General features: G+C 39.5%; 1 protein-coding gene across 1 annotated transcript; it reads left to right on the top strand.

Moving 5' to 3' along the window:
• On the top strand, positions 343–14,698 carry MEPE (matrix extracellular phosphoglycoprotein). The gene is made up of 5 exons (XM_005681451.3): positions 343–364; positions 2,511–2,576; positions 6,757–6,810; positions 7,751–7,843; positions 12,859–14,698. The coding sequence occupies exons 2-5, from the start codon at positions 2,523–2,525 to the stop codon at positions 14,320–14,322; spliced, it is 1,665 nt and encodes a 554-aa protein (XP_005681508.2). The 5' UTR covers positions 343–364; positions 2,511–2,522; the 3' UTR covers positions 14,323–14,698.

The following is a 60,948-nucleotide window of genomic DNA, read 5'->3' as shown; positions in this document are numbered from 1 at the left end:
GAATAGCTACAGTGTTTTTCTATTTGTAAACTTGCGAGTTACTCAGCTGGAACTAATAGTTCTGAAATCACTTTAAATTATTTGACAACATAATATACCAAGCTGAGGTATTTATATTTTCTGTTTATCCCATTTTCTGGAACATTTGATAGCAGCTTTTTACCACAAAAACATTTTTAGATTAAAATTACTCTGCCCCCTATGGTTATCTGTGGGCACTGGTAGCAAATTGTTTTCTAGTGCTAAGTGAGCCAGTGCTGATTGGCCATTGGGTACTCTAACAAACTTTAAATTTCAGCAAAATACCCAAAGACTGCTAATCCTGCAGAAGAAACCAGGTATTCTGAAGGTCAAAGATCCCCAGGTAACTTGACTCTCTTGACAGCAAATAGCCTTATAACATAGTTTACATTTTTAAGATGCTTGCTATTCAGGTAGGAATATTGCTTTTGAAAAGAAATGCATATTGAAAGTATTCTCCAGTGGGCATAACTATGTAATATTTAGTGCTTTGTTTTATAAAAAGAAAGTGTATTACTAAGCTCTAGAAATGAACAACTAAAATTTGTGGCTTGGTAGCAGTTTTCTCTCTGGTTTGACTACCAATATTATCAATGTCCACAATGACTCAAAGACTTCAATTTTACTCTATACTTTTGCTTATAGGACAGAAGAAGGATAATATGATCAGACTTATGCTCTCAAACCTCATCTGTGCTGATATTTTACTGATCAATAAGTCATTCGATACATGGCTTATACTGTCCTGATCTCTAGAACGCTTAGAAGCTAAATCATGACTAGGATCTTAAAACTGCATTAATTTAGAGGATAATAGCCCAGGATTTTAGAATACATTGAAGAGTTTTATTTATTTCACCAAAGTTTTTACTTTGATTGAAAATTACAACAGTATTTAGCTTATTTTTCCTATTAAAAGTATTTTTCTCTTAAGTACTACCAAAGAATGGTATAAATTTTAAATTTTCATATTGATTGTAATATGTCTGTGTGGTAGTTCATAAAATACTTAGTATCAAAACCAACAGATGAGTCATCCAAAGTTATGTCAATTTTGCTTTCCAATCTATTGGCTTTCTAGATTTAAACAAACTCACTAGAGTCTCTTAACACATTTACCAAAGTATAAACATATACCTTTATCCATAATAAAACGTTAGTCTTTTAAACATTTTGTTGAGCCCAATATAATACTATGATTAGTGTTTATATCAACCCCATGTAGATTGTTCTGCAATAAAATAAAAGAATAGAAACTTATTCAAGGTGGTACAGAGTCTGGCTCTTGAGCTACATTGCCTGGCTGCTAATCCTGGTTCTGCCTCTGAACACCTAGGAATTCTGGGACAAATTATTTGAATTTGTGTCTATTTCCTAATATATAAAACAGGACTGGTAATGCCACCTAATTCCACAGGGTTATTGTTAGCTTCAATAATTGAATACATGTCAAATTTTTAGAACAGTGTTTGGCTCATTTTAGTTTTTAGTAAATGTTAGCTATTAAAATAGGTATTATTATAAATTGTCTTGGTCTCCAGGCCACAGGTGGCTCCCACTTCATATACTTTGCTAATGAGTATGAGGATATGTATCTGGGCACCAGGCTGATAGCAAACAAGATTTCATTCCTCACAGTGGAGCTTGCTATCCTGGCCGATTCATTTAGTCTGTTATGAGTTGCTATACTAACTTAATGTTATTTTTTAACTGTTTGTTTATTTTAATGACAATAGCTAACCTTTATTGAGCACTTACTATGTGCCAAGCTTTGTGTAAAGAGCGATCTAAGAGTTTTTTCATCAGATATAACTACAAATATTACTCACATCTTACAAATGAGGTAACCAAAGTTTAGAGAGTTTAAACGACTTGCTCAGGGTCCCTTGGCTATTAAATAGCAGAGCCAAGAACACAAACATAAATCTCACTTTAAAACCCTAATTCTTAATTTTGCTATACTTCCTCTCTGAGACATAGAATTCTGGGTTGATCATTGCTATCATCACACAGGTCCCTGAGTAAGCTGAATACACTTACAAAGGGCTAAAAGAAAATGGTCATTTAAAAATCTTTTTTCCCTCTCTTGTTCAAATTACATTTCTATTGATCTATCTTCAAGTTTGCTAACTCTTTGCTTAATATTATTCTGAATTATATAAATAATTCAATTAAATTCTCTCTGTAAAAACAAAAGGGAAAAATTTGGGCTGACAATAGAGTAAATAAATATCTATAAATTTATTTCTATATTGTTTTAATAATGTTGCACAGTTTTCACACTCACATTGGAATTAGATATATGAAAGCTTTTAAAGTTTCTACACTTAGATTTAAATTATATACAGTTTTTTTTAAACAAAAGGAAATGGACTAACAGACTGATAAGGGGATGGATGTTTGCATAGATTTTTGTATTTTATTTACTCTTATGGCTACCATTCATAACTGGCAATACTTTAGGGTAAAATATTATTGTCTTTTTACAGAGATTCTCAAAGATGCAAATCTTCTATTTTGAACTGCTCCTTTTCAGCCTGACCCTGGCAGCACCAGTAAGCATTTACAAATTCAGTTGCACATCATCTAATCTCTTGCTCTTTTTATCTATTTTTCCTTTAAGCAACATCTTTGTAAACTAGTAGCACTTACCTAGTTCAGTTACAATAAAATACCAAACACAGAGGAAGCATTCAACACTTGGCACAAATGTCTGTCACCAAGGAGGCCCTCAATGAACATGTAAGAAGAATTATAAGATGTCCACATGTTGCCTTTGGAGAAGCACCAGAAAGAATATTTTCAAGAAAACCAATAGCCAGCCACGGTGTTTCAATCAGCTAATGCCAATGAGCAAATATTCTCAAATTGTAACATGTCAAAAGAACTTCTCAGTATTTTACCAAAATCTGAAAGAGTTTGACTTGAATGCTCTAAGGCTAAGCAACTAGACTGTATAACTGCAAGACTACACAAAGGAACCGAGCTTTTCTGTAATTCTTACAACATTCCAACACTGAGATCCTGCTAGTGATTTTCTCTTCATCAGCGAGGCTAAAGATGGAAAGAAGTTCCCCACAGCTTAACCCAAATCAAGCTCCAGTTTCCTTCTGTATCTTTTCTTCTTGATTCACCCAGATGAACACTCAGGATGTGACTAACTCGTCTTATGAAAATGCTGAGTGTTACAGATATTTTCTGCCAAGGAGACACAGTGCTCATAACATAGTGTCTGAAAAACATCCTAACTTCTCAGGGTAACCTTTTCAGTTGGAGCAGCGTGGAAGCAAGTGGTCATTCTGTGGTCAGAGAAGAACTTACATACAGGTCCTGAGTGAGTGGGTAAGCAACCACTGACAAGCACGACCCATGCCAGCCGCTGGGGAAAGCAGGAGTTGAGGAAACAGGTCCCCTCTCAGCACGCATGCTCCAACAGACCTGTGGGCGTGCGTACGGCTTAAAATAGACATCTGCCGGGCCCAATACGCAGAACTGACTTTGCTTAGTCGGGGCCACAGAGGCGCGTGCTCAGGCATGAGAAGGATGGAGTGGGTCCTGCTGACCCAGCTCAATCCCACCCGCTGAGGATGGGTCTATTTTGAGCAACACATTCCAAAGAACAGCTGGAGCGGTATCTCTGACCATTTTCCAGTAAATGTGCTATGTCAACACCAATCCACTGACCACTGGTCAAGAGAGGATGCCAGTCTTCTTCCTCTGAAGGAAACAAGGCCATCTCCATTTCAGAGCCACGTTCAAGGGCAGAACTGCCAAGTGGGTGGGGACGTGGTGTGGGAGGAGTGGGGGGGGGGTGCAGATTTCAAGTCAGAGAGGTTTGGCAAGGATACAGAGACAAATTTGGAATTACAAATAGCTATATGTGATGTTTTCTTCCAGATATGGATTCTATTTGGGTAATTATATAAATTATTTAATTACAGATTAGGGGTATCAGAAATCAATGTGTACTGAGCCACTTACTTATGTTCTGGAAATATAATCAAAATTCAAACTCTAGGAGAGGAAAAGGTTTTCCTCAATCCTCTTTGGGTCTCTGGCTGGGTCTGAAAATGAAACCAACAAAGAGAGATTAACAGGAGAAAAGAACACAAAATTTTTTAAATAATTTGACATGTAAAAAAAAAATTTGACATGTGCATGGAAGCCTTCACAAAAGAATGAGGACTGAAAAAAATGATGAGGGCAGGAGGTTTTTAATACCATTTAGACAATGTAATAAGATATTGTGAAGAATTGACAGGACAAACAGGATAGGATTAGATAATTCTTATCTTTCTTAATTAGGACAATTAAGATTAGTTTCCCCACCTAATATATGAGAAATAGATGGGGAAAGAGTATCAGACTTTATTTTTTGGGGCTCCAAAATCACTGCAGATGGTGACTGCAGCCATGAAATTAAAAGACGCTTACTCCTTGGAAGAAAAGTATGACCAACCTAGATAGCATATTCAAAAGCAGAGACATTACTTTGCCAACAAAGGTCCGTCTAGTCAAGGCTATGGTTTTTCCTGTGGTTATGTATGGATGTGAGAGTTGGACTGTGAACAAGGCTGAGTGCCGAAGAATTGATGCTTTTGAAGTGTGGTATTGGAGAAGACTCTTGAGAGTCCCTTGGACTGCAAGGAGATCCAACCCGTCCATTCTGAAGGAGATCAGCCCTGGGATTCCTTTGGAAGGACTGATGCTAAAGCTGAAACTCCAGTACTTTGGCCACCTCATGCGAAGAGTTGACTCATTGGAAAAGACTCTGAAGCTGGGAGGGATTGGGAGCAGGAGGAGAAGGGGACAACAGAGGATGAGATGGCTGGATGGCATCACCGACTTGATGGACAGGAGTTTAGAGTGAACTCCGGGAACTGGTGATGGACAGGGAGGCCTGGCGTGCTGCGATTCATGGGGTGGCAAAGAGTCGGACACAACTGAGAGACTGAACTGAACTGAGGATGAGTTTAACAAGATTTGTTTGCGTATTCCTCTGTGCCATCTCTAGACTGATAAGAGATTGTCTCTAGTAAAAGAAGAATTTATTCCCTACCTTTAGGCAGAAAAAGGGAAACTTTTTCTACATGTTCTACTTCTTAATTGCCTTCAGCTCAAAATAATTTTTATGTCAAAAAGGCATATTTAGGGGACTTCCCTGGCAGTCCAGTGGTAAACAGTTCACTTTCCAATGCAGGGGGTACAGGTTCCATCACTAGTCAGGGAGTTAAGAGCCCACAAGCTTTCTGGCCAAAAACTAAAACAGAAAACGGAAACAATATTGTAACAATTTCAAAGAAGACTTTTTCAGTGGTTCACATTTTTAAAAGGCATATTTAGGGGTAACATTCTTGTTTCCTTCAAAAACAAAATTTTAAGTGGAAAAAGTAAAATACGATTGTTGGGCCATGCAATTCAATTAATAATCATCAATATGTAATAAGACCATAAAGACTTTGTAATAGGTCACTTTGTTATAAGTTCGTGATTTATTATTGTGAACTATATTTAGGAGCTCTATACTATCATGTAAGTTTTTAACACGTTATGTGTGTGTTCTGTAAGAAGATACTGAATACCTCCAAACTGTCATTTCTTTCTTTTGCTTCATAGGTGCCTATATCATTTTTCAATATTTTTTCTTTCCTATAGCACTACTTCCAGAACTATTTAAGCTCTTTTGATATTTCTGAGGAATAATACAATGTTCTAAATTTATATGCACATGATCGCATAAGAACCAACAAAAGGAGGGGGCAATAAAGGGTAGAATTATAAAATATGCCCTTAGGGGGTAAAAATCACTATAAAATTGAAAAAAAAGTAATTTTCTTTTTTTTTGTTGTTAGGTAAAATTCTGGATTTTTGATAGTGGAAGTAATGGAAAGCGTAATCGCTCATAGTGTCATTCTATAACTCACATTCTATAAAATATAATCTTTCAAAATGTCATTTTCCCTTTCCCTGAAAGAAAAAAACTGCCCAGGTGACTGGCAACAATCAAGTCCCCTCTCCAGTGTACCCCTTCTCCTTTGGTGCCAGGCTGTGGCTTCAGTCTTGATGGACCATCAGGAGCATCATATCCTAATTCTAACAGCAATGACTGAACTTGCACAATCAATGCACATACAATGCACACCTCACTCAACTCTGATTTTAGTGCACAGATACCAAACACTTCCAGTGTGCCAGGGAAAATTTTTCAGTGGATACAAATGACATCTAAGCTTTTTCACTTTGGGGGCCACCCCTCCCAGCTCAGCTGTTCTCCCGCACTGAACGAGGTTCTATAGTAGAGACAGCACTGCCTCCCTCTAGGAAGGAAGGTCAGCACCCTCCTTCAGTGCGGAAACAAATGTGATGTATGCGCCCATCTTCTTTTGGTCAGAATGATTTTCAACATTGAATAACCCAGTGAGAGAAAAGGGTTTCTCAGGTGGTGCGCTGAAGAATCTTCCTGCCAACGCAGGAGACTTGGGTTTGGTCCCTGGGTTGGGAAGATCCCCTGGAGGAGGAAATAGCAACCCACTCTAGTATTCTGGCCTGGAAAATTCCATGGACAGAGGAGTCTGGTGGGCTACAGTCTGTGGGGTCACGAAGAGTTGGATACGACTGAGTGAGAACTGAGCACTGAGCACTGAGTGAGAAAAAAATAAAGGAGACGTTTATTGTTTGAAGAAATGAATGAAAGAAGAAATATTTGGTGACATTTTATTTCTTGTTTCCTTTTAGACTTTGAAACCACAGGCTGAGAAAACGAAGCAAGACTGTGTGGAAGAACAGAGGGTAAACAGAATTATTCTTCTCAAATACACCTCTTCCAACTCTATAAAGAGAAAAGTCAATATGGGGAAATTTTTAACTGCCAAAATATTCCTGTGTACCTAGAATGGAAATGGAAAATTACACAACTTAATTTTGGCACTTTAATTCACACAATATGTGATATAAAAGAAAAAAGCCTTCTGAATGAGAACTTGTTTCTCTTCATGTGATTTCTTCCTTCAGAGGGATAAAATTCTAGGATGTTGCTATTAGCAAACAATATTTTCCCATGCATGTACATGAGAACAAAGTAATAAATGAGGGAGAAAACAAAGGGAGGTGAGTTAACAGTCTTTATGAGGAATTCTGTGTTCATGGAGTTAGTTTTCACATGCAACCGGAAAGTTAAGAACTCTCAGCATTTCATGTCACCAAATTGCAGTTTACTTCTGCCTAGCAGGGCTTCTCCTGGCAGTCTCAGAAAATTCTGTTCTAAAAACTAACAATCTTCTGTTCTCTATCTTAGCTTAAAATTACAAAGGCAAAAACTACAAGCTTAAGAGCCTGAATGTTTATGCTGCGAATTTTGCCAATTTGACATCAGCATGAATACCATAAAATCTGCCTTTCTCCTCATCCCCCTGCCTTCTCCTATCTGAAAATATTACCAATTCTCTATTTGCATTGAAATTTGATAGTAAAATTGATACACTCTGTGGGGGAGAGAGCTGTTTGATACTCATCGTCAAGGAAAACCGATTTAGAGACAGAAAGAAAGAAACAAGCTGCTCTCTTCGGGAACTGGCTGACATACGCCCCCCTGTGGTAATCAGAAGTACTACCATCTGTTAGATGCACAAGTAGACTTCACCGGAGTTTAAAATATCTTGTACTATTAAAAAGAGAGCCATAAAACTTCTAAGAGATAAACCCACATTAATACAATGTTGTGTTTTTGTAGATAACGTACAAGGGTCACCATGAGAAACATGGGTATTATATGTTTAAGCATGTTTCCACCTCGTCTGGAAGAAAAAACCAAACTGATGTGAAGGTAAGCCGAATCCCAGTGATCCTTATCCTGAGCCAGCTCTGGATCAACACCAGGAGACACTGTACAGGAGACAGTTTACTTTTGTCTGGTCTGGAGTTTCTGTCTCTGGCTGGTGCTTTTGTCCTTTTCCCCTGGTTCTAGTCTCCTGGAGCATCTCTGCTATGGACCTCTGTGTCCCAGAGTCTTTCTGACACAGACAGGCCACCTCATGCCCTGGCCCAAACCCTGCCTTGCTTCAAGACCTGCCATAGCACATGTGATGCTCGTGGGCCCCAGATACCCACGAGTTTTTCATGTTATTGCTTCTGAGTAAAGTAAAGTTTCTCCAGCACCACAATTCCAAGGCATCAATTCTTTGGCATTCTGCCTTCTTTATGGTCCAGCTCTCTCAACTGTATGCGGCCACTGGGAAGACACATACTATACAGCCTTGACGATACACACCTTTGTTAGCAGTGTAGTGTCTCTGCTTTTCATCACACTGAAAAGTTTGATCCTTTACAAGGAGGTTTTCTGGACATCCTGTATCATATGCTCTTATGGGGGAAGGGATTAGAAGGAAATAATTTTGACCTTTTTTAGGAAAAAGTGACATATTTTAATGTCCCTACAAATGACACTGTCTGTGTCAGGATGCTTAGAAGAGAAAGAATAAGCACTCTGTCGCTGGAATAAAACAATACTTCTTTTCACTCAGTCCCTTCTTATAAATTCATTGGCCAAAGAGCTAGAAACAGTTTAAAATGCCATCAGCAAAATGACTAGTTACTTTTTTTCTTCCAAAATCTGGCTTCATTTCCCATAAAAGTAGTTTTCCTTCAGAATGTTATTTTGTTCTGCCCAATATTCTTTAAATGCGTCTCTAAGACTTAACATCACTGAGACTCAGTGTCTTTTAAACTTACTGGTTGTAACAAATATATGTTGCGTGCTTCCTATTGTGCAAGATATTATGTGAGATAAATGATTGAGAAAACTTAACTCTTTCCAGGATTTTAGAGTTAGAAAAGAATAAAAGGTGCTTACAAAAATGAGTATAACCTGAAAAAGAAGTGCTATCTGAGTGGTACCCCCAGAAGTCATGCTTTAGGGCTTGGAGTAGAAAAGATTAGTTCCTAAACTGGTACTCATGGAAAGCTATATATTTGAAATAATTGAGCTGGAGAATGAGTAGGATTTGAGCAAACATTTGTGTGGGAGAGACTATTCTCCATGAAAAGAATAATGTGAGCCAAGGCATGGAGATAGGAAAGCAGAATATAGGAAAGAAGATTGGCCAATGGATGTGTTCACTGTTCAACCATCATACAATCAAGAATGCAATCAGAAGTCAATTGGCATAAGCAAACGCAAAATGACTGACCGTCGTATACCACAATTTAGAAGTTGTTTAACTTTTTAATAAGAGAACTCTGTGTGATTTTTAAAGAAATTTACAGTTATTAGTATACATGTTACCGTTTCAAAAGCAGTAAAGGCATCAAATATAAAACAAAACTTCCCCCTTCAGAATAGGAAAGGGAAAAAATTAAGAAGGGATTATTATAGTGTACCTGTTTAACTCAAAAGTTTCTATTAGCAGTGAGCTAATGAACTTGGTTGCAAAGGAAAGTATAGATGTCCAGGTAAAACTTTCCCAGATATAATGTCTTAAATCAAATGTTTAAAATACTTTTTATTCTGAAATAACTCATTATAAAGTTTTTCTATTATATTTTCCCTCATGAGAAAACCTTACTTATTTTCAGAATATACCTGCCACTATAAAAGATTAGTAAATAATAACTCCCCAAAATAAGTACTTTCAAATTATATCTTAAAAATGCTACACATTGAAATGTTTGTGTACTTCATATTAGCCAGCTTCATAACAATAGAAGACACCCCCATAAATCATTTTTATCTTGACAATTACCCTCTGCCTCCAACGTTAATAAGATTTATGTATAAAAGTCAGCAGACTTCCAAGTAGAACAGTACTCCTATTTGAGGACGGATCTGAATCTAGTGACTTAATAACAATGACCTGCACATGTCAACCTGGAGAAGACAAAGCATTCAGTAAATATGGAGGAAACCTTTCCTTTCCCAGAAGGGTTGTACATGAAAGAGGAAATAACCTTAATGACTGTTCCATCAGGAAAAAAGCGATACTAGTTACTGGTTGCAGGTTAAAAAAAAATTAGAATACCCTTAAGACAATGATCTGACATGAAAACTAACAAGCAATTAGCTGATAAAATGTTCCAGGACAGACCAGCTGACACAGGTCATATGTGTGAAGGACGTGGGCTGGGAGGCTGGGACACCCAACTCTGTCTCTAACTGAATGTTGCATTTGGAGCTCAGATTCTACAGTCTCTCAACAGCAATATGTCTAATATAAAAGGTATCTTTTGTCTTGCCTTCACTATTGCATGTCAACATACTAGTTATTAAAGAAAAGAAAGAAAGAGAAGTCACTCAGTCATGTCTGACTCTTTGCAATCCCATGGACTGTAGCTTATCAGGCTCATCCATCCATGGGATTTTCCAGGCAAGAGTACTGGAGTGGGTTGCCATTTGCCCTTCTTCTATTTGGGCACCTGTAGGTTTTTCTTTGTAACTTTTTTCTTTGGCATAATCCTAATCCAAGTGATTACCTCTCATTCTTAGACACTACAGCAGACTCCTAACTGTTCTTTCTTAGCTTGATTCCTCCTTGTTACTCTCTTGCTCATATAACATCACTGCCTCTCCATCTTCTATATAATAAAACCAAATTCTCCTGCCTGAAATTCTGACAGTCTGTATGTCTGTGCAAACTCTGACTGAATGTGAGGTCTCTGAGACACCACATCACCCCCACACTTCATAAACCCTGTAGGACCACTACCTCTGCCATTTAATAAGTCATCAGGTACTGCCTGGAACATAAAACATCAGCCCAACTTCTAATATGTCTCAGCCCCTCAATAAATCTCTCTTATTTTGATTTCATGTTATCACCAGTTCAAAGGTTTATGTAGTAGTGTTGTAAATTTTAGCTCACCTTACAAGCTTGAGGTGGAGGGAAAGTATGCCATTTATTTTGTCTATAATTGTTCTGTTGCTCAAGAGCTCCTACCCATGTGTTAATAAATGGGGAGGGAGTATGCAGAAATTAATTTAAATTCAACCTATTTAAGTTAAGTTTATCTAATCTTTAAGTCTTCAGTCTCTTTTGGATAAGAGTGCTCAAATCCTCACTTCTGCCATCTCCCCCTAAGATGTCAAGCATGCATACGAGGGAGTCAGTTATAGCTTAACACCATCCACTACAGGTGCCCAGGTTGCTCAGTCATGTCCAGTTCTTTGCAACCCCGTGGACTGTAACCCTCCAGGCTCCTCAGTCCATAGGATTTTCCAAGCAAGGATACTGGAGTGGGCTGCCATTTCCTTCTCTAATCCACTACATACCATATACCATTTGTACACACATGGCTTATACAATAGTGGAGAGGAAGTCATGGCATCCTCAGACATGGAAGGGACAATACTGCTTGCCCTGCCAAGTCACTGGCTGCAATAGCTTAAGACCAAACAATACAGTCTTAGGGGGATGGAGGGGACAGTGGGGATTCAGCCTCTCCTGGATCTCATGGACAAAGTAGAGCCCTCTTTGTCTGCATATGTCTCACATTATTCCTGGTATATATGCTCCATCTGAATACATTGCTCCTTTCAGAGCCACTTCACTCCCTCTGGTGAGCTCCTGAAAACTCTCAGATGCTTCCATGTCTAGCCTGTGCCACAGAGAGTGACTGGGCAAAATCAACCCCAGTCCCTCTTCTTCCTGACCACTTTGTTCAAGCTTCGTGCACCTTGACTGCACCTCAGGTTGGTAAGGTGCTATCTATGAAGCAGCATCCTTACAGACCTTCTTCCTGAAAAGGAAAAACTGAGGCACAAGCATAAACACTCTTCTTCTCCACTCTCTTTTTCATCCCATTATTCTCTCAGGGGCTTTTCTTATCTGGGCCTTGACTACTTAAACTTATGATCCAGAAGAGTAGTTCTCAAAGTGTGGTTACAAGCCAGCAGCATCAACATAAGCTGGGAATTTGTCATAAATGCAGATTCTAGAGCCTCACCCCAAGCCTACAGAATCACAAACTCTGGCCATTGAATCCAACAATCTTTGTTTTAGTAAGCCTTCTGAATAGTTCTGATAAGTGCTAAATTTGAAAACTATTGATCTAGACTATCTTATTTCATTTATTACATGACAAAAGAGAAAGAAAATAAAGATAATGATTACCTTTTCAGACAATAACTAGGGTCACCAACAGTGTAAGATCCTTTGTTTGAATGTCAGAAGCTTAGTATTACCTACATTCTTCTATTTGTATATCCTCTGTAAAAATAAATAAATAAATAAAAAGGAAAAAGAAGAGAGGAAAATATTTTTGAAGACCAGGGCCAAAACAAAGAGAGAGAATAGGGGTGTGGGGAGGGGGAGAGAGAGAGAGAATGAGAGAGAGGGAATAATCATGTTTGAAAGATGAACTCCATTTCACTTGAAATGTCTCAAGGTCACAAGGTGAGGACCATGCTCTGTCTTCCTTAAATTCAGCTCCTCCTTTAAAATCAGGCCCTAATTTATATTTCCAAATTTACTTCTCTTCTTTAGGATTCTGCTTTTTACCATTCTCTTTGGCTTTCTCTACTCCAGCCTTATAGTTTTATTCATATTATCTTTCAAATGTTTCCTATTTCCAAACATTTGAATACGCTACTTATTCTTAGGATAGTGTCACCATTTTCCTTTCATGGTTTGAATCTCACCCACTCTTAAAGCCTTGTTCATTCTTCTTTTTCTGTGAAACCTGCTTTGGCCGTTTCAAAATTATCTCTACCAACAAATCTCTTTTGAGTTAAAAGACTCTTTTTATCAAGTATCTGGTGGGATTTTAAACATTGTTGCCTAAGAATTATTAAATTTTAAAAGTTTAACATAAAATAATCACTTTATATTGAAAATTCCACTTTAGCAGGGAGAAAAAAACAAAGGTATCGCTCTTCCCCATTCTGGCAAGAGAAGCCAAGAGCCAGCACCTAAAGAAAACATCGTCCAGAAAAAAGAGGAAGACTTGTTTCTTCCTAGAACCAATGAAAATAACAAAAGCACAAAATCTCAAAATCTTTCGGGAAATAAACAGTCAATGAATGAAGACTACAGTATCAGTAGCAAAGAAAATGCCCACAGTGACCTAAAGATGTCCATTTATCCTGAATCGACCGGGAAGCATGGGGCTGAGGACAGAAACAGTGCTGTCCGCAAACTACACAACCAAGAAGGATATGGCGCAGCTCTCATCAGAAATAACATGTACCACAGAATGGAGCCCGGGACTGTGATTGAACTCTTGGGGGAAGAAAACAAACAGAACAAACCCAGGAAGGTCCTAGGCAAACTTCCAGCAGATGCCAACCATGCTAAAGCCCCCTCACGACTTAAGAATCACCAAAGAGATTCCCAAGCCCAGAATATGCCGGTAAAAAGCAAAACTACCCACCTCATCCAACACAACATGAAACATCTAAAACAGCTCCCCAAAGTAAAAAAAATCCCCAGTGATTTTGAGGGCAGTGGTGACCCTGATCTTCAAGGGAGAGGAGATAATGATCTCTCTCCTTTCAGTGGAGATGGGCCACCTTTCAAGGACATTTCTGGTAAAGGAGATGCTATTGATCCTGACCCAGAAGGTACAGATATTCAAACAGAGCTTCCCAGCCCAAGTGAAACTGAGACCACCAGTCCTGATGCAAAAGGGCCAGGTTACAATGAGATCCCAGAGAAAGAAAGGAATGGCAGAAAAACTACTGGAACCAGGGGTAAAACCGCCCAGGAGGCAAATACCGCTGATGTAAGCCTAGTGGAGGGCACCAATGACATCATAGGTGGCACCGATTTTAAGAAACTCCCTGGGCAAGAAGGAAGCAGAGTGGATGGCGGCAGCCAAGATGCGCATCAAGGGGAAATAGAGTTTCACTACCCGCATGTACCCTCAAAAGACAAAAGAAAAGATGGCAGTAGCAATGGAGCTGAAAGTACTAAGTACAATGAAATTCCAAAAAATGGCAAAGGTAGCAGCAGAAAAAGCACAGAACATTCTGCTAGAAATCAAGAGCCCTCAAAGGAAAAACAAAGATTTCCCAGTAAGAGCAAAGGTCAGGGCCAGCTTATTCCTTCTCGTGGTCTTGATAATGAAATTAAAAATGAAATAAGTTCCCATAATGGTCCCAATAATGAGCGAACCATAATAACACACAGCAGGAAAAATCATTATGTGCCCCACCGACAGAATAATTATACACGGAACAAGGGTGGGTCACAAAGCAAAGGCACCTGGGGTTATAGGAGCTCCCATTCCAATAGGAGGTTTCGCCCCCCTAAAAAGCATGACAGTAGTGAGTCGTCTGACAGTGGCAGTTCCAGTGAGAGTGATGGTGACTAGAAATTCCCAGCAGGATGAAGATTTGAACACTTAGTCATCAGTGACTTAACAGTAACAAGGGGGCCCACTTGATAGCAGATCAGATGAAGGACAGAGTCAGGAATTGAATAAGCCAAGAGACCTGGCCTCCTGGGGAGAACTATTACTATCTTAATGGTCGTAGTATGAAATCCTCATGATGCTTTATGAAATTTTATTCAAAGTTACGATGCTTTTTTAAGGAAAAAAATTCATTAAGGATTCATGGAATAGGTAATATTTGAATAGGTACCATTTAAAAATAGGTTGTATCACAAAACCCTTTTTTGTTTGCTCTGTAGATATGAAGAACAATATGTCTTGTATGATAATCTGTAATTAAATGACCTATAAGAAAGTCTGTTGTCTGTGGTGCTTCCTTTAAGACTCAACAAGATGAGCTCTGCCTCTGGCAAAGGTAGTGCTATGAAATTAATCCACTGACTAAAGCTTGAAAGCCTCCCTTCATCCCACTCTGCTCAAGTCAGTATTTCCTTTTCCCTCTGACCTCCTCTGCTCTAATAAAGATAGCCTGCTTCATGTCCTTCTGTGTTCTTTTCTCTGTGGCATGTTTATAATTTCTTCTAGAACAAATTTTACTTCCTGACGCAACTCATTTGCAGGAGGGAAAGAGGGAGAATTTAAGAAAGAGACACACAAATGAAAAACCGAGATAAAAACTTACTTTGGCAGGTACTATTCATTGGCTGATTCCAATCATCTCAAGCCTATTTCTGTTTTCTGGCCTTAAGTGTAGATGCTTTCCCAGTCAATGGCCTGTGATACCATTCTGGAAATTAGCCCTAAGCCTCCTGATGAGAAACAGAAGCAGAATTCTGGAAGGCTTTTGCTCTTCTTGGTAAAAGCACATACAGTTAGTACCACTCTTCCTCTTTTCTTACCCTATTCTTTGTTTAACATCAACATGATGCCTGGAGGTACAGCAGCCATTTTTGTGGCCAAGAGGAAAGGCATGAGATGATAGAAAAATAGTTCTATGTATAGAACTATTTCCATCTGCCATTTCCTTCCTCTGGGGATAGAACTTACATTGGCAGGTAGATTCTTTACCACTAAGTCACCAGGGAAGCACACAGAAACCTATACGAGCAATTAAGTTGCAGATAAGTAACTTGAAATTGACCTGCTAGTTTTATCTCAGATTATATCAGACCTTTTCATGTCTGCTCACATGAAAAACACTTGGTGCTGTAAAGTAAAAACAATGAGCTAACAGAGAGAACAAAGATTTTCTTTGGATGATTACAGGCAAGATCTTCCAAAGGTCGTCTGTCCTAGTCTGCTACCTAGTGGGGAAACTAACTGCATTTCAATCCTTTGGTCAGATTTTAGTTCCTCTGTCCCAGCCTCAGTATTCATGCATATTTATTCAAAACACTGACAATGTTTGATTTTCCTCATCCATTTAAGGGAAACACTAAATGTGTCAGCATCCATGATGCACTGCCAAGAGATGATGCAGACTGGAGTGATGAGTCCAAAACAAAAGGACCAGAGCTTTGGGAGAACTGCTTGCAGTCAGGCAGTGGATCTCTGCTGCATCCAAATCCAGGCTTCAGCCACCAAGCTGCACTAGCTTCACTTTTTTTTTTTTTTTTTCATTTTTAAGTAAACATAGATTTTCAAAATAGGGCAGAAAATTTCAACCTCACCAAGGTGCTTTCCATGCAACTACTTAAATGGGTACTGTCTGCCACCTTGTGCCCAAAAAGAAAAGATCACTCCAGGCTCTGGAATTTATTTTTACACCTGCTACTCCCTCCAACCTCAATGCATCAGATTTCTCAGCTTGTAAATATCTACTTTGATTTGTTAGCCCTAATTAAACTGCTCTTGGCAACTACAACCAGTCAAGATACCTGATTCTGTTTGGGATGACATTCAGCTTAGTTGAAGAACACTTACCAAATGACCACATTTTACAAAACTCCATGGGGATCAAAAGAAAGAAAAGAGATGTTCCTGGCTCTTATCAAGATTGTAATTTAGTCAGGAAGACAGGCATACAAAATACAAAGTAGACTGTGGTAAGTTCAATCATAGAAAAAAAAAGTAATTAAAGGAGTTCTGCGGAAAAAGATGAACTCTTGCTGAAGGAAAGAGCAAAGATGAGTAAAATCCATCCTCCTTGAGGTATGACACCTGCAGAGGGGCTGTTGATAGTTCCAATGCACAAATGAGGGCTTGACTGTTGAATGCCTTAAATGATACTATATATATTTTAGAGCTTAAGAAAGATCATTCCAACAATAGGACAGGGAGGTAACGGTGGTGGGACAGGGTAGGGAGAGTTGGAAGGCAGAAGGCAGTACCAAAAAGTGATCACTGTAATCCCTAAGAAACAACCTGGTCCCCTCATTCAGTCTTTAGGACACACACTTACTCAATCAGGCACTCGAGATTCATTCGTTTTTAAGACACTATGAAGCCTGCATTTCAAAAACAACATCTAACAAGGTGAACTCTGCAGGTCAAGATATTGATACCTAGAATCATTGGTGTTAAGATATTGTATTAGCCAGCCCAAAGGAAAAGGAGAAGAAACAGACAGATCTATATGAAAGTCATGGAAAGGGGGGTTGGGAACAGAGAAAGAAGAGGGAGGAATAAAGGCTTAGAAAAAACCTAATGAGTAAATTTGGAAAGAAAAGAAAACAAAACTCTAATAAAATCTCAGGGCCAGAAACCCAGATAAGGACAAAGTAAAAATGGTGAGTGGATTTAGCCAATAACTTCAAGTAAATCTACCATAACTTTTATGGTCTAGACTTTAGCTAGTAAGGACAAGAAGAGCTGAATGGTAATTCTGTTTTACTGAAAGAATAATACTTTGTAAAATCATAGAGAGAGTTCAGAATAGCAGATACACTCTCTGTTTAGAAATATGGCTACTGCTATACAGGTGACTCTTGAGCAACATGGGTTTGAACTGTGCCGATCCACTTATACATGGATTTTTATCAATAAATGTAACACTACACGACACAGGGTTGGTTGAATTTGAGAATGAGGAACCACAGATACCAAAGGCCAACCATAAAGTTATATAGGAATTTTCAACTGTAAGAAGGTCAGTTCCCCATAACCCTGCATTGTCCAAGGGTCAACTGTATTTGATTTTTTATTAATTTATTTTTTTTATGAAGGATAATTGCTAACAGAATTATGTTGTCTTCTGTCAAACCTCAACATGAATCAGTCATAGGTATACATATATCCCCTCCCTTTTTTTTTAGAACTTTTTAAAAAAATTTATTTTTTATTGAAGGATAATTGCTTTATAGAATTTTGCTGTTTTCTGTCAAACCCCAACATGAATCAGCCATAGGTATATATATGTCCCCTCCCTTTTGAACCTCTAGCCCATCTCCCTCCCCATACCACCCCACTAGATTGATACAGAGCCCCTGTTTGTGTTTCCTGAGCCATACAGCAAATTCCTGTTGGCTATCTATTTTACATATGGTAATATAAGTTTCCGTGTTACTCTTTCCATACACCTCACCCTCTCCTCCCCTCCCCATGTCCATAAGTCTATTCTCTATGTCTGTTGCTCCACTGTTGCCCTGTAAGTAAATTCTTCAGTGTCATTTTTCTATGTTCCATATATATGCTTTAGAATACGATATTTATCTTTCCCTTTATCTCTGTATAATCGGTTCTGGGTTCATCCACATCATCAAAACTGACTCAAATCCATTCCTTTTTATGGCTGAGTAATATGCAGAGTACATCATGAGAAATGCTGGACTGGAAGAAGCACAAGCTGGAATCAAGATTGCCAGGAGAAATATCAATAACCTCAGATATGCAGATGACACCACCCTTATGGCAGAAAATGAAGAGGAACTAAAAAGCCTCTTGATGAAAGTGAAAGAGGAGCATGAAAAAGTTGGCTTAACGCTCAACATTCAGAAAACAAAGATTATGGCATCCGGTCACATCACTTCATGGGAAATACATAGGGAAACAGTGGAAACAGTGTCAGACTTTATTTTTGGGGGCTCCAAAATCACTGCAGATGGTGACTGCAGCCATGAAATTAAAAGATGCTTACTCCTTGGAAGAAAAGTGATGACCAACGTGCCAGGGTCCAGCCCTGGTGGATCCAAGGTAATTCGAAGCAGGGACAGAGTCGGCGATTAGGAAAGACTTATTTATTTAGAGATACAAAGAGAGATTAGAAGAGAATAGTATTATAGAGAAAAAGGGGCTGAGATTCCTTGGTTTACACAAGAAGCCAATAAAGTCTCGAGACAAGAGACTTGCGCCGTCTACGTTAGGCCACAGGCACCCTCCCAGTCTCCCAAAGAAGCAGAGACACAAAGCACCTCCCCATTTGGGTCTTAGAAGCCCAGGCAAAAATAGTAGACACAGTGAGCCTTTGTGTTTCAGATGGGAATTCAGCCTGAAAAGGAGAGGGAGGGAGGGGGAGAAAGAGAGAGAGAGAATTGACACGGGGGGAGCCAGATTTCCAAGAAACTGGTCCATCCTTTATTTTCCAGAAAAACTTTTATACTTTAAGTTGTACATAGAGATCAATGGATAATACAAAGTCATGCAGGGTCAGCAGCCCTGACCCTTATCGAGACCAGGCTTTTTTCTGCATACCTTTCCCACAAATGATGTTGTCTATATTATCGTCTGGCCTTGGAGGCCTGTGGACATTTTATGACCCTCTTTAGATAAAGGCTACTCAACCAGAAAACTTATTTTCCCTTGAAGTGTTTTTTCTTTATATTTCTAATCTACGTAGGCCTCAGAAAGTATCAAACAGAGTTACATTTTCATGAAGCAAAGGTGCAGCGAGTTACAACAAAGAAAGAACCAATTAGCTCAAAGGTCTGATGTGGTTAGTTTCAAGGCTACACTTGTTTTTCTTACATTCCAACTATGAACACAAGCTGGAATCAAGATTGCCGGGAGAAATATCAATAACCTCAGATATGCAGATGACACCACCCTTATGGCAGAAAATGAAGAGGAACTAAAAAGCCTCTTGATGAAGTGAAAGAGGAGCATGAAAAAGTTGGCTTAACGCTCAACATTCAGAAAACAAAGATTATGGCATCCGGTCACATCACTTCATGGGAAATACATAGGGAAACAGTGGAAACAGTGTCAGACTTTATTTTTGGGGGCTCCAAAATCACTGCAGATGGTGACTGCAGCCATGAAATTAAAAGATGCTTACTCCTTGGAAGAAAAGTGATGACCAACGTGCCAGGGTCCAGCCCTGGTGGATCCAAGGTAATTCGAAGCAGGGACAGAGTCGGCGATTAGGAAAGACTTATTTATTTAGAGATACAAAGAGAGATTAGAAGAGAATAGTATTATAGAGAAAAAGGGGCTGAGATTCCTTGGTTTACACAAGAAGCCAATAAAGTCTCGAGACAAGAGACTTGCGCCGTCTACGTTAGGCCACAGGCACCCTCCCAGTCTCCCAAAGAAGCAGAGACACAAAGCACCTCCCCATTTGGGTCTTAGAAGCCCAGGCAAAAATAGTAGACACAGTGAGCCTTTGTGTTTCAGATGGGAATTCAGCCTGAAAAGGAGAGGGAGGGAGGGGGAGAAAGAGAGAGAGAGAATTGACACGGGGGGAGCCAGATTTCCAAGAAACTGGTCCATCCTTTATTTTCCAGAAAAACTTTTATACTTTAAGTTGTACATAGAGATCAATGGATAATACAAAGTCATGCAGGGTCAGCAGCCCTGACCCTTATCGAGACCAGGCTTTTTTCTGCATACCTTTCCCACAAATGATGTTGTCTATATTATCGTCTGGCCTTGGAGGCCTGTGGACATTTTATGACCCTCTTTAGATAAAGGCTACTCAACCAGAAAACTTATTTTCCCTTGAAGTGTTTTTTCTTTATATTTCTAATCTACGTAGGCCTCAGAAAGTATCAAACAGAGTTACATTTTCATGAAGCAAAGGTGCAGCGAGTTACAACAAAGAAAGAACCAATTAGCTCAAAGGTCTGATGTGGTTAGTTTCAAGGCTACACTTGTTTTTCTTACATTCCAACTATGAACACAAGCTGGAATCAAGATTGCCGGGAGAAATATCAATAACCTCAGATATGCAGATGACACCACCCTTATGGCACAAAGTGAAGAGAAACTAAAAAGCCTCTTGATGAAAGTAAAAGAGGAGAGTGAAAAAGTTGGCTTAAAGCTCAACATTCAGAAAACGAAGATCATGGCATCGAGTCCCATCACTCCATGGGAAATAGATGGGGAAACAGTGGAAACAGTGTCAGACTTTATTTTTGGGGGCTCCAAAATCACTGCAGATGGTGACTGCAGCCATGAAATTAAAAGATGCTTACTCCTTGGAAGGAAAGTTATGACCAACCTAGATAGCATATTCAAAAGCAGATACATTACTTTGCCGACTAAGGTCCGTCTAGTCAGTTCAGTTCAATTTAGTTGCTCAGTCGTGTCCAACTCTTTGCTATCCCATGAATCGCAGCACGCCAGGCCTCTCTGTCCATCACCATCTCCCGGAGTTCACTCAGACTCACGTCCATCGAGTCAGTGATACCATCCAGCCATCTCATCCTGGGTCATCCCCTTCTCTTCCTGCCCCCAATCCCTCCCATCATCAGAGTCTTTTCCAATGAGTCAACTCTTCACATGAGGTGGCCAAAGTACTGGAGTTTCAGCTTTAGCATCATTCCTTCCAAAGAAATCCCAGGGTTGATCTCCTTCAGAATGGACTGGTTGGATCTCCTTGCAGTCCAAGGGACTCTCAAGAGTCTTCTCCAACACCACAGTTCAAATGCATCAATTCTTTGGTGCTCAGCCTCACATCCATACATGACCACAGGAAAAACCATAGCTTTGACTAGGCGGACCTTAGTCGGCAAAGTAATGTCTCTGCTCTTGAATATACTGTCTAGGTTGGTCATAACTTTTCTTCCAAGGAGTAAGCATCTTTATATTTCATGGCTGCAGTCACCATCTGCAGTGATTTTGGAGCCCAAAAAAATAAAGTCTGACACTGTTTCTACTGTTTCCCCATCTATTTCCCATGAAGTGGTGGGACCAGATGCCATGATCTTCGTTTTCTGAATGTTGAGCTTTAAGTCAACTTTTTCACTCTCCTCTTTTACTTCCATCAAGAGGCTTTTTAGCTCCTCTTCACTTTCAGGCTATGGTTTTTCCTGTGGTCATGTATGGATGTGAGAGTTGGACTGTGAAGAAGGCTAAGCGCCGAAGAATTGATGCTTTTGAACTGTGGTGTTGGAGAAGACTCTTGAGAGTCCCTTGGACTGCAAGGAGATCCAACCAGTCCATTATGAAGGAGATCAACCCTGGGATTTCTTTGGAAGGAAAGATGCTACGGCTGAAACTCCAGTACTTTGGCCACCTCATGTGAAGAGTTGACTCATTGGAAAAGACTCTGATGATGGGAGGGATTGGGGGCAGGAGAAGAAGGGGACGACCGAGGATGAGATGGCTGGATGGCATCACGGACTCGATGGACGCGAGTCTGAGTGAACTCTGGGTGTTGGTGATGGACAGGGAGGCCCGGCGTGCTGCGATTCATGGGGTCGCAAAGAGTTGGACATCACTGAGCGACTGAACGGAACTGAAGGTTGTTCCAGTGGTTTGTGTAAGCTTTGTATAGGGTGAGATTTGTGCTGAGTTTTTCTTTGTTTGTTTTTCCTCTGATGGGCAAGGCTGAGTGAGGTGGTAATCCTGTCTGCTGATGACTGGGTTTGTATTTTTGTTTTGTTTGTTGTTTAGGTGAGGCATCCTGCACAGGGTGGTACTGGTGGTTGGGTGATGCCAAGTCTTGTGTTCAGGTGGTTTTCTTTGTGTGAGTTCTCACTATCTGATACTCCCTAGAGTTAAATCTCTTATAGTCTAGGGTCTTGGAGTCAGTGCTCCCACTCTAAAGACTTAGGGCTTGATCTCTAGTAAGGAAAAAGATTCCACAAGTGGTTTGTTATGGCATTAAGTGAGATTAAAACAAATATCCAAAAATGAGACGCCAAAGATGAACCCCAGACAAATGGCAGTTACAAAATGATGCAAATAATAATTAAAATAATGGAATATACACATATACACCCATGAGCAAAGTAAAAGCAGCCCAACAAAAGTAAAGTACAGTAGACTGTCCCGGTGAACAAAGGAAATGAAAAATTATATTTACCAGTTAAGTACAAAACTAACTAAAGCATGAACTCGAAAATAAAACAAGTAGGGTGCCAATTGGGGAATAAAGCAATGAAAATAAAAGTAACAAAATGTTGAGAGGAAAGGAAAGAAAGAAAAGAAAGGAAGAATAGATATGCAAAGTTAAACAGAGGTAGATGAAGATGATTTATATAAATTAAAGATTAATTGCATGGGGAAAAGAACAGTAGGAAAGGGAAACAAAGAAGTAAATGTAGAAAAAATACAATAGGTCTTAAAAAACTAAAATTATAAAAAAGAGAAAAGAAAAAATGTATTTTATTTTTAAGAATATTGTTACCATTGTTGGGTTAATAAATTAGCAATAGACCTGAAACAAGTTTAATTTGACAATTTTTTAATTTAAAATAATAAGGGAAGCCTCTAAAAGATGTCACAGAGACAAAGAAAGAATAAGAAATCTATGGTAAACTGGTATTGAAAATAATTATAACCACATAAACAGACATTTAAAATATAAGATAAACTATTTTAGGATTATAAAAATAGAACACTTCTATGAAATAGTCTTTTCTGAAAACATACAACTCCTGAAAAAATCTTAAAACTTGAATTTATCAATAACCATAAAAGAAACTGGAAAATATTATTTTCCAATTACCTCTCAAAAAACCTTCAGGGCCATATGGCTTTACTGGTATGTCCTTTCAAAGTTTTCACAAATAGATAATTGGCATGATACATGCACTGTTTTGGAAACAGTGGGAAAGATGGAAAGCTGTTCCTTTCAGTTTATGAAGCTAAGATGGCCTTAATATCAAACCCTTAAAAAATACAGAGAAAAATAAGAAAACCATAAGACAAACATCATTTATGAACAGAAGTGAAAAAGCCAAAGCAAATTTAATTGTCAAAGTATTTTGAAAGAATCATTCAGTATGATCAAAAGAATTTATCCCAGAATATCAGCAAATCCAGTCTTATAATACATCACAGGTCCTATAACACAGCACATCAGAAGTTTGTCTCTTATTTAAAAAATTTTTTTTAATTCATTCAACAAATATTTGAGTTGAGCTGAGTCCCTTCAGTTGACTGTTTACTATGTGCCAGATACTGCTAAAAATGCTGGAGATGCCTTTCTCAAGCTTATATTTAATGGGAGTGAGACAGTAAACAAAAAAAGAATAATAGAATATGTTAGTTGGTGCTGAATGCTGTGGAAAAAATTAAGTAGGGAAGAGTGACAGAAATTGCTATTTTAAATAGGATGGTCAGAGAAGGCTGAATGGACATAACATTTGGGCAGAGTCCTGAAGAAGGTAAGGGTACGTGGACCTGAAGGACAGAAGAGCTCCGGCCAGAATTTATAGCAAGTGTAAAGGCCCTGAGGCAGCACTCAGCCTGGTGTACTGAGAAAAGCAGGAAAGCCAAAGGAGTTTGAGTGGATGTGCAAGGGGGCATGGTAGGAGATTAAGCCCAAGCACTGGAGGAATAGAAGCCCAAGCCTGTAAATGAGGAGTGAGATGGAAATCCAACTGATGATTGTGAACAAAAAGTGCATGACCTGACACCTTAAAAGATGACTCTGGCTACTGTGGCAGAGAACAGGACATAGCTTGGTAAAGGTGGAAGCAGGGAAAGGTGTGGAGGCTGTTGTAATAATCTAGATGAGAGGTATGGCGAGAAGTGGTCAGATCCTGTGTGTGTATGATGCTGCCTGAGCTGATAAGATTTACTGATGATTTGGATAGGAGGTTTTAAAAGAAAGAAAAGGGGGGGAAATGACTTTAAATTTGGACTGAGACACTGGAAGAATACAGATTGTCATCTTTGAATACTCGACATCCATTTTCTGATTTTCAAATTATTAGTAAACATGGAATATCAAATATTAGGAAAGAATATACTCCTAACTATGATAAAGAATAGATATTTCAAAACAGCTAATATTATGAATAATGGCAAAATGTCAGTGGCACTCAGATTTAATTTTTTAAAAATAACCAAGAGTTTATATTGGAGAAAAACTGAGAAAACACTTAATATCATTCAATAGTAGACTGAACAAATTGTGATAGAGATATATAATGAAGACAGAGGAGCCGTGGGGTCACCGGAGTTGGATATGACTTAGTGACTAAATCACACCACTGCAAAATATTTAGTAGTGTGGTGAAATGACATATTGGTTTAATAAACAAGGTACCAAACAGAACATAAAATGTAATACTGTGCATGAGTGCTAAGTTGCTTCAGTTGTGTCCGACTCTATCTGACCCCATGGACTTTAGTTCACCAGGCTCCTCTGTCCATGGGATTCTCTCAGCAAGAATACTGGAGTAGGCTGCCATGGCGTTCTCTAGAATGTAATACTAGTTTCCTTTAAATATATATGAATACATATTTAGAAACTAAGGACTGGAAGGGAAAATGTGGTGCATCTCTAAGTGACTTTTTTCTTTACATTTTTCTATATTCTTTGTAAATTTATGTCTGGAATTATTTTCTTTTAAAATCAGAAAGACCATAAGTACTATTTTAAAAAAGAAATATATGCAAAAACTGATTCACAGCTTACTCTCACATGCTTTGAGTAAGTGATAGGTGAACAACCAAGAGCAAACTAAAATAATGGAGGCTCCTCACTTACTCAAACTATATAATGGGACATCCATGGTGGTCTAGGTGGCTGAGATTCTGCAGTCCCAAGACAGAAGGCATGGGTTCAATCCCCAGCCAGGGAACTAGATCCCACATTTTGCAACTCAGAGTTTGCATGCTACAACTAAAGATCCCACATACTGCAACTAAAATCCAGTACAGGCAAATAAATATTTTCAAAAACTATACAATAATCTCTGTAAGACCATGTGTTGGAGAGTCAGAGCAAAGGCTCATTTTCAATGGCTTCTGGGAGGCTTGGGGGTCCAAGGAGGCTTTCACACCATATTCTTCATCTTCATCGATCCCTCCAATCTCCCGCCTCTTGTTATAAAACATGTGAGCCCAACTGAAGGACCTTCCCTGTAAGAGGCTGTTTCATTTCACCAACCTGACACCGGACAGGTTAGAAAGGCAACTTCGTAGGAGAACACTGCGGACTCATGGATTACTGCTTACAGATGCTACTAACTGAAAATTAAACAACAAGGGACAATCTCCCAGAACCCAAGCCTTTGGGAAACATAAAGCAGCAAGTGTTAGTCACTCAGTCGTGTCCAACTCTTTGCGATCGCATGGACTGTAGCCCGTCAGTCTCTACTGTCCATGAAACTCTCCAGGCAAGAATACTGGAGTGGGTAGCCATTCCCTTCTCCAGGGGATCTTCCCAACTCAGGGTTAGAACCTTTACCATCTGAGATTCTTTACTGTCTGAGCCACCAGGGAAGACCACTTTTAAAGCAGCACACACTCAAATCAGCCTTTTGTGACGCTTTGCTTCTCTGTACTTTCACCTCTTGCTCCCTCGGTTCCATCTTTGTTTCCTTGTTGCACTTTCTGTTCTGTTTTACAGAGACATGCGGTGCTAGGACAACCAATCTATACGTGACCTGAAGCTCACTACAGCTCAACAGTCATCAGATTACTGTACACACTGGGGTAAATCGGGGAAGCCCCACCACATACTGGGAAAAGGTTTTGCAAGAGCTTGTCTAAAGGTCCTGTTTGAAGGCTGTCTTGTAAATTTACTTTAAATCATATTTTCATCATTTGTTGATAGAAACAATCCACAAGGCAACTATCTCTGCATTATAGACTGAAAGCATTCACACAGGGCCAGGTGAACACAAAGGAAGATCTGAACTGTCTACAGACCTACAAGAGAACTAGGAGACTGATTTGAGGGTTCCTGGGGAGATACTCATGCTAGTGATTTCAAACTTTGGGTTTGTAGCAAAATTATCTGAGCAACCTCTTAAAGATGAAAATCACTAAACCCAATTCATAGCCTTGAAGCACAACTGTTACTCTATGATTCACTAATGCAGTGTCTCTGAGATGAACTCCAGCCTACCTGCATCAGAATCAGCTCTTTCCTAAAAGTAAACTTGCCTTCTGCACATGATATATCTGGAGTGTCAGCACATAGAGAAATAGCTCATTCTTTTTAAGTGATTGTACAGAATTTCAATGCTTGGATTTACTGTGATTTTTAACCAAAGTCTATTGATGGCCATTTAAATTCAGTTCAGTTCAGTTCAGTCGCTCAGTCATGTCTGACTTTTTGCGACCCCATGAACTGCAGCAAGCCAGGCCTCCCTGTCCATCAACAACTGCAGGCGCTTACTCAAACTCAAGTCCATAGCTTTAAATAGATGGACCTTTGTTGCCAAAGTAATGTTTCTGCTTTTTAATATGCTGTCTAGGTTGGTCATAACTTTTCTTCCAAGGAGCAAGCATTTTTTAATTTCATGGCTGCAGTCACCATCTGCAGTGATTTTGGAGCCCCCCAAAATAAAGTCAGCCACTGTTTCCATTGTTTCCCCATCTATTTGCCATGAAGTGATGGGACCAGATGCCATAATCTTAGCTTTTTGAATGCTGAGTTTTAAGTCAGCTTTCTCACTCTTATTTTTCACCTTCATCAAGAGGCTCTTTAGTTCTTCTTCACTTTCTGCCATAAGGGTAGTGTCATCTGCATATCTGAGGTTATTGATATTTCTCCTGGCAATCTCGATTCCAGCTTCTGCTTCATCTAGCCCAGCATTTCTCATGATGTACTCTGCATATAAGTTAAATAAGCAGGGTGACAATGTAGAGCCTTGACGTACTCCTTTCCCAATTTGAAACCAATCTATTGTTCCATGTCCAGTTCTAACTGTTGCTTCTTGACCTGCATACAGATGTCTCAGGAGGCAGGTGAGGTGGTCTTCCCATCTCTTGAAGAATTTTCCACATTTAAGTAATTTTTAGTTAATAAACTTCTTTGGTTCTGTATCTTTGGATTTAGTAGTGGAGTACACTCTGGCCATGCTAAGCCTATTTTAAGTTTCAGAGGTACACAGAGGCAGCATCAAGTTGCATGTTCCTAAAACCACGTTGTAAGAGCAAAAACCTTCTGCACATTAAATAAATTTGGCTCTGTGACACTTCATTCCACAGACAATATGCCCTCAGGATGGTTGATTCCAAACAATGGTGGTAGACTAGCTCCAGTAGAATTTTAGAATAGAGCAGCCTCATCTCAAAGATTCTACTTTCAGATTCAGGTGGGTCCCAGGAATCCAAAGTCTAGGAAAATTTCCAGGTGACACTAATGCACAGCCAGGTTCAAAAGATTACTGCCAAGGGGACCATGTTCAAGAGTTTCCAAAACTGAGTGGGCTTCCCTTGTGGCTCACCTGGTAAAGAATTCGCCTGCAATGCAGGAGACCTGGATTCCATCCCCAGGTTGGGAATATCCCCTGGTGAAGGGAAAGGCTACCCATTCCAGTATTCTGGCCTGGAGAATTCCACGGACTGTATAGTCCATGGGGCCGCAGAGTTGGACAAGACTGAGCGACTTTTATTTCACTTCACTTCAAAATTGAAAAGCAGAAAACAGTCACTAGATGGCAAACTCTCTCTCTCTTTTTTTTTTCTTAGTTTTTAACACAAAATTTAGCAGAGTCCTTGAGAGCATCTTTTTTTTTTCTTCTCATTCATGATTAAATTCAGAGACATCTCTCTATAGGAGGTTTCTTTTTTTAATACACAAGCAGGTGCTTGTCTTTTATAATGCGCATATCCCATTGCTTTTGAAAGCCCTAATCAAAAACAAGAGCTCTTTTGTTCAAATAGTCTCTCCAGAAACTAAATCCTGCTTTTGTTTGCACATATTTCTCCTATAAAATCCTGAATTTCCTGTTTCCTAAGATAATAATTGGAATTTATCTTAACTGGAAATATCTCTTTTCTTTCTTACTAATGTCTGGATCTCATTAAAGCTAAAGACCATCTGTGCTCAGTTTTGTGAGGCTAATCCACCCAAGAGTCTGAAATGCAGTACTTGGATGCAGTCTCAAAAATGACAGAATGATCTCTGTTCATTTTCAAGACAAACCATTCAATATCACAGTAATCCAAGTCTATGCCCTGACCAGTAATGCTGAAGAAGCTGAAGTTGAAGAGTTCTATGAAGACCTACAAGACCTTCTAGAACTAACACCCAAAGAAGATGTCCTCATTTTAGAGGACTGGAATACAAAAGTAGGAAGTCAAGAAATACCTGGAGTAACAGGCAAATTTGGCCTTGGAGTACAGAATGAAGCAGGGCAAAGGCTAATAGAGTTTTGCCAAGAGAACGCACTGGTCATAGCAAACACCCTCTTCCAACAACACAAGAGAAGACACTACACATGGACATCACCAAATGGTCAACACCGAAATCAGATTGGTTATATTCTTTGCAGCCAAAGATGGAGAAGCTCTATACAGTCAATAAAACCAAGACGAGGAACTGACTGTGGCTCAGATCAATTCCTTATTGCCAAATTCAGACTTAAATTGAAGAAAGTAGGGAAAACCACTAAACCATTCAGGTATGACCTAAATCAAATTCCTTATGATTATACAGTGGAAGTAACAAATATATTCAAGGGATTAGATCTGATAGACAAAGTGCCTGAAGAACTATGGACAGAGGTTAAGACATTATACAAGAGGCAGGGAACAAGACCACCCCCAAGAAAAAGAAATGCAAAAAGGCAAGATGGTAGTCTGAGGGGGCCTTACAAATAGCTGAGAAAAGAAGAGAAGTGAAAGGCAAAGGGAAAAAAGAAAGATATACCCATCTGAATGCAGAGTTCCAAAGAATAGCTAGGAGAGATGAGAAGGCCTTCCTCAGTGATCAATGCAAAGAAATAGAGGAAAACTAGAGATGGGAAAGACTAGAGATCTTTTCAAGAAAATTAGAGATACCAAGGGAACATTTCATGCAAAGATGGGCTCAATAAAGGACAGAAATGGTATGGACCTAACAGAAGCAGAAGATATTAAGAAGGGGTGGCAAGAATGCACAGAAGAACTGTACAAAACAGATCTTCATGACCCAGATAATCATGATGGCATGATCACTCACCTAGAGCCAGACATTCCAGGAATGTCTGGAATGACAAGACATCCCGGAATGCAAAGTCAAGTGGGCCTTAGGAAGCATCACTATGAACAAAGCTAGTGGAGGTGATAGAATTCCAGTTGAGGTATTTCAAATCCTAAAAGATGATGCTGTAAAAGTTATGCACTCAATATGTCAGCAAATTGGATAACTCAGCAGTGGCCACAGGACTGGAAAAGGTCAGTTTTCATTCCAATCCCAAAGAAAGGCAATGCCAAAGAATGCTTAATCTACGTGCAACTGCACTCATCTCAGACACTAGCAAAGTAATGCTGAAAATTCTCCAAGCCAGGCTTCAACAGCATGTGAACCATGAACTTCCACATGTTCAAGCTGGATTTAGCAAAGCTAGAGGAACCAGAGATCAATTGCCAATATCCACTGGATCATCGAAAAAGCAAGAGAGTTCCAGAAAATCATCTACTTCTGCATTATTAACTCTGCCAAAGCCTTTGAGTGTGTGAATCACAACAAACCATGGAAAATTCTTAAAGAGATGGGAATACCAAACCACCTCACCTGCCTCCTGAGACATCTGTATGCAGGTCAAGAGGCAACAGTTAGAACTGGACATGGAACAACAGACTGGTTCCAAATCGGGAGAGGAGTACGTCAAGGCTGTATATTGTCACCCTGCTTATTTAACTTATATGTAGAGCACATCATGAGAAATGCTGGGCTGGATGAAGCACAAGTTGGAATCAAGATTGCCAGGAGAAATGTCAATAACCTCAGATATGCAGATGACACCACCCTTATGGCAGAAAGTGAAGAAGAACTAAGTGAAAGAAGAGAGTGAAAAATTTGGCTTAAAACTCAACATTTAGAAAGCTAAGATCATGGCATTTGGTTCCATCACTTAACGGCAAATAGATGGGGAAATAATGGAAACAGTGAGAGACTTTATTTTGGGGGGCTCCAAAATCACTGCAGATGGTGACTGCAGCCATGAAATTAAAAGACGCTTACTCCTTAGAAGAAAAGCTAAGACCAACCTAGACAGCATATTGAAAAGCAGAGACATTAATTTGGCAACAAAGGTCCATCTAGTCAAAGCTATGGTTTTTCCAGTGGTCATGTATAGATGTGAGAGTTGGACTATGAAGAAAGCTAAGCACCAAAGAATTGATGCTTTTGTTGAAGAAGACTCTTGAGAGTCCCTTGGACAGCAAGGAGATCCAACCAGTCCATCCTAAAGGAAATCAGTCCTGAATATTCATTGGAAAGACTGGTGCTGAAGATGAAACTCCAATACTTTTGCTACCTGATGAGAAGAGTTGACTTATTGGAAAAGACCCAGATGCTGGGGAAATTTGAGGGCAGGAGGAGAAGAGGGCAGCAGAGGATGAGATGGTTGGATGGCATCACTGACTCAGTGGACATGAGTTTGAGCAAGCTCCGGGAGTTGATGATGGACAGGGAAGCCTGGAGTGCTGCAGTCTGGGGGTCGCAAAGAGTCAGACACGACTGAGTGACTTAACTGAACTGAACTGAACTCACTCCCAGCACCCTGACATGAACAGTCTGCCTTTCTTTCTCTAACTTGGCCTATAGAGGAACCTAGATTCTTGAAAGGAACCTCAGAAGTCATCTAGTCCAATGCTCATCTAAAGCTAAATATCACTTTTCCATCCCTAACAGCTGGTCATTTTGCCATTGCTTAAATACTTACATTAACAGGGAACATACTACCTTGCACTTCTGGTTCTAGGCAGAGTAATCATTTTCTTTCCACCTGACGTCTTTCAAATTAAACCTTTTTCAATAACCTTTCATACGACCTGTCACCATGCTCATCACTTCCATTTACCTGGGCACTATGTCCACAAGCCACCCACACATCCCAGCACACAGTGTGATAGTGACCTCCCTTACTCTGGCCACTCACTCCTGTTAATATAGTCTAGGCTTGTGTTAGAATCCTTGACACCTACAAAAATGCCTGTTCCAGTGCTTGACCCAACAAACAGGCTGAATTAATATCAGTTTCCTTTACTTCTTGTTTAATTCCTAATGATATAAGTACCACCCTCTTCCTGTTTTTTGTTTGCTTGTTGCTTGCTCCGTTAGAACCAGTATCAGGCCACCTCTGCCTTTTATATCATATTATACAATTTATTTTCGAAACAAAATGCCTAATGTAATATTTCATAGGTAACTAGCTGGTAAAGAATTTGCCTGCAATGCAGGCGACCGCAGTGCAATTCCTGAGTCAGGAAGATCTCTCCTGGAGAAGAGATAGGCTACCCACTCCAGAATTCTTGCCTGGAGAATTCCCTGGACAGAGGAGCTGTATTGTTTTATCAATATTTCGGGGGCCTTGATTTTATGATCTTATATATTAACTCTCGAGACTTCCCAGATGGCTCATGGGTCCTACCAGTTTTTTGAAATGCAAATATATCATTACCTTTAGGCATTCATCTCAGCTATTTGCAAGAATTTTAAACAGGATAGAGGGTAGGACAGTGCCCCAGTGCATAATGATGTTGGCTCCCCTATGCTCTTCAGCATATCCTAACCTACAAAACCAGTTGTTGTTGTTGTTGTTGTCAATGTGTTAATGTTCAGTCACCCAGGCACATCCAACTCTTTGAGACTCCATGGATTGTAGCACCAAGGCCTCTCTGTCCCTCACTACCTCCCAAAGTGTGCCCAAGTTCATGTCTATGGCATCAGTGATGCCATCCAGCCATCTCATCCTTTGATGCCCTCTTCTCCTTGTGCCCTTAATCTTTCCCATTATCCAGGACTTTCCCAGTGAGTCAGCTGTCCGTCTAAGGTGACCAAAATACTAGAGCTTCAGATTCAACGTCAGTCCTTCCAATGAGTATTCAGGGTTGATTTCCCTTAAGATTGACTGCTTTGATCTTCTTGCTGTCCAAGGGACTCTCAAGGCGTCTTCTCCAACACCACAGATCGAAGTCATCAATTCTTTGGCACCCTGCCTTCTTTACGGTCCAACTCTCACAACTATTTGTGATCACTGGGAAGATGATAGTCTTGACTATACAGACCTTTGTCAGCAGAGTAATGCCTCTGCTTTTCAACACACTGTCTAGGTTTGTCATAACTTCCCTATCAAGAAACAATCATCTGATTTCATAGCTGCAGTCACCATCCACAGTGATTTTAGAGCCCACGAGGAGGAAATCTGTCACTACTTCCACCAGTAGTATTACTAAAATCAGAACAATGACAAAAACTATACAAAAAAATGTGATCGTGTACATTTAAAAGAAATAATACCCTATTTCACCACTCCTTTTCAGCGTCATATAGGAAGTTCTAGCTAAGGCAACAAAAGTTGGGGGAAAGGCATACGTATTGGGAAGGAGACATACGATTGTTTTTGTTCATAGGTGACATGATTGTCTATACAGAAAACCTGAAAGAATCAACAATAGCAAGCTCCTGGAACTAATAAGTAATGATAGAGAGGTTGCAGGGAACAAGTTAATATACAAAAATCAACTGCTTTCCTGTTCATCAGAAATGAACAAGTAGAATTTGAAATTAAAAACACAATACCACTTACATTGTTGTTTAGTCTCCAAGTCGTGTCTGACTCTTTTGCAATGCCATGGACTGTGGCCCCCCCAGCCTCCTCTGTCTGTGGGATTTCCCAGGCAAGAATACTGGAGTGGGTTGCCATTTCCTACTCTAGGGGATCTTCCTGGCCCAGGAACTGAGCCTGAGTATCCTGCATCTCCTGCACTGGCAGATGGATTCTTTCCACTGAGCCATGAAGAAAGCCCATCCACCTGGCTTCAAGACTTCCTAACAAGCTATAGTAGTCAAGACAGTATTGTCCTGGTGAAAAACCAGACAAATAGATCAATGGAACAGAATAGAGAGCCCAGAAATGGACCCACATAAACACAGTCAACTGATCTTTGACAAAGGAACAAAAACAAAATAATATAGCAAAGATAGTCTCCTGAACAAGTGGTGATTGAAAATGAAACACCCACATACAAAAAGTTGAATCTAGATACAGACTTTATACCGTTCACAAAAATTAACTCAAATTGGATCATAAACCTAAGTGTAAAATGCAAAACTATATAACTGCTAGAAGATCACATAGGAGAAAACTAAGAGGACCTTGGGGATGGCAATGGCTATTTAGATACAACATTGAACATAGTCCATGAAAGAAATAATTCATAAGCTGGACTTCATTAAAACTGAAAACTTGTGGTATGTGAAAGATAATGTCAAGAGACTTAAAAAACAAGCTACAGACTGGGAGAAAATATTTGCAAAAGATATGCCTGATAAAGGACAATTATCCAAACTATACAAAGAACTCTTAAAATTCAACATGAGAAAAGAAGAACCTGATGAAAAAACTGGTCAAAGACCTTATCAGATGCCCCATCATAGAAGATATACAAATGATAAATAAACATATGAAAAGGCATTCCACACCATATGTCATCAGGAAATGCAAAATAAAGCAACATGAATTACCAGCACACATTCTTCTATTAGAGTGGCCAAAATCCAGAACACTGACAATACCAAGCCAGCCAGGATGTGTAGCAACAGGGATTCATATATTGCTGATGGGAATGCAATATGGTACAGCCACTTTGGAAGACAGCTTAGCAGAATCTTACAACCAAACATATTCTTATATGACCGAGCAATCACTTTCCTTGAAATTTACCCAAAGGATCTGAAAATATGTTCACACAAAAACCTGCACATGGATGTTTATAGTAGTTTTATTCATAATTGCCCAAAGTGGGAAGCAACCAAGATGTCCTTCAGTTTGAAAGGATATATAAAAGCAATATATCCAGACAGTGCAATATTATTTAGCACTAAAAGGAAATGAGCCCTCAAGCCATAAAAATATGTGAAGGAAACTTAAGTTCATATTACTAAGTGAAAGAAGCCAATCTGAAAAAGCTATCTATGTATAATCCCAACTATATGACATTCTAGAAAAGGCAAAACTATGACAACAATAAGAAGATCAGTTGGGGAACAACAAGATCAGTTGGGGAGGAGGGAATGAATAGTCAGAGCAAAGAGGATTTTTAGGGTGGTGTAAATATTTTGTATAATGTTATAATTATGAAAACATGTCATTATACAGTTGCCCAAACCCATAGAATATATAACACCAAGGTTGAAACCTAAGGTAATATATACATTTTGAATGATATGTCAATATAGGTTGATCCTTGATAACAAATGTACCATCTGGTGAGTGATGCTGATAATGGGGGAAATTATGCATGTAGGTGGAGGGAATATAAGGGAGATCTCAGTACTTTCCTCTCAATTTTGTTGTGAACCTAAAGTTGCTCTTTTAAAATTATTTTAAAAATAATAATAGACTTCTACTTCAGTGAAGATAGATTAGAGGTACTTTTCCCTATTCCTCTTGCTAAGTACAACTAATATATATGGATATATGTTACAAATATAATGGACATACATATAAAACAAACAAGTGAAAAAGCTGAAAGGTGGAGAGAATTAGGCGGACTAGTCAGGGTCCATGGGACCCAAGGAATGACAAGTTATTAAATTCCCTGGGTTTTCTTTTTGCTTCCTATATCTCTGACTTGGAGCTGAAGATATTGACAACCTAGCAATGCCAACCAGAGTAGACCAAAAAAAGTCCCAACTTGCCGGGAGCCAGTGTGAGGAAGCCCGCCCGTGACAAGGTCATGAGGAAGGAAGCTGACATACGCAAGGCGTGCTCAGACTTCAGGGACCCCTCTGGAAATTCCTAAGCATGTACCCCAACAAAAATCTGCCGGCTTTTGTGCTCTGCTTTTCCACTCTTCTGACATTTTCTGGAAAAAGTCAATTCAGGGCTTCAGTCTTCTGCATTTGAAAGAGTGTTTCAATCCAGAAAACCCTCTGATGGCTTTCTAGCCTGCCTGCCGGACTCGTACAGCTGCGCTTGTGATTGTTTGAGGCCTCCTGACCCCAGGAGGCACAGGAAGCTTAAAACATCCTAGGAATGTAGGGGCTTCCGAGGAGTCAAAATCTTTAGCATAGGACTGATTAAAAGTTTCATTTGTTGAGTCAATGCTTGCTGCCAAATTTTCATATCCTTTATTTTTAGATATAGTTGGTATATAGAAAAACAAGTAGTAGACCTGGTATTAGCAACATTAGATCTTTGAGTTAAGTACCTTCTTTGTTATATCCCACTGCACCTTTGTTCTATAGAGATGTAACTTTAATGCTTTAAGGAGATGTAGATTAAAGAAAAACACTTCAGGGGAAACAAAATTAACATTCATTAAGGAAGAGAGCCAAAAAGTGTTAACAAGCCTCTTGGCCAGAAGATAATGTAAATCACCTGAGACCTTTTGTATACAAAATGATATACGGAAAGAATCTGGGTTGCGAATGCTACATAATTTTGTATTACCCATTGATCTCCATGTTTTATCAAAAGTATAAAAGGCCTTCTGAACAATAAAGGATGGGGGCCAGTGGCCAGGGGCCGGGGGCCAGTTTCTCGGGCCAGCTTCTCGAACTAGTCTCTCGGCCTGGTTTCTTGGGACTCTGGCTCCCCCCCGTGTCTTTCTCTCTCTTTCTTCTTCTCTCCCTTTCCCTCTCTCTGCTCTTTACTTTAACTTCAGGCTGAATCTCCACCTGGGGCGCGGAGGCTCGCCAGATCTACTTACTTGCCCTGGCTGTTAAGACCCGCAGGAAAGGGAGCTTAAGGCGAGGCACCCTTAGATATTCAAGCGGGCGCCGGTGGCCCAACGTAGATGGTGCAAATTCCTTGTCTGGAATTTTATTGGCCTTCCGCGTAAACCAAGCTATTCAGCCCTCTTCCTCCACTTAATCTTCCTACTATGCTACAGTTTCTTAATCTAATCTTACATTAATAAACAAACAAGTCTTTCCACGCCAACGCCGTCCACCCTTCAAATTCCCTGGATCCACCGGGGCTGGACCCCGGCACCAACTGAAGCCTACACTCTCTGGTCAAAGCAACAGGAATGGGGTCACCTGGCAAGACTGAAAATTTTAGACAAAAATGGCTATACTTCTTACTTATATATTTATCATTTTTGGTTGTGCCGGGTCTTCGTTGCTGTGTGGGTTTTCTCTAGTTGTCAGGAGCATGGGCTACTCCTCAATGCAGTTTGCGGTGGCTTCCCTGCTGGCTCACATGGTAAAGAATCTGCTTGCAAAGCAGGAGACCTGGGTTCGGTCCCTGGGTCGGGAAGGTCCTCTGGAGAAGGAAATGGCTACCACTCTGGTATTCTTGCCTGGGAAATCCCATAGACAAAGTAGCCTGGTGGGCTACAGTCCATGGGGTCACCAAGAATCAGACACAACCGAGTGACTGAGACTCCTTCGTGAAGTACAGGCTCTAGGGCTCCCAGGCTTCTGCAGCTGCGGCTCCCAGGCTCTGGAGCACAGGCTCAGTAGTTGTGGCACATGGGCTTGGTTGCCCCGTGGCATGTGGGATCTTCCCAGATCAGAGATCAAACTCGTGTGTCCCGCATTGGCAGGAGGATTCTTTACCACTGAGTCACCAGGGAACCCTTAATGGCTATACTTCTGCCCCACGTCCCACACATACAAACCAAGGGGATCCCAGATTCCTATGCTCAAGAGTCTATAACGAGGTGCCCCAGTCCCCAACCCCACCACAGGATGGAGTCAGAGAATCTAGAAAGGGAGCTAAAACTTTCATTTCAGCCAGCCTGTAGGGAGCTGGTCCTGTGCTGTCAATGGAGACCAAGTGGGAAACCTGGGTCCACTCCCACCCAGCACCTTCCCGCTGAGGTGATATAGGGGAGATTTACTAAAGGGTTAAGACATTCACTACTACCCAGCAGTGATCATGCCACCCACTCAGGGTGCCAGTGGAGACCACTTGGGGAGCCAGAAATCTCACTCCTGCCTGAAGTAATGCTGAACCACAGACGCACAACATTTAATGTCAACAGAGCCCATGTGAGAAAACTGGGCTTCCATCCCTACCTGACCCTGACGAGGTAGGGCATACCACTCACTGGCTGGTGTGGAGCCATAGAAGGTCAGCCACAACAGAAATTAAATGAGATCTAGAGTTCGATAATATATTATAAAAATATCTAGGACTCAACCAAAAGATCCTGAACCGAATGAAAAAATACATGCCGTGAAACAATAGATGGCAACACGGAGATGACAGACACGTTAGAATGACCTAAAAATTAACTTTAAAGCAACCATCATAAAATGCTTCAATGACCAATTTAATCAACACTTTGCACAAATGAAAAAAAGTCTCAGAAAGGAAATAGAAGATATAAAGAACCAGATAGAACTTTTAGAACTAAACAATATAATAACTGAAGTAAAAAAACTCAGTGGATGAGCTCAATAGAAGAATAGAGGGGACAGAGGAAACATTAGTGAATACAGAGAGGAAATAGGAAAAAAGTGGAAAGATTCTAAGAGACCAGTGAGACTATCATATATGTTGAAACCTAATCCCCAGTGTCCTGGTATTAGGAGGTGGGACCTTCAGAAGGCAATTAAGTATCCTCAAGAATGGCACTTGGTGCCCTTATAAATGATACCCCAGAGAGCTCCCTTGCCTCTTTTGCCATGAGAAGTTACAGGAAGATGGCTGTCTATGAATCAGAAGTGGGCTGTTACGAGGCACTGAATCTGCTGGTGCGTTGATCTTGGACTTCCAAGCCTCTAGAAGTGTGAGAAATAAATGTTTGTTGTTTAGACTACCCAGTCTATGATACTTTTTTATAGTGGCTTAAACTATAAGACTAAGACAATGACTATCATAAACTTCTACAGAGTAGTCTCAAAAATGTTTGCAACAAAACATTATGATACAAGTTTAATAGGTGAACATGACCACTTACAGGAGAAAACTCTCAAAAGATGTAGCATAATTAGTAGAATAAAAACCGTAAAGATCTATAGAGACAAGACCCAGCTATATAATTTGTGAGGCCCAGGATAAATGAAAATGCAAGGCTTCTCATTCAGAAAGCAGGGAAAATTGCTATTAAAGGTACTAAACTAGAAAATACCTTCTTTTCTCCTGTACACATCATCTGCTCAAAAGCATGCTGCATGGTCCCATCGTACTTGACTTTAAAAACACAAGTTCAAAGATAATTATTAAGAATTTCAAGATGGCAACACCAGCACATTAAATCAAGTGTGTGTCCCTTTTAAGTGTGGGTCTATGTGAGAGCACAGCCCACCCATCTGCCCATGGAGCAAGCCCTGCAAGAGATCATTGCCATTCAGATACTACTAGGTTCTACTGATGCATATAAAAGCTATAGACTTTGTCTTTATTTCTTCTTTTTTCTCCTATAAAAACTTCTTATGTTTTTTTAATTAATTAATTTTAATTGGAGACTAATTACTTTACAATATTGTAGTGGTTTTTGCCATACATTGACATGAATCAGCCATGGGTGTACATGTGTTCCCCATCCTGAACCCCTCTCCCACCTCCCTCCCCATCCTATCCCTCAGGGTCAGCCCAGTGCACCAGCCATGAGCACCCTGTCTCATGCATTGAACCTGGACTGGCGATCTATTTCACATAAGTTAATATACATGTTTCAATGCTATTTTCTCAAATAACCCCAGCCTTGCCTTCTCCCACAGAGTCCAAAAATCTGTTCTTTACCTCTGTGTCTCTTTTGCTGTCTCGTATATAGGGTCATTGTTACCATCTTTCTAAATTCCATATATATGTGTTAATATACAGTATTGGTAAAAAAACTTCTTATATTTTAAATAGTTGTTTCCTTATAGATAAAATAGAAGAAGATTTAGATGAGATCGGGTGCATTCATAGTGGTATGGCTGTAGACAGAGTCTAAGACATGATCAAGGATGCTAAGAAGAGGTGTATTAGTTGGGCATAAAAGTAAGACATTTTAAGTGGGGTGAGAGGCAGGAAGGCTCCTGGAGATAGTGTCTTTCTGGCTAGCTTACTGAGGTCAGCCAGTCAGTCCAGGACATGGCAGATTATTTTACCTCAAGTTCAAACCAAACAACATTTCCCATGTAGGTGGGTTTCAGTAAACATCCTAAAGCCCACTTTATATAAAACTTCATGGAAACACAGTAAGACAGAACTAACATCTCCCAACCCACTCTCTCCCAACACACCATCCCATTCCACCTCATTTCCTATGCTTCCTGTGGCTGCCATGTCTAATTCAGTAGACAGTCACAAAAGTGCTGCCTATTAAACAACCTGAGGTTAATTTATTTTTTCATCATGTTTTAGGTTTTTGCCAAAATACACATGGGTGAATTGAAGGAGTATACTAGCTCTGAAACTAAGTTCCTTTAGTTCCCTGAAGCATTTCATGTGAGTGCTTTCTTATGTTTTCAATGATAATTTTCTCCCTGGGAGAAAACCACTTAGTTAATTGTAGGCCCTATATTCTTTTTTATATACTTTATATTATTATATACTTTGGCTACCTGATGTGAAGAGCTCACTCAGGAAAAGACCCTGATGGTGGGGAAGACTGAGGGCAGAAGCAGAAGGGGACAATAGAGGATGAGATGGTTGGATGACATCACCGACTCAATGGACATGAATTTGAGCAAACTCCTGGAGATAAGGGCTCTGCTGGTAAAGAATCTGCCTGCGATGCGGGAGACCCTGGTTCAGTTCCTGGGTTGGGAAGATCCCCTGGAGAAGGGATAGGCTACCCACTCCAGTATACTTGGGCTTCCCTGGTGGCTCAGATGGTAAAGAATCTGCCAGCAATGAGGGAGACCTGGGTTTGATCCCTGGGTGGGGAAGATTCCCCTGGAGGAGGGCATGAGCAACCAACTCTAGTATTCTTGCCTGGAGAATCCCCATGAACAGAGGAGCCTGGAGGGCTACAGTCCACGGGGTTCCAAAGAGTCAGACACAACTGAGTGACTAAGTACATAGCCTGGAGATAAAGAAGGACAGGGAAGCCCAGCTGCCATTCATGGGGTCACAAAGGGTTAGTTAGACACAACTGAGCGACTGAACAGCTAAACATGGAATTAATTACATACTGAATAGAGCTTAACTATATAACATAATGTGCAAAAGTTACATATAATGTCCCCATCTTCCCCCCAGATGAAGCCAATTTTAGATGTAAATCTTGATTTTGATGCAGTTTCCTAATTAGTACAAGATAATTCACAGTGTTACTCAAATCTGGTATATGTATATGTTGAGAATATCAGCATGAGGTTACCATATTTCAAACCCATTCACTTCTGGACCCATTTGTGGTACAGCACAAATTTCCATAAACCATTTTGAAATACCTTCTGAAATTCTTGAAAAAGTTTCTAAACAAAGCAAACTTTAATTGCTATTAATATTAACCACCTAATAGTATAGGAAAAACTGAGGATATCATAAAATCCATATTTAAAATATCAAGTATTTTTTTCCACTTCCACATAATTTTTCTATCACTTCAATCATATTGATACCATCTGAATCAAGGTTGGTAGCACAACTATACTACCTCACATAACTACACTACCTCACAACTTAGGTTTAGGCAATAATGAACAATATTTGTTGTAAGGGAAATAGTAATTAGTAAAATATAATCTATATCATAAAATGAAATCTTAGAATGATCCTGAGGAAGAAAACTCTTAGAGAAATGAGTTGAATTTTCCATGACTCTTCTCAAACAGAGAAAAGGCAAAGAGAAGGAAGAAGTTTTAACAGTAAGGACTAAAATTTCCCCAAAGTGAGCATGAGGTAAAAGGTTTTCCAGTCACAGTGAAAATAGAACTTGCTGACAAGGTCATGATCACATCAGACAATGTACAACTGGGAAAGAGAAATTTACAAAAACCATTATTTATTTTTAACTATACAACTTGGGAAGTTTCCAAACTATGTCTGGGAAGTCCCTGCTTGCCCTTGCCCATTATATTGCTCCTTTTCTATCTTCTATCTCTTATTCCTCAACCAACACATATGCCAACCTAAAGCTAGTAAGGAGTCCATGCACATGAGGTACCTAGAGTAGCCTCAGACCCACAGAAGCAGAGTAGACTGATGGTTGCTGGGGGTTGGGGGGAAAAGGGTAAATGGAGAGTTGATTTTTGATGGGTGCAACGTTTCAGTTATGCAAGATGAGAGATGGGTATAAAACATTGCACCTCTAGTTATCAACATACACTTAATTTGCTAAAAGGCTAGATCTCATGTTAGAAATTCTTACATTTTTAAAGGTAGTAAGAAAGCACTCAGTTGTATTTAATTCTAGACCTACTTTGCTCCTTTAATTTATAATGTATCAATATAATTGATTCAGGTGGCTCAGGGACTTATCATTGGTAAGACATTCCTTATTAAATGGACTAGGACATCTGTGCTCCTAATATAAGGCAAAAATCCGATGCCTTTTTGACCTTTGAGGTCTGGCATTATTTCTGAGAAGTCTAATTTTGTACTTGTATTGAAATCTATTAAACAAATATCCTCATACTTTAGTACAGTGAAGTAAATCTTCCCTGATAACAAAAAGACTTCATTTACAATACAACTGATGATTCTGAGTACATCCCTCACAGTGGGAAATGGACCATTCACCTGAAGGAGGAGCCCATCATTTTAAGCTAGCAAGTAGAACAAGATGGACTTCAACCCATTTCCCAAGAATGACGTTGATTTTTGCAGTAAGATCTCTGTAGGGTCATTTCTCTACATCATCAGAAGACAGGACTCCTTCCTGACACTATATCTTCAGATTTCTCTGGACTGGTGGCATTCATACAGATAGGTATCCAAAGTTGAACAAAATATACTTGAATGTCTTTGAGGCAGCTTTAAAGAAATGAAACACAAACCCAATAGACTGTTCAGCCTAAATGACTCTGGGATAATTACATAAACTCCATAACCCAAATAAAGTTCAGGGTTCATGAGACCCAGTATCTTCAGGTCCTGCTTTCAAAGAAAATCAATTGTTGTGGCTTCTAACATGGGCTTAGGGAGCTGTATTATTGGAGTGTTCAAGAGAATCTATGGTAGTGGCATTTTGTAGCACTGATATAAGATTGACTTTTTGATGCCACCACTGAAGTTCAAAGTAAATGTAAATCCTTACTTTAGACCAGCATCAAAGGGATTTTATTCACAATCCACATTAATATTTTTTAATCCTCTTTCCCCATTTCTCTTGCATTCATTTCCTTTCTCCCCACAGATCCCCCAGGTCTTTCTTGCCCTCATAACGTTTTCCCTGAAGCCAATTTACTTATTAGCTTTTTTCTTTTGGTCTCCTTTCATTTTCTCTGTACATACTAAATCTTATCTTTTGATTCACAACCTCTCCCCACCCATAACTCCTTCCCAGGCTTTTGCATTCTGAATTACTCTAGTCTACATCTGTTTTGCAGTTTTCTCTTTATTACTGCACCGCCCCCCCAAGAAGAAATTTTAGACATATTTTCCCTAGCTCCTTCTCATGAAAATTAAAAAAAAAATTTATCCATGTGTGTATTATTGACTCTGCTGGGTCTTTGTTGCTGTGAAGGCTTTTCTCTAGTTGCAGTGAGCTGGGGGGGTCGGGGTTACTCTCTAACCGTGGTGCTCGGGCTTCTCATTGCCATTGCTTTTCTTGTTGCAGAGCACAGCCGCTGGGCTGCACGGGTTTCAGTAGTTGCAGGACATGGGATGAGTAGCTGTAGCTCCCCGGCTCTTGAGCACAGGCTCAATAGTTGCGGCACACAGGCTTAGTTGCTCCGCAGCATGTAGGATCTTCCTGGACCAGGAATCGAACCTGTGCCCCCTGTATTGGCAGGTGGGTTCTTTACCACCGAGCCATCAGTGAAGCCCCTCTCCCAAGAAATTAAAAACAAAAAAATTTCTCTAAATAAACCCTAAAACACAAAAGAGTAAGTCACTCAGGTGACATGTGCTCTGCCTCTCCATAATACTTCAGAGGACCCTTACACATCATCTCTCTCCCCACTAACATTACCTGTTTCTCTAGACTGGAAGCCAGTGGTGGAGAGGGAGAGAGCATTTTTTTAAATATCTTTATATTCACCATGGCTTTTAGGATGGTACATTGAGTTTTGCTGAATGGGCTGAGTTTGGCTTCAAAACTGAAGCCAAAATGAACTCCCAGTTCCATACATTTCTCATATTAAGAAGTAGTCCTGGGGGAAATCCAAGTCCAGTGGTCAGGACTCCAAACTTCTACTGCAAGGGGTGCGGGTTAGATCCCTAATCAGGGAGCTAAAATCCCACACACTGCTCAGAACAATCAAAAGAAAAAAAAAAGGTAGTCCTGCCTTACTTCTGGTCCTCAGCTTCTTCATCCATCAACTAAAAATAAACAAATAAATCTCTGTTTCTAGTAATAAATTTCTTAATTCTGATTAAGATTTCCCTGAGAGGCTGTACTTTTCAAACTTCTTTGCCTCCAGCACATAGAAAGCATTACATTCACATCATGACCAAGACTAAGTCCTCTTACACACACAAATCTCACAAAACAACATTAATGTGGGATGTATTCTGCTCATTTTTTTATTCTGCTCCTTTTTATCTAATTTCTTAAAATTATAGTTGTCATCTGCTAATTTATTCTCAAGACACAATAGTGAACTGGGACCTGCAGTTTGCAGAACAAAGAATAGAGGTTGAGAGCAGCTGCGAGGTTTGAATCAGAGACAGAGATGGGGCCAAACTCGGGCAGTTTGCTCTAACAGCTATGTGCTGCTGAATAAGCGAGTTAGCCCCTGCAGGCTTTGGTGCGCTTGCCTTTAAGACAGAAATAATAACAGTACTCACTTCCAAAGATTGTTGTAGGGAAATAAATAAATAATGCATCCACAGCCCTTTGTTCAGCATATGGCAGAGTGTTAGCTGTTGTTAGCTCTTACAATTTATACCTTGAATTTCTTTGAGAAACTTGGAGAAAGAAGCATGTGCATGTAAAATATAATATTTGTATTTTAGTCACTCTGCACTTAATTATGTTCTATAATTTTATGCCCTATTTCATTCAATAATTTTATGTGCCTATAAATCTTGTCTTCTTGGCTGTGTTTTAACTCTCTATTCTGGGGCTGCTCATGAAGTTTTTCCTCTACCACATGTAGCACTGAGCCCAGAGCTGAGGTTCAAGATCTATAAAGTTCACATCCAGCTACTTTTGCAAATGACTTTTTATAAAATGTAAAGGAAAAGAATAGCATAAAATAGACTGGGGAGTAGGGAAAGGAGAAAATTACTTGCAGCTTTGTATTAATTCCTCCAGCAATGGCCAACATTTATCTTAAAACACTTAGTTTTCATTACTATAATATGGAACTTTTCCTAAACAGTAACTTAAAATAAATATGAGAACCCCAAATCACAGAATCATGGTGTTTTGAGAAGTACCACTTAGAGTGAAAATGTCTTATGAAAACAAGCACTCTTTACTTGTTTTGCCCTCATACATCAGGAAGCGGTATTCTAAACCAATGTAGAAAAACAGTGAAAAGCAGTTTAAGATCACAAAATTCTATATTGCTATACTCAGAAGTCTAACAAGGCTCCTCCCTAAAGGAAGACTATGACGTTTTGGTATTATACCAAAAATGTATGTTTTTATGAAAGCACTTTACATATATAACAATAGTATTAAAACTGATAATAAAATAAAGCTGGTCCAAACTACAGCAGAAAGAGTAAAATGAGTAATTATTGAACACCTAAACTAAATATTGTGGGGAATCCAAAGAATTAACATGCTCAAGAAGTTAGCATCTGCTTGGGCAACAAAGACAAATACATATAAAGCCTTCCTTAGCAAAATGAATTAAATGATATGTTGAGATAACATGAGAGCTGGCAGAGAGGCACAGATGCTAATTGAACAAGGCATGTCACTTGTTCAAGAGGGGCAAAGACTGCAGAAGGTGCAGATGATGAGGGACTACTTTCCAGAGTGAAACTGAAGACTTGACACCAACTAACCTCCACAGCCACCCTTGTGGGAAAGGACTGGTATACTCTGTCTATGCCAGGAGAAGCCCCTGCCAGGAGGAGCTAGTTAAAGCATTACTGAGTATGTTGAGTTCTGAACTCAACCCTTGGCTGGACCCAGGACATAACAGGGCAACAGAATGCTTCCAAAATTCTGATGACTTCTGTTGTTTACAAATTGGAAAAGAACGATATACTTTATAGTCTGTGGGTGCCACTCTGGCACCCGTAGAGGATCCACACAATTCCCTCCCTTTTTAAATATAGTAGTTGTGTACTTAGGATTTGGGGTTGGACACATGTTAAAATATGACACAAGTCTTTCCTGAGGGATAGCTCAGAACACCCAGTTATAATTATGTAAACACTGAAAAATGTTACAAAGGAAGTGAGAGGTTTACATATTAAAAGGAACACTAGCATTACCAATGGTACGCAAATATAATTTAAATCTATTCTAAGAAAAAGTCCAAGATGTATTCCAATTGTTTCTGCCAGATTTTTCTCTCACTTTGTACTAGACTTTTTAAAGAGTAGAAATGTCTTAAAGAAAGATTTGGGTTTTATATTATCCAGGAAGATGATTTTCTATTAATAATTGTCCCCTGGTGGCATCTGGAGGCTTAGCAAGAATAATGAGGACAATGGGACCAGTGATTAAGCATTATTTTATTGGTTTTTCAATGTATCCTTCTTTGATCAAGGCTTCAGGGACTTCCTGAAGTTGACAACCACAGAGGCCCACCAAAGAGGAAATGAGTTGGAACAAAAACAAACCCAATAGTTGGGAGGATAATTTGCAGTTAAATATAATAAGTATGTATCTAAAATTACTCTGAACCATACTTTAAAAAATATTAATAGCTAGACAAACTAATCAAATAAAAATTTGTTGGCCTTGGAGTAAACATACAGTCTTTCCATTTTCTTTTTTAATTTAGTTATTTACTTTGGAAATGCAGAGTAAAATCACAGAAAAGAAGAAACATTATCTGTTTGAAGGTTTAAGGAACACTTTCTGTGTTTACCTAATATGAGCCCACACTGCAAGAATTGATCAGGTGTTCTGGGCTATGGGTCTTGTTTCACAAAGCAAATGCCCTAGAAAAATGTCAGGAATGTGTTCCTCTAAACGACCACACAGGTATTCAACAATTTTGTCCTTTAATTTAAAATGTAGGAAAGTGAGCTGACCATAACTCAATATGACTCAAAGGTGGGACTTGTGTCAAAAAGCTAGGAATTACTTTAGCTCACAAACAGATACTCTGGCCAGATTATACCTATCTGAAAAATTTTAAAAGCTAACATGTTTTAGGAATAGATATTGTCTATTTTTATATAGAGAATAGCACTTAAAATGGAAATTGGAAGAAAGATTTCAGCCCAATAAAAAGGAGTTTTCAATTAAAATAGAGTTGATCTTGTAAATTAGTAAATTAGTAAATCCTCCATGCCTCTCTCTACAGGTTTAAACAAAGAATGCAAACTTCTCAGGAAATGTTAGAGTGGGGATGAAAAGTTACAATAGAGATGCTAAGGATTTGAAATTCTAAGCATGAAAAATTTTATATTCCATGTCTCACTAAGTCTTATGAACACAATCTAAAACTTTCAATTCAAGCAAAGTTGCTAGAACTCACAAAAATGGAGAAAATGTATTATAGGACTATGGGAGAGTAGAAGTTTTATGCGAAATTGATTGAAAATACCTATTATACCAGTTCCTCCATTTGAAACGTATTTAATCAAATAGAAGTTACTGAATATGAGCATGATCATACTTACTGGCTGATTTATTTCAAAAAGCATATTATTCTGTTATTCTTTTGAAATCTAAAAATGCCCTTCCCCTTGAATAAATAAAATATGTTATTTAGACATAATAGTGAGGGAACATGTAGGCTTGACTTTGGTTTAAACAGCAAAACAAAGCATTCTGCTTTTGCCAGTTACAAAATATGGAAAATTGTAAGCAGTACTGTTGGTTGCACTAATCATAAGACTTAGTGTTTCTATTTTTCCCCTTCTCTGTGCACTGCTTAGACTTGTTGCTTTCCTTTGCTAAATATAGCTAGCTTCCTGCTATTTTCACAGCCAACTGGAGAATTTCATTAGGAAGGTGGAAAGCTAACACTGTCACTCCGATGAGTAAAGTGGTCAGCTGATATCTCTCCTTGCTCCAGTGGAAAAATTTACAATGACTAGAGGTACTGAGAGACAGAGTTTCACTAAAATAGCCACTTAGTGCTATATGCAAAAGGTGTTAGTCTTCTTGTCACTGTTTTCTTTTGGCAGGCAGGTGTTAAAGCCCCTGTTGGTTCAGAGTACAAAAGAATATAGTCTTCTCTTCTTGTTCAAAACTAGTCTCAAGGGTGATTTCATGCCTGTAGCCTTATAAAATATGATTAGTAATCACTCTTCCCTGTTCAATGCAGTTCAGTGAGTCCCTCATCCACCAATTAACCCTAAAAGTTTTCAGTGACTTCTCACTGACTGCAGAATAAAGGCCTCATCTCTAAACCAGGCTTCAAGGCCCAGATATATCTTCTAATCATACTTGCTCGCACTTCCTCTCTAAGTGAACCCTTAGTGTCAACCAAAGAAGTCTGCTCACCTTTGTCCAAGAACATCATTACATCTTTGTCTGAAAAGCCAATCACAGCTGTCCTGTCTATGCAGCGTACCAAGTCAAGCTCAGTCTCCTCATCTCATCTCTGATCATTCTTTCTCCAGTTAGAACTCACTGGTCCCTCTATCACTTACATAATATCATGCCCTAATCCAGTGTTCTGACCTCCTTCCAACTGACATGAATCATCAACGCAAAGAGCTAAAGTTCCTAATTATTGCTCATTGCTATTGGTTAATAATGCTCAAGATTAAAAGTGAGACTGTCCCTCATGATTTAATGACTGTCAACTGTAAGATTCTGCATATGCACTAAATGTCCTTACAGAAATACAGAACTTCTATCAAATTATTTTCCCATCTTATCTAAAACTATAGATTACTTATTAGATTTTATTTTTCTTTTAAAAAGTATTTTTTAAAAAACTATAGGATTGTACACAGTTCATAGAAACAAACTTCTACTTCCTCAGTTCAGTTCAGCTGCTCAGGCGTGTCTGACTCTTTGCGACCCCATGAACTGCAGCACGCCAGGCCTCCCTGTCCATCACCAACTCCCGGAGTTCATTCAAACTCACATCCAAAAGTCAGTGATACCATCCAGCCATCTCATCCTCTGTCGTCCCCTTCTCCTCCTGCCCCTAATCCCTCCCAGCATCAGAGTCTTTTCCAACGAGTCAACTCTTTGCATGAGGTGGCCAAAGTACTGGAGTTTCAGCTTTAGCATCATTCCTTCCAAAGAATACCCAGGGCTGATCTCCTTTAGAATGGACTAGTTGGATCTCCTTGCAGTCCAAGGGACTTTTAAGAGTCTTCTCTAACACCACAGTTCAAAAGCATCAATTCTTCGGCACTCAGCCTTCTTCACAGTCCAATTCTCACATCCATACATGACCACTGGAAAAACCATAGCCTTGACTAGATGAACCTTTGTTGGCAAAGTAATGTCTCTGCTTTTGAATATGCTATCTAGGTTGGTCATAACTTTCCTTCCAAGGAGTAAATGTCTTTTAATTTCATGGCTGCAGTCACCATCTGCAGTGATTTTGGAGCCCCCCAAAGTAAAGTCTGACACTGTTTCCACTGTTTCCCCATCTATTTCCCATGAAGTGATGGGACCAGATGCCATGATCTTCGTTTTCTGAATGTTGAGCATTAAGCCAACTTTTTCACTCTCCTCTTTCACTTTCATCAAGAGGCTTTTGAGTTCCTCTTCACTTTCTGCCATAAGGGTGGTGTCATCTGCATATCTGAAGTTATTGATATTTCTCCTGGCAATCTTGATTCTAGCTTGTGCTTCCTCCAGTCCAGCGTTTCTCATGATGTACTCTGCATAGAAGTTAAATAAGCAGGGTGACAATACACAGCCTTGACATACTCCTTTTCCTGTTTGGAACCAGTCTGTTGTTCCATGTCCAGTTCTAACTGTTGCTTCCTGACCTTCATACAGATTTCTCAAGAGGCAGGTTAGGTGGTCTGGTATTCCCATCTCTTTCAGAATTTTCCACAGTTTATTGTGATCCACACAGTCAAAGGCTTTGGCATAGTCAATAAAGCAGAAATAGATGTTTTTCTGGAACTCTCTTGCTTTTTGATGATCCAGCGGATGTTGGCAATTTGATCTCTGGTTCCTCTGCCTTTTCTAAAACAAGCTTGAACATCTGGAAGTTCATGGTTCACATATTGCTGAAGCCTGGCTTGGAGAATTTTGAGCATTACTTTACTAGCGTGTGAGATGAGTGCAATTGTGCGGTAGTTTGAGCATTCTTTGCCATTGCCTTTCTTTGGGATTGGAATGAAAAGTGACCTTTTCCAGTCCTGTGCCCACTGCTGAGTTCTCCAAATTTGCTGGCATAATGAGTGCAGCACGTTCACAGCATCATCTTTCAAGATTTGAAATAGCTCGACTGGAATGCCATCACCTCCACTAGCTTTGTTCATAGTGATGCTTTCTAAGGCCCACTTGACTTCACATTCCAGGATGTCTGGCTCTAGCTGAGTGATCACACCATTGTGATAATCTGGGTCATGAAGATCTTTTTTGTACAGTTCTGTGTATTCTTGCCACCTCTTCTTAATATCTTCTGCTTCTATTAGGTCCAGACCGTTTCTGTCCTTTATCGAGCCCATCTTTGCATAAAATGTTCCCTTGGTGTCTCTAATTTTCTTGAAGAGATTGCTAGTCTTTCCCATCCTGTTGTTTTCCTCTATTTCTTTGCACTGATTGCTGAGGAAGGCTCTCTCATCTCTTCTTGCTATTCTTTGGAACTCTGCATTCAGATGCTTATATCTTTCCTTTTCTCCTTTGCTTTTCGCTTCTCTTCTTTTCACAGCTATTTGTAAGGCCTCCCCAGACAGCCATTTTGCTTTTTTGCATTTCTTTTCCATGGGGATGGTCTTGATCCCTGTCTCCTGTACAATGTCACGAACCTCCATCCATAGTTCATCAGGCACTCTATCTATCAGATCTAGGCCCTTAAATCTATTTCTCACTTCCACTGTATAATCATAAGGGATTTGATTTAGGTCATACCTTAATGGTCTAGTGGTTTTCCCTACTTTCTTCAATTTAATTCTGAATTTGGAATAAGGAGTTCATGATCTGAGCCACAGTCAGCTCCCTGCCAGGTCACAAACACTGAGTTCACAGACTGTAAACTCTCCATATCAGTACACAAAGGTTTACTTAATACTTTCTAAACTGTCACAGGAGTTCACCTACTAGGATGTAAAACTGATCAGTCTTCTGCTAAAGGAAATTGAGGGTTTTCCCCCTTAGTTTTTATTATAAACAGTATTTTAATAATTTATTCATATATCCTTGGAAATTTATCTATAGGATAAGTTTCTTAGAAGTGGAATTTCTAGTTCATAGGTTTTTCTGCATTTTTGATTTTGAGAGATCTTGCAAAATTATACTTTAAAAATACCAACTAACTCCCTAACCAGTAACTTAATAGTTATTTTGGTGCTTACTAGTTCAATTAATTAATTCAGTAATTTTTCTTATAACTTAAAGATATTAATGTTCCAAATTATTAAGAAGAAATACATTACTTTGATTCTTGTATTTCAGGAACACATGACGACCTTAATTCCAAGCCCATGCAGATGTGTCAAGGAACTTGTTGATAAAAGTCAACAAATTTATGGTTACCAAAGGGGAAAAGGGAGGGGTGGGATAATTAGCAGTTTAGGATTAACATATACATACTACAGGTAGCTTAGTGGTAAAGAATCCACCTGCCAAGCAGGAGACACAGGTTCGATCCTTGGTTTGGGAAGATCCCCTGGAGAAGGAAATGGCAACCTACATCAGTATTCTTGCCTGGAAAATCCCACAGACAGAGGAGCCTGGTGGGCTACAGTTTATGTGGTTGTAAAATAGTCAGACACAATTTAGTGACTAAACAACAGCTGCTGCTAAGTCGCTTCAGTCGTATCAGACTCTGTGTGACCCCATAGACAGCAGCCCACCAGGCTCCCCCGTCCCTGGGATTCTCCAGGCAAGAACACTGGAGTGGGTTTCCATTTCCTTCTCCAACACATGAAAGTGAAAAGTGAAAGTGAAGACGCTCAGTCATGTCCAACTCTTTGCGACCCCATGGACTGCAGCCTACCAGGTTCCTCCATCCATGGGATTTTCCAGGCAAGAGTAATGGAGTGAGTTAGTTACTGTATATAAAATGGATAATCAACAAGGAGGACCTACTGTAAAGAACAGGGAACTATATTCAACATTTTATAATAACCTATAATGAAAAATATCTGAAAAAAATAGATATATATGTAAAACTTTGCTGTATATCTAAAACTAACACAACATTGTAAAGCAGTTATACTTCAAAAAAAGTTAATTAAAAATTTAAGTCTATAAACATTAATTCTAAGTTGTACCTTAAAATTTGTGGAAAACTGAGAATTCTGTAGTCACTAAAGAAATATGCACAGGTCCTGATTCTTGTTGGGAGAGGGAAGAACAGGACATAAGTCATTCTATTATTAAACAGAGATTAAAAGTCAGTAAAATAATACCATTATTCTTCAACACTAATGAATTAATAGGTCTAGACAATGGTCATCAATACTTGTTAACCTCACAAAAATGGAGACAGCCAGGAAATGTGTGCCTCCTGATGAAAGCACTGGTAGAAGTATATAGTGAAATATTTATAAATAATATGACATGATACCTGGCATATGCCTCAAAATATCCTGGATGGGAACAGAAGTGCAGAAGAAACAAGACTGGCTAAAAGTTATTAATTGCCGAAGCTGGTTGGGAGGTACATGCAAGTTTGCTTTACTCTCCTCTGTATTTTCTGCAGGTTTGAAATTTTCTACAATCAAACATTTAAAAACAGACAAGGTTTCCATTAAGATGTTTGGGTATATTCCTTCCCAACTACTAGGATGCATTTAAAGAGGGTCACTTTAGGAAATTTGAATGCTCTTACATGATGGCCACAAGCTTCACTAAATGCCCAGAGGCTCTTTTCCAAGCCCTCTGCCTATAATTTTAGGCAAGAGCAGAACAGGAGTCAGATGGTATGGAAAACATACCACCAAGTTGGATCATAAGCCAAATGAAAACTATAATTAAGGGAAGGAACTGACTATCCTCTTAAGCTTTCAAAATGTTTTTGAACTCAGAAAGGAGTATGAATGGTGCTCCAGCACAAACGTGTAATCTTTGGCGCAGACAAATGGATGCTTTTGTGGACAATGACAATGTAGAATTTGTCATTTCCTTCACATGGAATTTCTTTGGTTACACCGTCTCACCACATCCTTCCTTAGGGGTCCTCTTTTTCCTCTTCCACTTTATACATTCTCCTCCCCCTTCAAACTTGTACCAAGGGAAGGAAAACATACTATTTTCTTTGCCCAGCTATAGAAAAATGTCAGTGTGAGAAATTACCTTTCAATTCATAAAACACTGGATTACTTCTGACCAGTCTTATTTATTTATTTATTGCTGTACCTGTCTTAGTTTTGGCATGCAGAACCTAGTTCCCTGACCCAAATTCAAAGTCAAGCTCCCTGTACTGGGAGCTCAGAGTCTCAGATTCTTAAAATGGACCAGGAGGGAAGTCCCAGTCTTCTTTATTAATCAACTCTTTACTGCAGTCAAAGCCCCAGACTGATTAGTTTATCAGAAGGCTGAAAACAATGCCCCTCTACAAGTTTACCATTGTTTACCAGATTATTCCTGGAGAAGGAAATGGCAACCCAGTCCAGTATTCTTGCCTGGAGAATCCCAGGGACAGAGGAGCCTGGTGGGCTGCTGTCTATGGGGTTGCACAGAGTTGGACACGACTGAAACAACTGAGCCGTGGCGGCGACCAGAGTATTCCATTGTTTGTTTTTTTAATTAAAACTCAACATAGAGTGACCTTTAATTTCCATTCAGTCATAATATTACTCCTTCAACTTCACCATTTCATTAATTATATGTGATGGTGGTGGTTTAATCACTAAGTATTGTCCAACTCTTGCAACCCCATGAACCTAGCCTGCCAGGTTCCTCTGTCCATGGATTTCCCAGGCAGGAATACTGGAGTGGGTTCCCATTTCCTTCTCCAGGGGATTTTCCTGACACAGAGATGGAACCCTAGTCTCCTACATTGCAGATAGATTCTTTACCGACCGAGCCACTAGGGAAGCCCAATTATGTGTAGGGGTCATTTAGGAATCTTGGAGCTACAGCTCAGAAAGTATGTTCTAAATCTCTGAAAACTAGCAAGATATTCCAAAGATAGTATAAGGGAATAAAACCAGGAGTTGTACATGTTAGTGCAAGGAAAGAATCTTCCCACAAAGTGACTTAAAGTCTCGACTTTCATTGTATGCCTTTTTTGCTTTCAAACTTTCATGCATTTTAATATGTACTTTTGTCTGTTGGTGGGTGGGTGAAAATATTATTCTAAATCTTAATGCAAAATTTTAAAATTATAATTTACTTGGTTATCCATATTATTATGTATATCACTACCTGTCTGTTCCTCGAAATAATGAATTTATCAGCCTATTCCCCTATTCAGGAATTTATTACCTGGGAAAGTTGGAATCTACACTAACATTAAAAGTCCTCAGAAATTCAGCAGTAAAGGAAACTATTTAGCACAGTTTTCCTGAACTTACCTTTTTACTTGTGAGATTTATTAACATCCTAAAAATACATTTTAGACTTGTGAATCTCCCTCTCGATCACTTTAGGAATACTTTGGATTAAGGAAAAGCCAAAAGAAAGGGACAGCAAAGATGAGTAAGTTGTTTCTTTGAACATTTTCATGGTACTTTTATTTTAGAAATGAATACATGGCATATTCTCTTCTGGGAAGATGGCATGGTCATACTTTTCCATACTCTTCCCACTAAGGGAAACTAAAAACTCTGGGCATTATATATAAAACAAACATAAGAAGACTACAAGGCAGACTGGCTGGGGACCTTGGGACTTGAGAAACAACACAGCGGTTAAGTTCCCTAGGGTGGTTTTTTTTTTTTTTTTGTCTCATACATTCTAGACATGAAGCTGAAAATCCAGCAACCAAGAAAGGCCAGTGGGAACAGACTATACACCCCAACAAAAGTCCTATCTCTCTAACCAAAGAATGAAGTCGGGGTAGTCTAGCAAAACAGAAAACCTTCAGCCGATAACCTCTCTGTGTGCTGTGCTGTGCTTAGTCGCTCAGTCATGTCCAACTCTTTGTGGCCTGATGGATGCAGCCTGTCAGGCTCCTCTATCCATAGAGATTCTCCAAACAATAATACTAGGTTGGGTTGCCATGCCCTCCTCCAGAGGATCTTCCCAACCCAAGGATCAAATCCAGGTCTGTCTCCTGCATTGCAGGCAGATTCTTTACCAGCTGAGATACCTGGGAAGCCCAATAAACCTTTCTACTCCAATCAAATGCCACAGAAAAACTGATGGCCCACTCCTTCCTTCACCAGCAAAGACCCAGTAGGAAGCCTAGGCTTCCACCCTTGAGAGGCTGTAACAAGGCATACTAATCCCTCCACCAAGGTGGCATCTGAGAAAGTCAACTAGGAAGCCAGGGCTTTTATCTGCATTAATCTATAAAAAGCCTCCACACACCCCTTCCCATGGTGTCACAGGGGTTCTGTGAGGCATCTGGATTTCTACCCCTTCCCAGAAGTAAAGCAGTAGTACTCCTTCACCAGAGGAAACCTAGTGGAGATTCAAGACTTTGACCACTGTTCAGCATAACGAGACTACCACCTATGGGGTCACTGGAGACCACATGGGAAAACAGGCCTTTTCCAGTACTCTTGCCTGGAAAATCCCATGGATGGAGGAGCCCGGTAGGCTGCAGTCCATAGGGTCGTGAAGATTCGGACAGGACTAAGCGTCTTCACTTTCACTTTTCACTTTCATGTATTGGAGAAGGAAATGGCAACCCACTCCAGTATTGTTGCCTGGAGAATCCCAGGGACAGGGGAGCCTAGTGGGCTGCTGTCTATGGGGTTGCACAGAGTCAGACACGACTGAAGTGACTTAGCAGCAGCAGTGACAAAAAGGAGCCTCTAGTACCTTTTAGAGTATATATTTGTGTGTGTGTGTGTGTGTGTGTGTGTGTGTGTGTGTTCCAATGGGAAACCTGGGTTTCTGTCTCTACCAGACAGTAATGGGTAGAAGTTTTCTTTGCTGGAAAAAAAGCAAGGTAACAGTTCCCAAAAGAAGCCAATTAAAAGAGAAGGTTTGAAAAAGACACAGTCTCATAGCATAATCTGAAAATGTCTAATTTTAAGCTAAAAAAAATCACTCATTATACCAAGAAACAGGAAGATCTCAAACTAACTGTAAAAATAAAATTCACAGATACTAACACCAAGATGATGGAGATATTAGAATTATCTGGCAGAGATTTTATTTTATTTTTTTTTTAATTTTTTTTTCTCCCTTTATAAGTTTGGTTTTTTTTTTTTTAATTTTAAAATCTTTAATTCTTACATGCATTCTCAAACATGAACCCCCCTCCCACCTCCCTCCCCACAGCATCTCTCTGGGTCATCCCCATGCACCAGCCCCAAGCATGCTGCACCCTACGTCAGACATGGACTGGCGATTCAATTCTTACATGATAGTATACATGTTAGAATTCCCATTCTCCCAAATCATCCCACCCTCTCCCTCTCCCTCTGAGTCCAAAAGTCCGTTATACACAGCTGTGTCTTTTTTCCTGTCTTGCATACAGGGTCGTCATTGCCATCTTCCTAAATTCCATATATATGTGTTAGTATACTGTATTGGTGTTTTTCTTTCTGGCTTACTTCACTCTGTATAATTGGCTCCAGTTTCATCCATCTCATCAGAACTGGTTCAAATGAATTCTTTTTAACGGCTGAGTAATACTCCATTGTGTATATGTACCACAGCTTTCTTATCCATTCATCTGCTGATGGACATCTAGGTTGTTTCCATGTCCTGGCTATTATAAACAGTGCTGCAATGAACATTGGGGTACATGTGTCTCTTTCAATTCTGGTTTCCTCAGTGTGTATGCCCAGCAGTGGGGTTGCTGGGTCATAAGGTAGTTCTATTTGCAATTTTTTAAGGAATCTCCACACTGTTCTCCATAGTGGCTGTACGAGTTTGCATTCCCACCAACAGTGTAGGAGGGTTCCCTTTTCTCCACACCCTCTCCAGCATTTATTGCTTGCAGATTTTTGGATCGCAGCCATTCTGACTGGTGTGAAGTGGTACCTCAACACACAGAAATCCCTTGCATTCCTATACACAAATAATGAGAAAGTAGAAAAAGAAATTAAGGAAACAATTCCATTTACCATTGCAACGAAAAGAATAAAATACTTAGGAATATATCTACCTAAAGAAACTAAAGACCTATATATAGAAAACTATAAAACACTGATGAAAGAAATCAAAGAGGACACTAATAGATGGAGAAATATACCATGTTCATGGATTGGAAGAATCAATATAGTGAAAATGAGTATACTACCCAAAGCAATTTACAAATTCAATGCAATCCCTGTCAAGCTACCAGCCACATTTTTCACAGAACTAGAACAAATAATTTCAAGATTTGTATGGAAATACAAAAAACCTCGAATAGCCAAAGCAATCTTGAGAAAGAAGAATGGAACTGGAGGAATCAACTTGCCTGACTTCAGGCTCTACTACAAAGCCATAGTCATCAAGACAGTATGGTACTGGCACAAAGACAGACATATAGATCAATGGAACAAAATAGAAAGCCCTGAGATAAATCCACACACATATGGACACCTTATCTTTGACAAAGGAGGCAAGAATATACAATGGAGTAAAGACAATCTCTTTAACAAGTGGTGCTGGGAAAACTGGTCAACCACTTGTAAAAGAATGAAACTAGATCACTTTCTAACACCACACACAAAAATAAACTCAAAATGGATTAAAGATCTAAATGTAAGACCAGAAACTATGAAACTCCTAGAGGAGAACATAGGCAAAACACTCTCAGACATAAATCACAGCAGGATCCTCTATGATCCACCTCCCAGAATTCTGGAAATAAAAGCAAAAATAAACAAATGGGATCTAATTAAAATTAAAAGCTTCTGCACAACAAAGGAAAATATAAGCAAGGTGAAAAGACATCCTTCTGAATGGGAGAAAATAATAGCAAATGAAGCAACTGACAAACAACTAATCTCAAAAATATACAAGCAACTTCTTCAGCTCAATTCCAGAAAAATAAATGACCCAATCAAAAAAATGGGCCAAAGAACTAAATAGACATTTCTCCAAAGAAGACATACAGATGGCTAACAAACACATGAAAAGATGCTCAACATCACTCATTATTAGAGAAATGTGGCAGAGATTTTAAAGCAGCCATAATACAAATGCCTCAATGACCAATCACCAACACACTTGAAACAAATGGAAAAAAAAATCCTAGTAAAGAAATTAAAAAAGAACAAAATTAATTTTAGAACTGAAAAGTGCAAATAATTCAGACAAAAACATCAGTTAATGGGTATAAAAATAGAATGGAGAAGATAGAAAAAAGAATCAGTGAACTGGAATATGGAACATGGAACATTATAAATTATTCATTTTGAATAACAGAGAAAAAATGGAAAAACAAATAAATAGAGCCTCAGGAACAGTGGAACTATACCAAAGGAACTAACATTGTGTCATTAGTGTTCCAGAAGGAGAGGAAAATCTTTTTAAGACAGGTTTTAAAAGTACTTGTAGAAATAATGGTTGAAAATTCCCACATTTGGCAAAATATAAAAACCTACAGATTCAAGAGGTTGAATAAATGCTAAGGTACATCATAATTAAACTTTTGGAAACTAGAGACACAGAAAACCTTGAAAGTAGCCAGAGACAAAAGACACTTTTTTATGAATGAGAAAAACAAGTCTGATGACAGATAATTTCTCATCAAAATTCATGGGGCCAAAAGAAAGTTGTATGTGAGCCTACAATTATCTCAAAACAAAAAGTTTATTTTTTACAAATCAGTCACTGTGCTACACCATATTAACATACTGAATAATAAAAACCATATAGCCCTCGAATAGATGTAGACAAAGCTTTTGACGAAATTTAACATCCATTTAAGATAAAAACTCTCAACAACGTGGGTATAGAGGGAACATACCTCAACATGATAAAGGCCATATGTGGGAAGCCCATAGCCTAACATCATACTCAACAGAGAAAGGCTGAAAGCATTTCCTATAAAATCAAGAAAAAGATAAGGTGACATACCTTCACAGCTTTTATTCAACATAGTACTGGAATTAGCCACAATAATCAGACATTAAAAAGAAATAAAAGGAATCCAAATTGGAAAGGAAGAAGTCAGATTGTCAGTGTTTACAGATGACATGATAGTATATGTAGATAATCCTAAATTCAGTTCGGTTGCTCAGTCATGTCCAACTCTTTGCGATCAAATGGACTGCCGCAGCCAGGATTCCCTGTCCATTAGGGTCTCCCGGTGCTTGCTCAAACTCATGTCCACTGACTCGGTGATGCCATCCAACCATCTCATCTTCTGTCATCCCCATCTCCACCTGCCTTCAGTCTTTCCCAGCATCAGGGTCTTTTCTAGTGAGTAAGTTCTTCACATCAGGTGGCCAAAGTACTGGAGCTTCAGCTTCAGTATCAATCCTTCCAATGAATATTCACAACTGATTTCCTTTAGGATTGACCTAAAGGTCAACAATAGATAATCCTAAAGTGAAGTGAAGTAGCTCAGTCATGTCTGACTCTTTGCGACCCCATGGATTGTAGCCTACCAGGCTTCTCCGTCCATCGGATTTTCCAGGCAAGGGTACTAGAGTGGGTTGCCATTAGATAATCCTAAAGATTCCACCAAAAAACTACTAGATCTCATCAATGAATTAAGTAAAGTTACAGAATTCTACAAGTCAGGCTTCAGCAATACATGAACTGTGAACTTCCAGATGTTCAAGCTGGTTTTAGAAAAGGCAGAGGAACCAGAGATCAAATTGCCAACATCCGCTGGATCATCAAAAAAGCAACAGAGTTCCAGAAAAACATCTATTTCTGCTTTATTGACTATGCCAAAACCTTTCACTGTGTGGATCACAATAAACTGTGGAAAATTCTGAAAGAGATAGGACTACAAGACCACCTGACCTGCCTCTTGAGAAACCTGTATGAAGGTCAGGAAGCAACAGTTAGAACTGGACATGGAACAACAGACTGGTTCCAAATAGGAAAAGGAGTACATCAAGGCTGTATATTGTCACCCTGCTTATTTAACTTATATGCAGAGTACATCATGAGAAACACTGGGCTGCAAGAAGCACAAGCTGGAATCAAGATTGCCAGGAGAAATATCAATAACTTCAGATATGCAGATGACACCACCCTTATGGCAGAAAGTGAAGAAGAACTAAAGAGCTTCTTGATGAAAGTGAAAGAGGAGAGTGAAAAAGTTGGCTTAAAGCTCAACATTCAGAAAACTAAGATCATGGCATCCGGTCCCATCATTTCATGGCAAATAGATGGGGAAACAGTGGAAACAATGGCTGACTTTTTTTCGGGGGCTCCAAAATCACTGCAGATGGTGACTGCAGCCATGAAATTAAAAGACATTTACTCCTTGGAAGAAAAGTTATGACCAACCTTGATAGCATATTCAAAAGCAGAGACATTACTTAGCCAACAAAGGTTCATCTAGTCAAGGCTATGGTTTTTCCAGTGGTCATGTATGGATGTGAGAGTTGGACTGTGAAGAAAGCTGAGCGCCGAAGTATTGATGCTTTTGAAGTGTGGTGTTGGAGAAGACTCTTGAGAGTCCCTTGGACTGCCAGGAGATCCAACCAGTCCATTCTAAAGGAGATCAGCCTTGGGTGTTCTTTGGAAGGAATGATGCTAAAGCTGAAACTCCAGTACTTTGGCCACCTCATGTGAAGAGTTGACTCATTGGAAAAGACTCTGATGCTGGGAGGGATTAGGGGCAGGAGGAGAAGGGGACGACAGAGGATGAGATGGCTGGATGGCATCACTGACTCAATGGATGTGAGTTTGAGTGAACTCCAGGAGATGGTGATGGACAGGGAGGCCTGGCGTGCTGCGATTCATGGGGTGGCAAAGAGTCGGACATGACTGAGCGACTGAACTGAACGGAATGAAAGAAACTGAAGACAACACAAACAAATAAAGTGACACACTGGCTTCATGAATTGGAAGAATTATACTGTT

This window comes from Capra hircus, chromosome 6 (genome assembly GCF_001704415.2).
Source record: "Capra hircus breed San Clemente chromosome 6, ASM170441v1, whole genome shotgun sequence".
Classification (NCBI taxonomy): domain Eukaryota; kingdom Metazoa; phylum Chordata; class Mammalia; order Artiodactyla; family Bovidae; genus Capra; species Capra hircus.
The sequence above is the reverse complement of the archived record's forward strand: the minus strand, read 5'-3'. Positions and strand labels throughout refer to the sequence as shown.

Excerpts from the sequence above, each read along its gene's own strand:
- MEPE (XM_005681451.3), top strand. The coding sequence starts at position 2,523 with ATGCAAATCTTCTATTTTGAACTGCTCCTTTTCAGCCTGACCCTGGCA. Across the intron at positions 2,577-6,756 it reads GCCTGACCCTGGCAGCACCA|ACTTTGAAACCACAGGCTGA; the intron begins GTAAGCATTTAC and ends GTTTCCTTTTAG. Across the intron at positions 6,811-7,750 it reads ACTGTGTGGAAGAACAGAGG|ATAACGTACAAGGGTCACCA; the intron begins GTAAACAGAATT and ends GTGTTTTTGTAG.